Source organism: Canis lupus, chromosome 25 (genome assembly GCF_048164855.1).
Source record: "Canis lupus baileyi chromosome 25, mCanLup2.hap1, whole genome shotgun sequence".
In the NCBI taxonomy this organism is placed as follows: domain Eukaryota; kingdom Metazoa; phylum Chordata; class Mammalia; order Carnivora; family Canidae; genus Canis; species Canis lupus.
In genome coordinates this window covers 26,314,998-26,387,086 of record NC_132862.1, presented here as the reverse complement: position 1 = coordinate 26,387,086, position 72,089 = coordinate 26,314,998, and the positions used below count along the sequence as shown (strand labels likewise).

Genomic DNA, 72,089 nt, shown 5'->3' with positions numbered 1-72,089 from the left:
AGGACAGATATTTCCCCACACATGCACATCTTGGGGGCATTAATATTAGCCCTACATAGACTGCTCCTCTCTGCATACTCTTTCCAAGCTGTGTTCAACATGACTCCACTTCCAGAAACAGCTTGGCCACACTTACAGATAGATATCAGCTCTATCCAGTATGCTCTCCTTGTACCTTGCTCCCCCCTCATTAATGTCCAGGGCCTAGAACTCTGCACTGGGAGAAATCTCAGAGAAGAGAGCAGGAGTAGTAGGCAGTAAGGTGGAGCCCAGGTACAGAGCTTCTGCCTAGTGATGCTTTCAGCTTGCCCTTCCTTCCCCAGCTGGAGCCCAAAGTACAAAGAGTTAACTAACCACAGCCAAGAAAAGCTATACAGCCTAGTATAGGCTGGAGGTGTCAGAGATCTGACACAAGATTTGAGGTCCAAATCTCTTTCACAACAAAGTGAAAATACGAGGGAAGTAACCCAAGACAGCTGAGACAAAGTGCATTATCTGTGACATTTATGATTTGCTGCAATGTCATCCTCTTGATGTGTGACAACTGAGCAGACAGAAAACACAGAGTTTTACTACTTTCACTGCTCTCCTTGGAAAATAAGTCACCTAATGCTATGACATTAGGCAACACGACATGATTCTCCAACTGCAATAACTATATGTAAGGCTAGTCTGCAGAAGGGAGGAGTGTACAACAAAGGATTGAATGGGGTGTAGAATAGGATTTCAAGTGTTTCAGGAGGACGGACGAGTATCCTTAGTGTGTAAGATACCAGAGAAAATATATTTCTGTTTTTTTAATCATTTTTCATTTACTGCCTGTAAATAACTATACAAATGCATTCAGTGGACTTTGGGTTGGACCTAAACAGAGAAATTGGATGGTTTCTCAAGTAGAAACCACAGGAAGTCTTGAAGTGAGAAAGACTGGATTCAATCTATTAAAGATCAGATTTGAATTGAGTATGAGTGAATTCAAAGGCAAATTACAAATGAGAAAATTTAGAAAACGCAATGATTCTTTGTGCAAAAGAACTCAAGCAAAAGTAGTATTTTTCTTCCCTCTAATTTATCAACACCACCATCATTACCCTAAATCATCATGCACTCAGTTATACACAGTGTGAGAAAATGGTAGCATATACAGATTCCCCTCCCTGGGAAACTCAATTTATTGCATTTCAAAAATACTTCCCTTCTCCTTCCATTTTGAAGGAGAGCCTTGCTGGATAAAGTATTCTTGGTTGCATGTTCTTCTCATTTAGGACCCTGAATATATCCTGCCAGCCCTTTCTGGCCTGCCAGGTCTCTGTGGAGAGGTCTGCTGTTACCCTAATATTCCTCCCCATAAAAGTCAGGGATTTCTTGTCTCTTGCTGCTTTAAGGATCTTCTCTTTATCTTTGGAATTTGCAAGCTTCACAATTAAATGTCGAGGTGTTGAACGGTTTTTATTGATTTTAGGGGGGGATCTCTCTATTTCCTGGATCTGAATGCCTGTTTCCCTTCCCAGATTAGGAAAGTTTTCAGCTAGAATTTGTTCAAATACATATTCTGGCCCTCTGGCCCTTTCGGCGCCCTCGGGAACCCCAATTAAACGTAGGTTTTTCTTCTTCAGGCTGTCGTTTATTTCCCTTAATCTATCTTCATGGTCTTTTAATTGTTTGTCTCTTTTTTCCTCAGTTTCCCTCTTTGCTATCAACTTGTCTTCTAGGTCACTCACTCGTTCTTCCACCTCGTTAACCCTCGTCGTTAGGACTTCTAGTTTGGATTGCATCTCATTCAATTGATTTTTAATTTCTGCCTGATTAGCTCTAAATTCTGCAGTCATGAAGTCTCTTGAGTCCTTTATACTTTTTTCTAGAGCCACCAGTAGCTGTATAATAGTGCTTCTGAATTGGCTTTCTGACATTGAATTGTAATCCAGATTTTGTAACTGTGGGAGAGAGGACTGTTTCTGATTCTTTCTTTTGAGGTGAGGTTTTCCTTCTAGTCATTTTGCTCAGTGCAGAGTGGCCAAAAGCAAGTTGTATTGGGAAAAAGAGAAAAAGAGAGGAGAGAAAGAAGGAAAGAAAAGAGAAAGAGAAAAAAAAGGGAAGAAAAAAAACGAAAAAAAAAGAAGAAAGAGAAAGAAAAAGAAAGGAGAAAAAAAGGGGGTGGGGGAAGGAAACAAATCAAAAAGCAAAACAAAACAAAAACAAAAACAAACAAACAAAAAAGAACCACAGGGGAGTATCTTCTGATTCTCATTCATTTGGGGAATATAAATAATAGTGAAAAGGAATATAAGGGAAGGGGGAAGAAATGTGTGGGAAATATCAGAAAGGGAGACAGAACGTAAAGACTGCTAACTCTGGGAAACGAACTAGGGGTGGTAGAAGGGGAGGAGGGCGGGGGGTGGGAGTGAATGGGTGACGGGCACTGGGTGTTATTCTGTATGTTAGTAAATTGAACACCAATAAAAAATAAATTAAAAAAATAATATTTAACAAATAGGATGAAAGCTAAAAAAAAAAAAATACTTCCCCACATACCAAAATAAGTAAAGATACATAATATATTAATGAAGATGAGTATTCCTAAGTAAGAAATGAATAGTCAAGGCAAGGGCATGTCAAAATCCCACATAGCTTCCTATTGATGGAAGAGTAGTAAGGATCACCTTTTCCAGTGTTGTCAAGAGTAGTTAGAATCTTCTGTGTACTGTAGGTCAGCCTGAGAAGGCTACATGGAGGAGGGGGGAATTACCCCATCTTGGCATTGTGTATAATGTTTCTCAGGAAAACATCATTTCAAGCTACATATTCAGCTTGGGCCATGATCCAATAAGTAGAGCCCCTTTAGACCTTCCTTCCATGCCCCTCACCAAAAACACAAAACAAGCTCCACCACACCTTGAAGCAGTAAATCCAATTTGCCATACTAGAGAGATGCAGTAAAATACTTGCTACAGATATTAATACAGACCAAGATATTAAGATATAATATTAATAATAATGATAATAATAATAATCCTTAGTCTTGTTCTGGGCAGAAGAGAAAGAGAAACCATTGCAGTAGTAATAAAATGGTAACTTCTCTCCTTGGGAAAGAGAAGGAAAGGTCAGATAACTTCCTTGAAAGGTCGGAAGGAAAGCTGAAGTAACTAAATTCAGCTCATACTAAAGAAAATAAATATCCAAACTTATGTTCCAGGAGTCTGAAAACAACCTTGCCAAACAGATCACTTACTAGGCATTCTTCCACCTAGGACCTTACTTTGTACTATATTCTCTTTGCATGTTACTTGGAAGAATCATATTTCTCCTTTTTGAAAATAAAATACCTTAGGGTAGAACCTGCTTCATGTTCCTCTCCGTGAATCTAGAAACCCTAATTCTGCAATTAAATTTTACTAGGTTATACCAAGACTTGAATTTGAAGGCATGACAGGCCACAACTGTCTGCTTGTTAGATGAAGAGGAAACAGCCACCTCCTCCAACTCACCTACCTATCTTACCACCCCAGCATTACACCTCTCAAATCCCATCCCAGTCCCGCAGAGGCTTAATTACAAGTCACTGAACACCCAAACTGATGCGGATTAACATAATACAGATCAACTCTATGTAGACTAAACCTATCCAGCCAAATGTAGATCAAAATCTATGTAGGTATAGACTAAAACATTTGCTTCCTTTCTGCAAAATATACAGAGAGTGTGCTAGCAGCAATACTATGCTATCTTCATTGCACCATTATTTCAGTAAATAATTAGATAACCAGAGATTTTCTAGAGGCTGTATAGACTCATGTTACCTAGTATCATTCTGGGATGGTTGTGAACAGATGAATTTTCTTAGTCCCTTTGGGATAACTTTAGAGAAGACAGAATGAAATGCAATGTTCTTCATTCATAATTTGACACATTGACAGGTTTAGATTCAGTCAGAATCCAGTCCTGGAAACTCGTTACATTTCTATCACATCAAAACAAAATGATCAACTTGACAAATCAGAAAAGCCTGAGCTTCTCCTTTAGAAGTCTTCAGAAACTAATGGACTATCTGGAAGAATCAGAATGAGGTTGTCCAAACAGGAATCAGAGAGATGGAAAAAGCCAGGAAGGGTATGTAATTAAGGGATTAGAAAGTGATGTCAACAGAGAAAATTAAAAAAAAAATCTCTCTACCTTTCCCTGTATTTCTCTATGCTATTTTCTCAATCCTGAATCTTGTCAATATAGACACCTAAAAAAAAGTCCCCAGTAGAAGAAAATCTGCCTGTCCACCTTATTTTCTAAACTACAACTATAACATAGGAGCACTGATCCATATTGTTTTTTCCCAAAAAGTCCTACTAAACACTTTTGTTTTTTCCCCCAAATCCTCACTTTCCTTGTAAGCACAGAATCTAGACATCCATCCGGTGGTCTCATCCACCACTATACTTTGTCTCCACATTTAGACAAACAGTTATGAGTGGACAGAGCCCATGGCTCCTTCTTCCATGTACCTCCTCTCACTATACACCCTCAGTAATACAGTGCACATAACATGGCTTAAGAAAGGTTGACTGTCTCTGGCTATCTTCCTTCATATTTTTAAAAGTGTAATCCTCCCATGTAAGGACTCAGCTGTCTCTGTATCTCTGTCCTCTCTCACCAGACTGTGCTTGCTTCCTCTCATAGTCGTAGGTAGCCACTCCACACCACCACCATTTCTCTTGGAAAGTTAATTGTTTTGTTTGTTTTGTTGTATTATAGGAAAGACACCAGATCATCTGAATCATATGAAAGTTGTATCATGTTCTGAGATCTTATCCAAATATAGACCCTTATGACTTCTCCACCAAGGCCCATCTGCTTCATGCCAGTTTAGGCAACATAATCTACAATAAAGAGCCTTCAACATTAAGGGATACCCTTTATCCCTCTTCCCTAGTTCTTTCTAATTCCAAATCTACTTTGTAATATCTGTGATAATCAAAGAAAAAGGGACAAAGATAAACTAAATGAGTAAAATCCAGAAAATGTATTTATCAATTTGGGATATAGTTGGGGAAGAAATTGGCCTTTCCACATGATTTTGCATAAACTAAGGTTTAAAAAGTATCTTCCTTCTAGAAGCATATAACATGTAACAATTGATAATGGAGAGAAGATGCCCAAGAAATGCTAGAGGGCAAGAGAAAGACAACCTAGAAATGACCATTCACCACCTGTAATTAATTAAACAGGGGTATGTTTGGGTAAATGTTGTCTGGGATTCTGGTGTTGACATGCTGCCCACAGTGTACAAGGTGGTGGGGAGGCAGGGAGGGTGGAGAACAGTTTAAGACTCCAGGGCTTTTGAAATTAAAGAGTTGCAAATATGTTTTGTGATAACAGCAAACTGCCTCTTCATGACCCAGTGTATTAAAGACCTCTAGGCAGCCACACTCCAGGGGACCTTGCTAATCTTTCTTCTTCCAGCCTGACTTGGCCTCTAATCCATCACCAACACAACTTTTTAAAATTAGGTAAGAAAGGCAAGGAGATACCTTCAGCAGCTGTAAAAACAGATATCTAGCTCCTTGAGCCTGGAAGAAGCCCCTCAAATCCTCTATGGTGACAGAGGACTACTTTATCAAACTGAACCTGCTATTCTGCAAAGTCCACACCAATATCCTCCCTAATATGTGATACAGAGACTTCCAGAATCTCCAGAGAGAAAGTAAGGCAAAACATGAAGAATGCAGCAGAGCCAGGTAGAAGAATCTTCATTCATTCCAAGAAGATGTGTAGGCACACTGTGTGCTAGGTCCGGTGCAAGAGACAAAGATGAAGAAAGCAAGCTGTGTACCAGACCAGAAAGGAAAGGGCAGGAAGGAGGGCAGGGCAAACAGGTGGGAGGACGCTGTGGGGAGAAGCACCAAGGAATAATTTTCCCTAACTCAAATTTTGCTCATCAGAGCTGAGACCCTTTCTGGTCTGGAGGAGAACAGAGTATAGGCTTCTAAATCCCTCTGAGCCCAGCAAACCTTCCTGCCCTTGCCAAACTCACCAAGGTAGTTGTCTATACCGGCCAAATCAATGTGTAGCTCTGGTTCCATGAAATACCCTCTGCTCAAATCCACAGGGTTCTATAGCTAGTGGCGCTCTAAGCCCAGCCTTCTTCCTCTCTGTCTCTGTCTCTGTCTTCTTGCCAACTGCATAAACAGGAGAAATCACTTACCCAGGGGCATCTTCTGCTTCGGAGGAGAAACACTTAGGAAGAAAGTAGGAGACAGGGACAGGCAGTCAGGCTTGGGGAGGAGCTTGCAGGGTGCCCTCAGGGAGTTGAGACCCTGGGGAGGCGGGGCCCTCATGGGGGCGGGGCCTCAGGAGTCTGAGCACTAACCAGACTGGGCCTCAGCTGGGAGTTGGGACCAAAGGCAGAATAAGCCTGGGAAGGATGTGAAAGTAGGGAGGAGGTGGCTGAGCTGGAATCCTGGAGGAAGACTAGAGGTGGGCAATGGAAGAACAGTGGGGCCCTACGTGGTGAGGAGGTGGACTGGGGACTTACATGAAACTTTGTTGGAGACTTTGTTGGCAGTAAGAGGTGAATTTAGAGGTTACCAAGCTCTCCAGAGTCCTGGGTATGGAGGAGGTCTTGGCTGGCAGGAGGAGAGTGTGGTGAACCAGGTGGATCTCTAACCTGTGGAGATTTGGAGGCCAGTCCCAGATTCAGCTCAAGAGCCCACTCAGCAGTCCTGTAAACAAGGATGGAAGCACCTCCCCACCCCCACCCCCAGGTACCTCTCCCAGAATTTCCTACAGGTTCTTCTACCACCACCATTCATCCTGGCCCCTCTCCATTCATGCCAGGAATAAAACTAAAAGGCAACTGCTTTAAGCTTCACCATGAAGGGTGTCCTGAGACAGTTATTAAGCTTTCATAGCACATTCTGACTGAATGTGCATTGAGCATCGTGCTGGAGGTAGTAGAGATGTAGTCCCTGCCTACAGAGCTTCCTGCTCTAGACAATCATTTTTTAAAAAGATTATTTAAATTCAATTTGCCAAGACATAGTATAACCCCCAGCGCTCATCCCATCAAGTGCTCTCCTCAGTGCCTGTCACCCAGTTACCCATCTCCCACCCACCCACATCCCCTTCTGCAACTCTTTGTTTTCCAGAGTCAGGAGTCTCCCATGGTTTGTCTTCCTCTCTAATTTTTCCCCACTCAGTTTCCCCCCATTTCCTTATAGTCCCTTTCACTATTTCTTATATTCCACATATGAGTGAAACTATATGATAATTGTCTTTCTCTGAAGTTGACTCAGCATCACACCCTCCAGTTCTATCTGTGTTGACATGAATTGTAGGCACTCATCCTTTTGGATAGCTGAACAATATTCCATTACACACACACACACACACACACACACATATATATATATATATATATATATATATATATATATATATATATATATATGTATATCACATCTTCTTTATCTATTCATCTGCCAAAGGACACTGTGGCTCCTTCCACAGTTTAGCTATTATGGACATTGCTGGTATGGATATTGGTGTGCAGGTGTGCCATTGTTTCGCTACCTCTGTATGTTTGGGGGTAAATACCCAGTAGTGCAATTGCTGGGTCATGGGGTAGCTCCATTTTTAACTTCTTGAGGAATCCTCCACACTGTTTTCCAGAGTGGCTGCACCAGCTTGCATTCCCACCAACAGTGCAAGAGAGTTCCCCTTTCTCCACATCCTCTCCAACATTTGTTGTTTCCTGTCTTGTTCTGCTCTAGACAATCATAACCTAGTGCTTCCAAGACCCTGAAACAATGACCAAAGGAAGGTGCTTCCTCCTTCCCAGAATGTTAATCTTCAAACAGAGGCAAGACTTCCCAGAGATGGAAAAAGTGGGGCCTACTTGAACACCCAGGGCTGAATGCACACATGATGGATCTACAAGCCATGGGTCTCAAGGAGAAGTGGAACTACTGTCTCTACTTGATAGTGATGAGATACCTCTAAAACCTCAATTACCTGCCCTAAAGATGGGTAGAGGTCAAGGGGGGGCGGAGAGAAGAGTAGCAGCAGGTCCCTAATGGGACAGAGTCTATCCTAACTATACTAAAACAGAGCATTAAACTTGCAGCAGAAAGAACTGCCCCAGATTTCAGGAAGAACTTCCATCTGAGAAAAACCTACAGATCCCACTGCCCCCACCCTAATACGTCTCCAGGGTGCAGGGACCAGGAGCACTGACTGAGTACCTCCTGTGTTCCAGGCACTGTGCTGGGGAGGGGGTGAGTGGCCCAGCCTAGAACACAGAGTCAGGATACTTAGAGGCAAAGGAGCCTGGCAGGGCTGGCAGGAGGACTGAAATGATAGGATGGTAGGGGAGGGGCAGCTGGGTGTGTGATCTGTGCCTGTTCCCAGAGTTCTAGGCTGTCTTTCCTGCCTCAAGCTGGGATTGTCCCAGATGTGCCTCTGCTTGAGGGAAAGAAGGGCAGGTGCAGGGGAGGGTCTGTGTATCCTGCATCTGGTTCCCAGAGCAATCCCTTCTGCTTTCTTCCCTGTGCTACTCACTGCCTGCTGGGGAGAGGGTGGGGGGCTGGGGCACAGGCCCAGACCCCCAGTCACCAAGTAAGGAAAAGAACTGGTCCAGGTCCCCTCTTTCCCTCCTTCCCACAGGGCATCAGGAGTGCTCTGCCTAGGACGACCCATTAAGCTTGTCCCAGCCCAGCAGGTCAGGGATGGTGCCTTAAGCCTGAGCTCTGCAGGACCGTACCTCCACCACTGAGCTCTGGAGGCTCCACCATGGCCCAGGACCTGTTCCCCATGATTCCTGGCACACTGCTGCCCACCCTACCTGTCCTGTGGAAGGCACCTCTTCTAGCCACTTCAGGGTCACACTCAGAACCCCTGCAAGTCAGGGCTGAAATCCAGTCCCACTTCTTTGCTTCCTAGGACTGTGTCCAGTGTCCATTTCAGGTGGTGCCACCACCCCCCAAGCACTCCCCAGCCCCAGGGGCCCAGCCTCTTCAGGTGGACTTGCTTACTGCTCCTGTTCCCACCCAGAAGCCTGCGCACACCACTGCTGCCCTTGCCGTTGCATCCTCAGCTGGCTCCACGGTGGACACAGCAGCTCTGAAGCCCCGGAGGAGTCTTTGCCCACTGTACAGGATGTTCCTGTCTCTGTCACCACCATCTCCACAACCACCACCACCACCACCATTGTAGTCAGAACCTTGACTCTTGCCATGGCCCAGGTTGCATCTGCTTAGAAGAAGAAGACAAAGAGCAAGGGGCCCTGCATCTGCACCCTGAGCAGCAAGGATTCCAAAACAGCTAAAGGCTCCAGAGGCAGAGGCCATCTATAAGGGATCTAGGTTGGCCAGTTCCCCAGGTCCTGTGGACATGCTCACCATGATACCCCCGGGCCTCCTGAGTGTCCTCAGCTGAGTGAAGCCACCTGGGAGAGGGGGGAGTTACAGAGGCTGCAGGTGGCAGGTGGGAAGTTACCTTGACCACCTTGTGGCGGGGGTGGGGGAGGGGGTGGGTAGTGCACACTTGGGAAGCACTCCTGTGAGAGGTGAAGCAAGGCTTTCCGCAATTTCTCCTATTGGAAACCACAGGAGCTGTGGTACTCTGGACAAGGAGCTCTACCCATGCCTGGTGTGCTACCAGAGTTGCAAGCACAAGCTACTATGTGTGTGCATGGGACAGGAGGATGCTGTGCTCAAGCCCTACAACTGTTTGCATGGTGGGAGAGCGTCTTGTGGTTGGATCATCTCAACAGTCATGCTTAACAGTGCACTCCACAGATATCCCTTCAAATGTGATATGTGTGGCATCTTTTGCTACTAAGAATCTACTGGAGCACATACAGAACCACAGGAGAAGATGGTGCAGTGTCATGTGTGCAGCAAGACGTCAAGCGAGCCTTATATTTCAGACCATGTGAAGGTGCACTGCCACGGCCCTCAGCATGTCCGTGAGCTCTGGAACAAAGATACATGTGAGGTCTGTCCTAGGGTAGCAGTGGCGACAGTGACCTGGCATACCTGACCGCCCCCACACCTGTCCCTCAGGTTGTGCTAAGGCCCCCTGGACAGGTTGCAGGGGTGGAGAGGACTGGAGCAGCCACTGCCCTCACCACTCTCCTCTCTGAACCCCCAGCCCTGCCCTTTCAGGGATCTGGGAGCCTTCTACTCAATGGTCCTTGCTCTCTCCTTCCATCCTACCCCCTACTACTTTCTGCTGTCCCTCCCTGGAAAGTTGATGGTTGTTTTGTTTTTGTTTTTATTTTTACCAGGGAGAGGGAGGGAAGGAAGAATGGGAGTGAAGGATTATGCTGCAAAGTGGGGAAAGGTAAGATTGGAGAAGGAGTAGAAGCAGGGAAGATAGGGTACCAACTCCATAAGGGGGGATGTTTGGGTTCAGGTTCTAAACATAATCCTACCTAAGATCTGTCAGGGTAAAACAAGTTAAGAGCAGCAAAAGAAGGAGCGACTTTTTCCAGAAGCTGGACAGGAGATGGACCTTTAGATGCTAGAGAAACTAGGGGGATCCAGTAACTATAGGTACTTCCTAGACGTGGGCTTAATGGAGCCATGGTGTCCCCCATCTCTGTTCCACCTCAGCTCCAGCCCAGACATTTCTTTTCATCCAACTGCTCCCTGAGAGAAGCTGTGGCCCTGGCCATGTCATCCTGTTCCTGTGGCCCCTGCATGTTCCCCAACCTTCATTCCTCCTTTTGCATGGATCACATTATAAGAAAATTAAATTTTTGGGATCCCTGGGTGGCGCAGCGGTTTGGCGCCTGCCTTTGGCCCAGGGCGCGATCCTGGAGACCCGGGATCGAATCCCACATCGGGCTCCTGGTGCATAGAGCCTGCTTCTCCTTCGGCCTATGTCTCTCCCTCTCTCTCTCTCTGTGACTATCATAAATAAATAAAAATTGAAAAAAAATTAAAAAAAAAGAAAATTAAATTTTTTTAAAAAAGGAAAATAACTGGCCCATGGCAGGGGTAATTCAGAGATACAGAGCTGGGATCACAAGTCCCACCTGGAGAAGGGAGGCATATGGGGGGACCTGGCAGGTGGAGCCCACCCAGATGAAGTCACAGGAATTGTCTGAACCTTGAAGGGGGGAGGAGGGAAAAGCAGAGGAGGCAGAGGTGTGAGCCAGAGACAGGGGCAGAGGCTGAGATACACAGAGATGAGAGAAGCAGGGAAAGCACTGTAAGGTAGGGCAGAGAGGGACCAGGGATGGGGGAGGCAGCACAGGAGACAGAGAGTGGGACATGAGGAGGGAGATACTGACAGACTCCCAGGATGAGACTCACACAGATGTAAAGAGAGACCCCCAGACCCTGAGGGAGGGACACAAGCAGAGGGACAGCCAGAAGGAGGAGCTGAAGGCAGACCCAGTCCTGGGAGATCTCAAACCACAGACTATCTGGAGTCAGACAGACACACAGACAGGCCCCCAGACAAACAGATGCATTGACAGAGGTGAAGGTGAAGGAGGCCAAGATGGAAGGAAGAAGCCAGGGCTGCAGGGAGGAGGTGAGGGGAGCAGACAGAGAGAGAGAAGGAGGCAGGTGTGCAGCAGGAGGGGGAGCCAGGCCAGGGAGGGGGCTGCAGAGTGGCTCCAGGAGCCTCTGCCCTCCCTCCTGGCTCCTGCTGAGCCCGGGCCCCTCTCAGGACCTGCTGCTGCTGGATGGGCCCAGAGAGCTGACAGGGCCAGGCTGCTGCCAGGGCTTCCACAGGCTCCCTTCTGTGCCCACTTGGGGGTCCCTGGGGCCCTATGTGGGTATGGACACGGCCTCCCCTGCCCTCCCCACCACGATGCTGCCATTAAAGGAGGGCTGAGCTCAGCCCTAATATCATGAAGCCTGGCAAACCCAGTGCTGGGGAGTGGGAGACAAGGAGAAAGAGAAACTGAGGCAGGCAGGGATGCTGACCAACTCTGGAGAAGGTGCTGGGACAGCTTGGTTAGGGATCTCATGGAGGAGAGTGGGGAGATGAAGGCCTGGAACTGTGCCTACATTGAGAGCTAAGGAGGCACCATGAACAATGTCAGCAAAATGACATCGCAGTGACTGTCCGTTAATTTGGGGTCAGCAGTGTAGACACCTGCTGAGCAGGCACTAACAATACCTTTGAGAAGCTCCTCACTAAAGGACCCTCACAGATATACACATGAAAGCTACTAAAGGAGATACTGAGGCAGAGATTAGAGACCTGGAGGCCAGTGTACATGCTTAAATCTAGGTTTAAAGGGACCAGGGATGAAGCACCCAGACAAGTATGTGAAGACCTAAGACAGCATGGCAAGCTGGCCCCCACCTCTTACCCAGGCTTTCTCAGGACTCTGCAGAGACCAGCTCCCCCAGGTCCTCTCAGGGCCAGGGGAGACCCTGAGAACATTAACCCAAGCAACCTAAAGGAGAATTGTTCTCCCTGCCCTCTGCTCTGTCAGCCACATATGAAGGTCCCAGAGCCAGATGTGTGGTTACAGCTGGAGCCCAATGAGTCTCTGTAGCAGCAGGAGGGAGGGTGCAGAGGGACCCAGAGAAGTTTATCTGGTTCCAGAGAAGTTCTGCAGAGAACAGGGTACAAAGCTCACCAGGCCCATCCCAGTCCCATTGACACTTAGAAGTTTAACAAAGTTCAGAATGTCCAGAGCTCCCAGGTCATTATAGCCAGAAGCTGGTAATCACATTTCTTCTCAAGGTCTACGCTTTATCTTATTCATTCCCCACAGACAAGCATCTTTTCTGAAACAGTCTGAATCAGATCCTGGAATGTAGCAGCTGTCTCCACTAGGGAAATTGGCTTAATTAAAGCAAAGAAATTTAGAAAATGCCTCAGAAAGGATTTCCTTAGAGCTAGGGTTGGTAAATGCTAGAACCAGACAACATATACAAACACATGCACACCCAAGCATGAAAAGGAAAGTCTTCACTTGACTGCTATTTATTTGCCTGGGGGTGGACCTCCAGATGATGTGTCTCACATCAGGGAACACAATATAGTTTCTCTAAACATTAGGAAATGGATTCCCTTCTTACCCTGAGCTACAGGAGGGAGAGGACTGTTTCCCTCCCCCAGTCATGGCAAACATTCTGAGGAAGGATGACACAGCCTGGAGGGAAGAGCCCACATGCAGATGCCCAGTTTGTTGTCCTCTCCCTTGAGGCCTACCACTCCTGGTGGATTGCCACCTCTCTGCACCTCTCTGTGTCCATCCTTTGGACTCAACCTGTGAACCCAGCCCAGGGGGAAGGAAAGCATCCCAAGGGAGAAGAAGACAGGGCCTTGGTCTCTGGGAGCTGAGAACAAAGACACAGGAGAAAACCCAGTTAAAAAGAAAAGCATGTAAGTTCATAGAATGTAGTGAGATCCTCCAGGGTTGAGATACCAGATTTAGAGGCTGGTAGTACAAGGGGCTAGGAGAAAGGAAACTGGTGTGCTTAGCACGTATGGAGAGAAAAATATGAGAAGAAATCAAAGATAAGTATGAGGATGGATTAAAACACTGATGAATGGATAAAGAAGATGTGGTTTATGTATACAATGGAATATTACTCAGCTATTAGAAATGACAAATACCCACCATTTGCTTCAACGTGGATGGAACTGGAGGGTATTATGCTGAGTGAAGTAAGTCAGTCGGAGAAGGACAAACATTATATGTTCTCATTCATTTGGGGAATATAAATAATAGTGAAAGGGAAAATAAGGGAAGGGAGAAGAAATGTGTGGGAAATATCAGAAAGGGAGACAGAACATAAAGACTGCTAACTCTGGGAAACGAACTAGGGGTGGTAGAAGGGGAGGAGGGCGGGGGGTGGGAGTGAATGGGTGACGGGCACTGGGTGTTATTCTGTATGTTAGTAAATTGAACACCAATAAAAAAAAAAAAACACTTAATGCACTCAAATATATAAATCTTTACCATTATGCACGGTTATGCATGAATCTTTTTTTTTATTGGAGTTCAATTTGCCAGTATATAGCATAACACCCAGTTCTCATCTCATCAAGTGCCCACCTCAGTGCCTGTCACCCAGTCACCACCACCCCCCACCCACCTCCCTTTCCACCACCCCTTGTTTCCCAGAGCTAGGAATCTCTCATGTTCTGTCTCCCTCTCTGATACTTCCCACTCATTTTCTCTCCTTTCCCCTTTATTCCCTTTCACTATTTTTTATATTCCCCAAATGAATGAGACCATATGATTTTCCGATTGACTTATTTCACTCAGCATAATACCCTCCAGGTCTCTCCACATCGAAGCAAAAGGTGGGTACTTGTTGTTTCTAATTGCTGAGTAATATTCCATGTATACATAGACCGCATCTTCTTTATCCATTCATCTTTTGATGGACACCGAGGCTCCTTCCACAGTTTGGCTATTGTGGACATTGCTGCTAGAAACATCGGGCTGCAGTTGTCCCGGTGTTTCATTGCATCTGTATCTTTGGGGTAAATCCCCAGCAGTGCAATTGCTGGGTCATAGGGCAGATCTATTTTTAACTGTTTGAGGAACCTCCACACAGTTTTCCAGAGTGGCTGCACCAGTTCACATTCCCACCAACAGTGCAAGAGGGTTCCCCTTTCTCCACATCCTCTCCAACATTTGTGGTTTTCTGTCTTGTTAATTTTCCCCATTCTCACTGGTGTGAGGTGGTATCTCATTATGGTTTTGATTTGTATTTCCCTGATGGCAAGTGATGCGGAGCATTTTCTTATGTGCTTGTTGGCCATGTCTATGTCTTCCTCTGTGAGATTTCTGTTCATGTCTTTCATGAACATGATTGGATTTCATGATTGGATTGTTTATTTCTTTGCTGTTGAGTTTAATAAGTTCTTTATAGATCTTGGAAACTAGCCCTTTATCTGATAGGTCATTTGCAAATCTCTTCTCCCATTCTGTAGGTTGTCTTTTACTTTTGTTGACTGTTTCTTTTGCTGTGCAAAAGCTTCTTATCTTGATGAAGTCTCAATAGTTCATTTTTGCTTTTTTTTCTCTTGCCTTTATGGATGTATCTTGCAAGAAGTTACAGTGTCCAAGTTCAAAAAGGGTGTTGTCTGTGTTCTCTTCTAGGATTTTGATGGAATCTTGTCTCACATTTAGATCTTTCATCCATTTTGAGTTTATCTTTCTGTATGGCGCAAGAGAGTGGTCCAGAATCGTTCTTCTGCATGTGGATGTCCAATTTTCTCAGCACCATTTATTGAAGAGACTGTCTTTTTTCCAGTGGATAGTCTTTCCTCCTTTATTGAATATTAGTTGACCATAAAGTTGAGGGTCCACTTCTGGATTCTCTATTCTGTTCTGTTGACCAATGTGTCTGTTTTTGTGCCAGTACCACACTGTCTTGATGACCACAGCTTTGTAGTACAACATGAAATCTGGCATTGTGATGCCCCCAGCTATGATTTTCTTTTTTAATATTCCCCTGGCTCTTCAAGGTCTTTTCTGATTCCACACAAATCTTAAGATGTTTTGTTCCAACTCGCTGAAGAAAGTCCATGGTATTTTGATAGGCATTGCATTAAATGTGTAAATTGCCCTGGGTAGCATTGATATTTTCAAAATATTAATTCTGCCAATCCATGAGCATGGAATATTTTTCCATCTCTTTGTGTCTTCCTCAATTTCTTTCAGAAGTGTTCTGTAGTTTTTAGAATATAGATCCTTTACCTCTTTGGTTAGGTTTATTCCTAGGTATCTTATGCTTTTGGGTGTACTTGTAAATAGGATTGACTCCTTAATTTCTCTTTCTGCAGTCTCATTGTTAGTGTATAGAAATGCCACTGGCTTCAGGGCATTGATTTTGTATCCTTCCACACTGCCAAGTTACCGTATGAGTTCTAGCAATCTTGGGGTGGAGTCTTTTGGGTTTTCTATGTAGAGTATCATGTCATCGGCGAAGAGGGAGAGTTTGACTTCTTTTTTGCCAATTCGAATGCCTTTTATTTCTTTTTGTTGCCTGATTCCTGAGGCTAGGACTTCCAGTACAATGTTGAATAGCCGTAGTGAGAGTGGACATCCCTGTCGTTTTCTGATCTTACAGGAAAGGCTCTAGTGTTTCCTCATTGACAATGATATTTGCTTTGGGCTTCTCGTAGATGACTTTTAAGATGCTGAGAAATGTTCTCTCTATCCCTACACTCTGAAGAGTTTTGGTCAGGAATGGATGCTCTATTTTGTCAAGTGCTTTCTCTGCATCTAATGAGAGGATCATATGGTTCTTGGTTTTTCTCTTTCTGATATGATCAATCACATTGACTATTTTATGAGTGTTGAACCAGCCTTGCATCCCGGGGATAAATCCCACTTGGTCATGGTGAATAATTTTCTTAATGTACTGTTGGATGCTATTGGCTAGTATCTTGTTGAGAATTTTTGCATGCATGTTCATCAGGGATATTGGCCTATAATTCTCCTTTTTGGTGGGGTCTTTGGTTTTGGAATTAAGGTGATGCTGGCCTCATAGAACGAGTTTGGAAGTATTCCATCTCTTTCTATCTTTCTGAAAAGCTTTAGTAAAATAGGTACAGTTTCTTCTTTAAACATTTGACAGAATTCCCCTGGGAAGCCATCTGGCCCTGGACTTTTGTGTCTTGGGAGGTTTTTGATGACTGCTTCAATTTTCTCCCTGGTTATTGGCATGTTCAGGTTTTCTAGTTCTTCCTGTTCCAGTATTGGTAGTTTGTGGCTTTCCAGGAATGGTCCATTTCTTCTAGATTGCCTAATTTATTGGCGTTAAGCTGCTCATAATAAGTTTTTAAGATCATTTGTATTGCCTTGGTATTGGTGGTGATGTCTCCTTTCTCATTCATGATTTTATTAATTTGAGTCTTTTCTCTCTTCTTTTTAATAAGGCTGGCTAATGGTTTATCTATCTTATTAATTCTTTCAAAGAACCACCTGCTGGTTTTGTTGATCTGTTCCACAGTTCTTCTGGTCTTTATTTCATTGAGTTCTGCTTGAATCTTTATTAACTCTCTTCTTCTGCTGGGTGTAGGATCTATTTGCTGTTTCCTGCTCCCTTGGGTGCAAGGTTAGCTTTTCTATTTGAGTTCTTTCCAGTTTTTGGATGGATGCTTGTATTGCAATGTATTTCCCCCTCAGGACTGCTTTTGCTATATCCAAAAGGTTTTGAATGGTTGTATCTTCATTCTCATTAGTTTCCATGAATCTTTCTAATTTTTCTCTAATATCCTGGTTGACCCTTTCATCTTTTAGCAGGATGGTCCTTAACCTCCACATGTCTGAAATCCTTCCAAATTTCCTCTCGTGATTTAGTTCTAATTTCAAAGTATTATGGTCAGAAAATATGCAGGGGAGGATCCCACTCTTTTGGTATCAGTTAAGTCCTGATTTTTGACCTAGTATGTGGTCTATTCTGGAGAAAGTTCCATGTGCACTTGAGAAGAATGTGTATTCAGTTGCGTTTGGATGTAAAGTTCTGTAGATATCTGTGAAATCCATCTGGTCCAGTGTATCATTTAAAACTCTAGTTTCTCTGGAGATGTTGTGCTTAGAAGATCTGTCGATTGTAGAAAGCACTACATTCAAGTCACCACGTATAAGTGTACCATTATCTTAATATGTCTTAACTTTGGTTATTAATTGATTGATATACTTGGCACCTCCCACATTCAGGGCATAAATATTCATGATTGTTAGGTCCTTTTGTTGGATAGATCCTTTAAGCATGATATAGTGTCCCTCTTCATCTCTTACTACAGTCTTTGGGATAAACTTTAGTTTATCTGATATAAGGATGGCTACCCCTGCTTTCTTTTCAGGACCATTTGAATGGTACATGGTTCTCCAACCTTTTATTTTCAGGCTGTAGGTGTCCTTATGTCTAAAATGAGTCTCTTATAGACAGCAAATAGATGGGTCTTGCTTTTTTATCCCTGCACGTTTTGATAGGGTCATTCAGCCCATTCACATTCAGAGTTACTACTGCAAGATATGAATTTATTGTCATCATGATACCTATGCTGTCCCTGTTCTTGTGGATTGTTCCCATGGACTTCTATTACAGAATCCCCCTTAGTATTTCTTTCAGAGCTGGCTTGGTGGTCACATATTCTTTCAGTTTCTGCCTATCTTGGAAGCTCTTTATCTCTCCTTTTATTCTGAATGAGAGCCTTGCTGGATAGAGTATTCTTGGCTGCAGGTTCTTCTCATTTAGGACCATGACTATATCCTGCCAGCCCTTTCTGGCCTGCCAGTCTCTGTGGAGAGATCTGCTGTTAATCTAATATTTCTCCCCATAAAAGTTAGAGATTTCTTGTCTCTTGCTGCTTTAAGGATCTTCTCCTTATCTTTGGAGTTTGCAAGCTTCACTATTAAATATCGAGGTGTTGAGTGGTTTTTATTGATTTTAGGGGGGATCTCTCTATTTCCTGGATCTGAATGCCTGTTTCCCTTCCCAGATTAGGAAAGTTTTCAGCTAGAATTTGTTCAAATACACATTCTGGACCTCTGTCCCTTTCGGCGCCCTCAGGAACCCCAATTAAACGTAGATTTTTCTTCCTCAGGGTGTCATTTATTTCCCTTATTCTATCTCCATGTTCTTTTAATTGTTTTTCTCTTTTTCTCTCAGTTTCCCTCTTTGCCATCAACTTGTCTTCTATGTCACTCACTCATTCCTCTACCTCGTTAACCTTCATTAGGACCTCTAATTTGGATTGCATGTCCTTTAATTGATTTTTAATTTCTGCATGATTACATCTAAATTCTGCAGTCATGAAGTCTCTTGAGTCCTTTATGCTTTTTTCTGGAGCCACCAGTAGCTTTATAATAGCGCTTCTGAATTGGTTTTCTGACATTGAATTGTAATCCAAATTCTGTAACTCTGTGGGAGAGAGGACTGTTTCTGTTTCTTTCTTTTGAGGTGAGTTTTTTCTTCTAGTCATTTTACTCAGTGCAGAGTGGCCAAAAACAAGTTGTATTGGGAAAAGGAGAGGAAGAGAGAAGAGAAAAAAGAAAAGAAAAAGAAAAAAAATAGAAGAAGAAAAAAAGAGAAGAAAAGAAAAAAGGGGGGAGGGGAAGCAAACAGAAAACAAAAAGAAGGGGGAGTATCCTCTGAATCTATATACTGTAAATCCCTCGACTTCCCCTGGAACTTTCCAGTGCTGCTTGGTCAATAACTTGCTTTTCCCCTGTCCTTCTAGCTGGTCTTCTGGGGGAGGGACCTGCTGTGCTGATTCTCAGGTGTGTGCACCTGGGGGAGCTGCTCAGCCCCCTGCATGGTGCAGGCATCAGTAGGAATTGTTTATCCTGTTTATCCTGTGAGGCCACTGTGAGGCTCAGTGGGAGTTGTTTATCCTGTGAGGCCCCAGGAGGAACAGCAACAGTGGCTGCGGCCAGCTCTGGAGCCCTGGAGTCAGCTCCCACAGGAACTCCAGAGCTCTCCGTCTGCAGGGCCTGGATGCTCGGGGGGCGGGGCCGCTGATCTGCTCAGCTCGGGGCAGGAGCGTCCTTGCTGTCCTGGGCCCCCCTGGCCTCTGCCTGTCCCGGGGGGAGGCCGGATCCTGGGCTGTGTCCCCAGTGCCCTGTGCTCCGGGGCCGGTGCTGTTGGAATCGCGCTCCCTGCGGCACAGCCCCCTCCCCACTGAGCCGCCGCCGGAGCCCCTCAGAGCTGCTCCCGGGTCCAGCCCTGCACGCTGCAGCCCTTTGGGGAGCTTGGCCGCGGGGTGTGGGCACTGCCCCGGAGCACAGGTGTCAGTTAGTGCCCCGGGAGCCTGAGGGCATCCCTTCTCTCCTGGGGTCCTGCTCCAACTCCCTGCGAGCGCCTTTCCGTCCGGGAAGATTGGTGCAGCTCCTGCTTCTCCGGGATGGGGCTCTCCTGTCCTGGGGACTCTCGTCCCGGCCTTAGCCTGGCTCATCAGGGGGCCCCTCCCCCCTGGATGCCTTTTATTTCTTTATTTTTTCCTCCGTCTTCCTACCTTGATAGAAGCACGAACTCTTCTCACTGTAGCGTTCCAGCTGTTCTCTCTTTAAATCTCGAGCCTAATTCGTAGGTTTTCAGGATGATTTGAAAGTTATCTAGGTAATTTGGTGGGGACAGGTGACTTGGGGACCCTAGTCTTCTGCCATCTTGCCCCCTCCTATATATATATATATATATATATATATATATATATATATATATATATATATTGTTGTTGGAGTTCAATTTGCCAACATACAGCTTAACACCCAGTGCTCATCCCCTCAAGTGCCCCCCTTGGTGCCCGTCACCCAGTCACCCCAACACCACACCCACCTCCCCTTCCACTACCCCTTGTTCATTTCCCAGAGTTCGGTGTATTTCCCTGATGGCCCGTGATGTGGAGCATTTTCTCATGTGCTTGTTGGCCATGTCTATGTCTTCCTTGGTGAAATTTCTGTTCATGTCTTCTGCCTATTTCATGATTGGATTTTTTGTTTCTTGGGTGTTGAGTTTAGTAAATTTTTTATAGATCTTGGACACTAGTCCTTTATCTGATATGTATTTGCAAATCTCTTCTCCCATTCTGCAGGTTGTCTTTAATTTTGTTGACTGTTTCTTTTGCTGTGCAAAAGCTTTTTATCCTGATTAAGTCCCAATAGTTCATTTTTTGCTTTTGTTTCCTTTGCCTTCATAGATGTATCTTGCAAGAAATTGCTATGGCCAAGTTCAAAAAGGATGTTGCCTGTGTTCTCCTCCAGGATTTTGGTGGGTTCTTGTCTTACATTTGGATCTCTGAACCATTTTGAGTTTAGTTTTGTGTATGGTGTAAGAGAATGGTTCATTTCAGTCTTTTGCATTGGGCCGTCCAATTTTCCCAGCACCATTTATTGAAGAGACTATCCTTTTCCAGTGGATATTTTTTCCTGCTTTGTCGAATATTAGTTGATCATAGGGTTGAGTGACCATTTCTGGGGTCTCTGATCTGTTCCATTGATCTGTGTGTCTGTTTTCATGCCAGCATCATACTGTCTTTATGATCACAACTTTGTAATACAATGAAATCTGGCATTGTGATGCCCCTGGCATTGGTTTTCTTTTTCAATATTCCTCTGGATATTTGGGGTATTTTCTTATTCCATACAAATCATAAGATTATTTGTTCCAATTCTGTGAAGAAAGTCCATAGTATTTTGATAGGGATTGCATTGAATGTGTAAATTGCCCTGGGTAACATAGACATTTTCACAATATTTATTGTTCCTATTCATGAACATGGAATATTTTTCCATCTCTTTATGTCTTCCTTCAATTTCTTTCAGAAATGTTCTGTAGTTCTTAGGGTATATATAATTTACTTTTTTGGTTAGGTTTATTCCTAAGTATCTTATGCTTTTGCGTGCAATTGTAAATGGGATTGATTCCTTAATTTCTCGTTCTTCAGTCCCATTGTTAGTGTATAGAAATGCCATTGATTTCTGGGCATTGATTTTGTATCCTTCCACATTGCCAAATTGCTGTATGAGTTCTAGAAATCTTGGGGTGGAGGCTTTTGGATTTTCTATGTACAGTATCATGCCATCTGCAAGGAAGGAGAGTTGAACTTCTTTTGCCAATATGAATGCCTTTTTATTTCTTTTTGTTGTCTGATTGCTAAGACTAGGACTTTTAGTAGTATGTTGAATAGCCATAGTGAGAGTGGACATCCCTGTCGTTTTCTGATCTTACAGGAAAGGCTCTAGTGTTTCCTCATTGACAATGATATTTGCTGTGGGCTTTTCATACATGGCTTTTAAGATGCTGAGGAATGTTCCCTCTATCCCTACACTCTGAAGAGTTTTGATCAGGAATGGATGCTATATTTTGTCAAATGTTGTCTCTGCATCTATTGAGAGGATCCTATGGTTCTTGTTTTTTCTCTTTCTGATATGATCAATCACATTGACTATTTTATGAGTGTTGAACCACCCTTGCATCCTGGGGATAAATCCCACTTGGGCATGGTGAATAATCCTCTTAAAGTAATGTTGGATGCTATTGGCTAGTATCTTGTTGAGAATTTTTGCATGCATGTTCATCAGGGATATTGGTCTATAATTCTTCTTTTTGGTAGGGTCTTTGTCTGGTTTTGGGCTGAAGGTAATGCTGGCCTCATAAAACAGTTTGGAAATATTACCTCCCTTACTATCCTTCAAAACAATTTTAGTAGAATAGGTATTATTTCTTTTAAAAATATTTTATTTATTTTTTCATGAGAGACACACAGAGAGAGAGGCAGAGACACAGGCAGAGGGAGAAGCAGGCTCCATGCAGGGAGCCTGATGTGGGACTCAATCCTGGGACTCCAGGATCACGCCTTAGGCCGAAGGCAGGTGCTAAACCTCTGAGCCACCCAGGAATCCCTAGGTATTATTTTTTCATCAAATGTTTGATATAATTCCCCTGGGAAGCCATCTGGCCCTGGACTTTTGTGTCTTGGGAAGTTTTTGATGACTACTTCAATTTCCTCACTGGTTCTTGGCCTGTTCAGGTTTTCTATTTCTTCTGTTCCAGTTTTGGTAAGCGTGGCTTTCCAGAAATGTATCCATTTCTTATAGATTGCCTAATTTTTTGGCATATAGGTGCTCATAATATGTTTTTAAAATCGTTTGTATTTCCTTGGTATTGGTTGTGATCTTTTATATTTCATGATTTTATTAATTTGGGTCTTTTTTCTTTTTAATGTCTGCCTAAGGGTTTATCTATATTATTAATTCTTTCAAAGAACCAACTCCTGGTTTTGTTGATTTGTCCTACAGTTCTTCTGGTCTCTGTTTTATTGAGTTCTGCTCGAATATTTATTATCTCTCTTGTCCTGGTTGGTTTAGCCTTTATTTGCTGTTCTTTCTCCAATCCTTTAGGTGCAAGGTTAGCTAGTATACTTGTTTGGGTTTTTTTTCCAATTTTTTGTGAGAGGCTTGTATTGAGATGTATTTCCCTTTTAGGATCACTTTTTCTGTATCCCAAAGATTTTGAACAGTTGTATTTTCATTTTCATTAGTTTCCATGAATCTTTTTAATTTTTCTCTGATTTCCTGGTTGACCCATTCATCTTTCAGTGGGATGCTCTTTAACCTCCAGGTGTTTGAGTTTTTTCCAAATTTCTTCTTGTGATTGTGTTCTAGTTTCAAAGCATTGTAGTGTTAAAATATGCAGGGGACAATCCTAATCTTTTGGTATCAATTGAAGTCTGATTTGTGATCCAGTATGTTGTCTATTCTGGAAAAAGTTCCACGTGCATCTGAGAAGAATGTGTATTCAGTTGCATTCGGATGGAAAGTTCTGTATATATCTGTGAAATCTATTTGGCCAGTGTATCATTCAAAGCCCTTGTTTCTTTGGTGTTATTGTGCTTAGAAGATATGTCTTTTGCTGAGAGTGCCATGTTGAAGTCTCCTACTATTAGTGTATTATTATCTAAGTATGTCTTTACTTTGGTTATTAATTGATTGATACACTTGGCAGCTCCCACATTAGGGGCATAAATATTCATGATTGATAGGTCTTCTTGTTGGATAGACCCTTTATCTATGATATAGTGTCCCTCTTCATCTCTTACTACAGTCTTTGGGATAGACTCTAATTTATCTCATATGAGGATTGCTACCCCTGCTTTCTTTTGAGGACCACTTGAATGGTCCTCAAAAGACCATTGGTTCTCCACCACTTCATTTTCAGGTTGTATGTGTCCTTATGTCTAAAATGAGTCTCTTGTAGACAGCATACAGATGGGTCTTGCTTTTTTATCCAGTCCAATACCCTGTGTCTTTTGATGGGATCATTTAGCCCAGTCACTATTGAGTTAGTATTGAAAGATATTAATTTAGTGTCATCGTATTACCTATTCAGTCCCTGTTTTTGTGGATTGTTTCTTTGGGCTCCCTCTTTCTTTTACAGGGTCCCCGTTAATATTTCTTGCAGAGCAGATTTGGAGGTCACATATTCTTTCAGTTTCTCTCTATTCTGGAAGCTCTTTATCTCTCCTTCAATTCTGAATGACAGCCTTGCTGGATAAAGTAGTCTTGGCTGCATGTTTTTCTCATTTAGTACCCTGTATATATCATTCCAGTCCTTTCTGGCTTGCCAGGTTCCTGTGGAGAGGTGTGCTATTAATCTGATATTTCTCCCCATATAAGTTAAAAATGTCTTTTCTAGCGCTGCTTTAAGAATTTTCTCTTTATTTTTGAATTTTGCAAGTTTCACTATTAAATGTTGAGGTTTTCAACAGTTTTTATTGATTTTGGGGGGTGTCCTCTCTATCTCTTGGATCTGAATGCCTATTTCCTTCCCCATATTATGGAAGTTCTCAGTTATGATTTGCTCAAATATACCTTGTGATCCTCTCTCAGTCTCTTCTGGAATCCCAAATAGACATATATTTTTCTTTCTCAAGCTATCATTTGTTTCCCTAAACCTTTCCTCATGGGCTCATAATTGTTTTGCTCTTTTTTCCTCAGCCTTATTCCTTTCCATAAACTTGTCTTCTATGTCACTCTTCCATCTCATTAACCCTAGCAGTTAGAGCACCTAGTTTGGATTGCATCTCAGTTAAATTATTTTTAATTTCGGTCTGATTAGATCTCAATTCTGTGGTAACAAAGTCTGTACAATCCTTTATACTTTTTTCTAGAGCCACCAGTAGCTTTATTTTTTTTAATTTTTTTTATTTATTTATGATAGTCACAGAGAGAGAGAGAGTCAGAGACACAGGCAGAGGGAGAAGCAGGCTCCATGCACCGGGAGCCCGATGTGGGATTCGATCCCGGGTCTCCAGGATCGCGCCCTGGGCCAAAGGCAGGCGCTAAACCGCTGTGCCACCCAGGGATCCCCACCAGTAGCTTTATAAATGTACTTCTGAACTGAATTTCTGACATCATACTTATTTATTTATTTGTGAGCGAGAAAGAGAGAGGCAGAGACACAGGCAGAGGGAGAAGCAGGCTCCGTGCAGGGAACCTGATGTGGTACTCAATCCCGGGATTCCAGTATTATGCCCTGGGCCGAAGGCAGGCACCAAACCACTGAGCCACCCAGGGATCTCCCCTGACTCATATTTAAATTAACATTCTATAACTCACATTATGGTTCTTTCTTCTGCAGAGAATTCTTCCTTCTAATCATTTTGTCCAGGGCAGAGTGGCTGTATGAGTGAGCTGAGTCAAAAATATCAACCATAACCTAAGTAAAATACATCCTAGATGATTCCAAAGATGTCAGAGGCCATAAAATAAAAGAAAAAATAACAAAATAAAAGTACCACTAAAGTGAAAAACAAATTTTAGAACAAAATAGTAAAAATAAAAAACCAAAAACAAGAAGAAGAAGAAAAGAAAAAAAAAAAAAGAGGCGGTGGTGGTGGTGAGGAATTGGTAGAGGAGAGAGAATGTAGCTTCCCTGAGGGTACCTAGAGGGTGATCCTCTTGGTTCTGAGTGTATTTTGTTCTGTATGTTAGAAGATGCTCAATTCCAAATTTATATAAACCAGCAATACTTATATAAAGACCCAACATCAACCACAAACAGATAAACAAGATAAAAGATGGGGGCAAAATGGGATGGAAGAGAAAATATAGTCTCACAGAATAAACGAGCACAGTGTTTCACTTGGTTCTGGGTGTATTTTGGTCGTGTGTTAGAAGGTACTAACTTCCATCATTGTAAAACAAAACGAGACAGAAAAAACAAAAACAAAACAAAAACCCATATCTCATATGTCTACCAAAATTAAATTGAATACATTGAAGGGAATCCAGAAGTGAAAAATACGTCTAAGCCATGTAATTGTAGAAATATGAAAGTCAAAAAGGAAAAAGCTTAAAAAAGAAGAGTTGGTAAAATATTGTAGTTAAGGTGAGAAGACAGAAAAAATATTTTTAACTTGATATAAAAACGAATCATAATGAGAAAAAAAAAAGGAACCTCTAGTTCCATATACTATTTTCCCTCAGTCCTGGAGCTTTCCAGTGCTGCTTGGTCAGTAAACTTGCTTTTCCCTTGTTCTTCCAGCTGGTCTTCTGAGGGAGAGGACTGTTGCACTGATTCTCAGGTGTCTGGACTTGGGTGGAGATGCCCCACCCCTTGCCAGATATTGGGCTCAGTATGAGCTGTTTATCCTGTGAGGCCTTGGTTCCCCCAGAGGTCCCAACTCTCCTAGGGGCAAGGTGACACGAAGAGAATAAAAAATGATGGCGGCCAGATTTCCAGCTCTGGCGTCAAGTTCACTGTAAGTAACCAACCATAGTCTCCCAGTCTACACTGCTCCAAATGCTCCTGGGAGCAGGTGCAGGTGCACTGATCTGCACAACTTGCTGGGTGCCCAGTGGCAGGAGAGTTCTCATTTTCCTGTGCCCTTCCCACTTCCTCCTGTCCCAAGGGGAATGGAGGATAGCTGTATTTGCTTTTGCATGCCCTCAGATCCAGGACCCTGTGCTACTGGGCCTGCACTCCTGGGAACAGACTTTTCTAAAGGGAACTGATGAGAGCCGCGTCTTTCCATTGCGGGGCTCTAGGGTAAAGGGATTTCTGAGGTCAGCTCGCATAACCAGTGGGCTTCTTCCATATGCCCTGGAGGGCTGCGGTGTTCCAGCCCTTTACTGAGACTGGACCTCAGTTTTTGGTGAGCTTTGTCCCAGGCGCACCTAGTCTTGAAGTGTCTCCAGGGGTCTTGATGCTTCACTGCCCCTCCTGCGATTCTGCCCGATTTCCCTTCCTAGCACTTTTCTGTCAGGGAAAGCTCAGGTACAGATTTTTAAGTTCCCTCTTGTCCAGGGCTGGGCTTTCATGCCCTGGAGGCTTTTGCCCAGCTAGTCACAGTTCACTTCCCCCACTTTATTTCTTTATTTCTTTCTTTCTTTCTTTCTTTCTTTCTTTATTTATTTTAAAAAGATTTTTTTATTGGTGTTCAATTTACTAACATACAGAATAACCCCAAGTGCCCGTCACACATTCACTCCCACCCCCCGCCCTCCTCCCCTTCCAACACCCCTAGTTCGTTTCCCAGAGTTAGCAGTCTTTACGTTCTGTCTCCCTTTCTGATATTTCTTTTTTATTTTTATTTTTTGCCTTCCTACCTTGTTAGAAATAAAAACTTTTCTCTCTGTAGCATCTCAGCTCTTCTCTACCTTTCATGTCGAATTCCTAGGTGTTCAGGATGTTTTGAAAGATATCTAGGTAAGTTTGTGGGACCAGATGAGTTGAGGATCCCTGCTCTTCTGCCATCTTGCCAGTCTTTCCTATTTTTAAATTTTTGAAGAACATCTATACTGTTTTCTAGAGTGTCTGCACCAGTTTACATTCCCATCAACAATGTAAGAGTTCCTCTTTTTTCTGCACCATCATCAATATCTGTTGTTTCTTGACTTTTTAATTGTAGCCATTCTGACCTGTGTGAGGTGACATCCCATTGTGGTTTTGACTTGTATTTCTGTGATGCCGAGTGATATTGATCATCTTTTCATATGTCTGTTAGCCATCTGGATGCCTTCTTTGGAGAGATGTCTGTTCATGTCTTCTGCCTATTGACTGGATCTTTTGTTTTTGGGGTTTTGAGTTTGATAAGTTCTTTATAGATTTTGGATTCTAGTCCTTTATCTGATAAGACATTGCAAATATCTCCTTTCATTCTATAGGCTGTCTTTTAGTTTTGCTGATTGTTTCTTTGCTGTGCAAAGCTTTTTATCCTGTTGAAGTCTCAAGGGTTCATTTTTGCTTTTGTCCTTTGACTCTGGAGACATGTCTAATGAGAAGTTGCTGCAGGGACACCTTGGTGGCTCAGTGGTTGAGTGTCTGTCTTTGGCTCAGGGTGTGATCCTGGAGTTCTGTGGTCGAGTCCCACATCTGGCTCCCAGCAGGGAGTCTGTTTCTCCCTCTGCCTATGTCTCTGCCTTTCTCTCTGTGTTTCTTATGAATAAATAAATAAAATCTTTTTTTAAAAAAAGAAGTTGCAGCCAAGGTACTATGTTGAACAATAGTGGTGAGAGAGGACATCCCTGTTGTGTTCCTGACTTAGGGAAAAAGCTCTGTTTTTCCCCATTGGGAATGATATTCAGGGCAGCCCGGGTGGCTCAGCAGTTTGGTGCCACCTTCAGCCCAGGACATGATCCTGGAGACCCGAGATCGAGTCCCACATCAGGCTCCCTGCATGGAGCCTGCTTCTCCCTCTGCCTGTGTCTCTGCTTCTCTCTCTCTCTCTGTGTCTCATGAATAAATAAATAAAATCTTTTTTTAAAAGAGAATGATATTCACTGTGGGTCTTTCATATTTGGCTTCATGATGTTGTACTATGCTCCCTCTATCCCTGCATGGTGGAGGGTTTTTAATCAAGAAAAGGTACTGTAGTTTGTCAGATGCTTTTTCTGTATCTATTAAGAGCATCATAAAGTTCTTATCCTTTCTTTCATTAATGTGGTGTGTCATGTTGATTGTTTTGTGGATCTTGAATCAACTCTGCAGGCAAATACCACTTGGTCATGGTGAATAATTCATGTACTGCTGGATCCTATTAGCTAGTATCTTGGTGAAAATTTTTGTATCCATGTTCATCAAGGATATTGGTCTGTAATTCTTTTTAGTGGGGTCTCTGTCTGGTTTTTGGATCAAGGTAATGGTAGCCTCATAGAATGAGTTCGAAATTTTTCCTTCCATTTTGGGATGCCTGGGTGACTCAGTGGTTGAGCATCTGCCTTTGGCCCAGGGGATGATCCTTGAGTCCCGAGATCGAGTCCCACACTGGGATCCCAGCATGGAACCTGTGTCTCTCTCTGCTTATGTCTCTGTCTCTCTCTGTGTGTGTGTCTTTCATGAATGAATAAGTAAATACATCTTTAAAAAAAGAAATTTTCCCTTCCATTTCTATTTTTTTTGGAACCATTTTGGAAGAATGGGTATTAGTTTGTCTTTAATTTTTGGTAGAATTTCCCTGGGAAGCCATCTGGCCCTGAACTCTTATTTGTTGAGAGATTTTTGATACTGATTCAGGTTCTTTTCTGGTTATTGGTCCGTTCAGGTTTTCTATTTAATCTTGTTTTAGTTTGGGTAGTTTGTACATTTCTAGGAATTTATTCATTTACTCCAGATTGCCTAATTTGTTGCCATACAATTGCATATAATCTCTTGTAATTGTATTTCTTCAATGTTGGTTGTGATCTCTCCTCTTTCCTTCATGATTTTATTTATTTGGGTCCTTTCTCTTTTCTTTTTGCTAAGTCTGGTTAGAAGTTTATCAATATTGTTAATTCTTTCAAAAGATTATCTCCTAATTTTGTTGATATGTTCTAGTGCATTTTTAAAAATTTCTATATCATGCTTTCTATTCTAATCTTTATTATTTCTCTTCTCCTGTTGGCTTTAGGCTTTACTGCTATTCCTTTTCCAGCTCCTTTAGTTGTAAGGTTATGTTATATATTTGAGACTTCTCTTGCTTCTTGAGGAAGATCTATATTGCTATGCACTTTCCTCATAGGACTGCCTTTGCTGTATCCCAAATATTTTGAACTGTTGTGTTTTCATTTTCATTTGGTTCCATGTATTTTTAAAAATTTTTCTTTAATTTCCTGGTTCACCCATTTACTCTTTAGCAGGATGTTCTTTATCCTCCATATGGTTGTGTCTTTCAAAAATTTTTCTTTGCTGACTTCAAGTTTCCTAGCATTGTGATAAAAAAATACACATATATGTGTATCTTTTTGTACAGATTGACACAGTATTTGATCTATTCTGGAGAATGTTCCATGTGCACTTGAAAATAATGTGTATTCTGCTGCTTTAGGATGAAATGTTCTAAATATATCTGCGAAGTCCATCTTGTCCAGTGTGTCATTCAAAACCCTTGTTTCTTGTTGATTTTTGCTTAGATGATCTGCTATTGCTGTGAGTGGGGTGTTAAAGTACCCTACTATTATTGTATTATTATTATTACTATTATTATTGAGTTCCTTTATGTTTGTTATTAATTGTTTTATATATTTGCATGCTTCCATGTTGGGGGCATAAATATTTACAATTGTCAGATCTTCTTGTTGGATAGACCCCATTACTATACCATAGTGCCTTTTTTTCATTTCTTATTACAGTCTTTGGTTTATGAATTCCCTAAGTCTACCTTTGGGATCTAATAGTTTTCTTTCCCTCTTCTTTTAAGCTTCATTATTTTCCATAATTTTATCTTCTGTATCACTGGTTTGCTCTTTTGCTTTCACCCTTGTTTTTGGCCTCCGCTTGGGACTTGATCTTGGCAATAGCGTTTTTAATTTTGGTCTGACTAGATTTTAGTTCTTTTATCTCTACAGTAAGGGATTCTCTAGTATCTTCTATGCTTTTTTCAAGCTCAGCTAGTATCTTTATAATCATTGTTTTGAATTCTAGTTCAGACATCTTACGTATATCTGTATTGATTAAATCCCTGACTGTGAGTACTACCTCCTTTCTTTCTTTTGGGGTGAATTTCTACATCTTATTGTTCTTTCTAGAAAAGAAAGAAAAAAGAAAAAAAACAGCAAAACAATAACAAGAGCAACAACAACAACAATAACAACAACAGCAGCTTCAGGAAGTGTTTCTGGCATATGCTGTGTACACTCTGCTGTTGCATTTTGGTTGCTCTTTCCCACTGGTCCCTCCACTACAGAGTTTCTCCTTGCTTGTAGTGGGGAGTGTTTGGGCCTTTAACTAGGTATGCTTTGATCTAAGACAAGAGAAAAGGAACAGGAACAAAAATGCAAACAAACAAACAAAGAATGAGAAGGAAAGAAGGAAAGAAGGAAAAAAGAGTAAGGAAAAGAAAAAGAAAAAAGAAAAAAAAATAAGAAGGTTGACTTGCAAAATAATAAAAGGAAACAAACCAACATATGAACAAAAAAATTATAAGCCTCATACAAATAAGAGAGAAAATAAGAAAAAAATATTTATATAAAATAAAAGATAAAATAATAAAAAAGAAACAGAAAAATAAAAAATTTAAAAATGAAGAAAAAGAAAAAGAGAAGCAATCCTGACCCTATGTCCACCTGACGCTGACCTTTTGGAGCACTCTTTAAACAATAGGCTTGATACATGGCTGGGGCTGTGTTGGTCTTCTGTGCTGGCTGCTGTGCTGGCTCAGAAGTTTACTTGCCCTTGTAAAGATGCTTCTGCCTGGTCAGAGAGTAAAGTCTAATGTAGGGAACTCCAGCCTCCACTGAAGGCCCTGTGTTTCTCTCTGGAGTCTGACTGTGCTGGTAGTGGGAGGATTGAGGGGTGGTAGAGGAGGTATAATATGGCATCGCCCTACCATCTCATCCCAGAGGAGGGGAACTCCTGGTCACCATTGTTCAGGAGGCCCTCTCAGAAAAGTGAATTATCTCCTGTGTCCTGGACTTTTGTCAATTCCCTGCACTTAACCTGTCTGTACCTGAGATGTTGATGTACCAAGCACTACAGATCTCCTGTATTTTATCTCTAATTGGTGGCTAGTATTCAAAACTCTAAATTTTAAAGGGCCTAGCAAAATGTGGATGCATACCCATCCTCCTGATAGAAGCTTGTGGCATGCCTGGCTCCATCTCGATCCAGCAAAGCAGTCGCGTAGAGGCTTGGATCTATTGTGGCAGACAGCAAAAAGCAGTGACCACTATGTGTGCAATTTGCACATGTCTCTGCTCTCTGCTTAGTTCTATCCAAGAAAAAGAGCCACCCTGGGTGCACACCATGGTTTAAGCCTATTGTGGCTCAGAGCAAAAAGCTGCTACAAGGTTATCTGCCTTCTGCACACACTCCTGTCCCTGCTGTTGAGTGCCACTGAATGGCTTCCAGCTGGCTTTTTGTCCTTGGAGAGGCAAAATAAACTCTTCCAAATGTTCTCCAGGAAGGAGAGCGATCTCTCCCAGTGTGACCCAGGGGATCTCCTCACCACAACTTATTATGTGATTTCTACCTGCTGCCCTCTCACCACTCTCTTCCTCTCCCTGACTTTGCTCCATGAAAAGGATTCCTTCCCCTTCATGGCCCTTCGGCTTTCCTCTCCCCCACTTCACAGCTCCAAACCTCATATCTGCTACATTCTCTCCCTCCAACTATGTAGATTGTTTTCTTAATCCTCAGATTGTATGCCTATGTTCAAAATATTTGGATGTTGATCTAGCTATGTTCAAGGGGTGAGGCAAGCTCAGGGTCCCCCTACTACTCTGCCATCTTAACTCCTTTCCCCTGTTATTTCTTATCATAAGGCCCTCTTTATTATATTCAAGTGTTTCTCATGCTCTGTAATTATTTGAACATTTGTTTTCTTGCTTATTGTCTATTTCCCAGTAGGAAAAGCTCTATTTTGAAATAATGAGCAATGAATAAATATATTATATGAACAATATGCATGTCATCCTGCCTCCTACTTTCATGAGTTTTGCTACAGGTTTTCTAAAGAAGTAAACAAAGAATAAAACAGAATATTCAACTCCTCTTATAATTGTTGCTTTTGCCAAAGGTCATTGCTTTTTATGAAATTAGTTTCACAAATGACTAGTTTCTCACAATCTCAACTCTATATTACTTAATTGGTATAATTTTTAATTCTATTTTGTCAGGGGTGGCTCAAATAGAGAGTCCCACATGTAAGCAAATAAGTAAATAAAATGGCTGCTTTTAGTACCTTCCAGGAAGAGGTTCTAGGAGAGGGGAAGCAGTTGGTTACATGGGTGGTATACATTCAAGGGCAGCTGTGTATTAGGCTAGAGGATAAAAGATAGGAGCTGATTTCTTTGTGGTTGCCTTTTCTCATTCTCTGCAAGCCCCTTCTGATAGTAGCAAATATATAGGGGCTCCACAGCAGCCCAGAATCTTAGCCATAAACTTTGCAGAAAGAAAACTCATTGAGATTTCTTTGAGTTGGAATGAAAAATAAGTATCAGGGTTGCTACAAATATACCATTCAGAGCCAGGGGTGGAAGGCAGCTAGGTCCTTATAGCTGGTTGAACTCCTTCAGGATTTGTGTACAAACACACACACGCATACACACACACACACACACACATCGTAGCCAATATGTCTAACAAATAGGCTCATGTTTATAGTTCTACCAAGATAAACATACCCCACTCCTTAGGGAGTATTTCCAACCAAATTCAGACACATATGTCCATATAGTATCCACACACATGACTTTCAATGAGGTGCTTTATGAATATATGCACCCAGCTGCTCCTCCTTTCCCAGCTCCTGAATCTAGAGTGGGGCCCAGGGAAGGTTAATGAATGTCTGAGTGTTAGCCTTCATGTCTCCTGAAGTATATTTCTCACTATATTCCACATAACACATGGAAACTGTTTTACTAATTATTCAGTATGTGGAATTATCTACGGTCTTTCAATTTCCTTTATGCTATCAAGTTTCAATGAGCTACTACTCCCGACAGAGTACAGCTCTGAATATATGTACAACACTGTTCTAACTGTTGGGTGTAGAGTCAGGGAAGAACCTACTCCTTGTCCTGAGCAAGATTCTACTCTTGAAACACAAAGGACAGTCACTAGAACTCAGGCATAGCTACACCAAAGGCAAAACTAGAAGTGCCTGGGTATAGTTCTAGATCCTGTGTACAGATCTTGACAGTGTTCTAGATGTAGTTCTGGATGGAGAAAAATGCTGTTTTTCAAGGAAGTCTCTCAGAAGATAGTTTTAAAGAACTAGCACAGTGCTATACTGAAAGTTTAGAGAATTTTCTGTACCAAAGAAATATGTAAGGTTCAATTCAATTATTTATTTATTTATTTATTTATTTATTTATTTATTTATTTATTATGTATTTATTTTTACCATTTAACTTGTTTTAATGTTTCTTCACAAATGGTGAAAAACACTAAAGTAGAGACAAGGAATAATCATAATGTTGTGGCCAACATTATAAATATGGAATTATAAATTTAAAACATTTTCTGGTTTAAAAAATAAATCTGGTAGTCAGTGCAGCTCTGCGGGGTCTCTGCGTCTAGCAGGGCCGGTCTCTGTGCTCCTGACGGTGCTCGCCTTTATCCATTTTTCCAGGTCCTCCACGTCCACCTCTTCTTCCTCCCATCTGTTCCATCAAAGGTCCAGGGGGGATGTTTATAGCAGCAATGGCCAAAATAGCCAAACTGTGGAAGGAGCCTCGGTGTCCATCGAAAGATGAATGGATAAAGAAGTTGTGGTTTCTGTATACAATGGAATATTACTCAGCCATTAGAAATGACAAATACCCACCATTTGCTTCAACGTGGATGGAACTGGAGGGTATTATGCTGAGTGAAGTAAGTCAATCGGAGAAGGACAAACATTATATGTTCTCATTCATTTGGGGAATATAAATAATAGTGAAAGGGAATATAAGGGAAGGGAGAAGAAATGTGTGGGAAATATCAGAAAGGGAGAGAGAACATAAAGACTCCTAACTCTGGGAAATGAACTAGGGGTGGTGGAAGGGGAGGAGGGCGGGGAGTGGGGGTGAATGGGTGATGGGCACTGAGGGGGGCACTTGACGGGATGAGCACTGGGTGTTATTCTGTATGTTGGTAAATTGAACACCAATAAAAAATAAATTTATTAAAAAATAATAGTGAAAAGGAATATAAGGGAAGGGGGAAGAAATGTGTGGGAAATATCAGAAAGGGAGACAGAACGTAAAGACTGCTAACTCTGGGAAACGAACTAGGGGTGGTAGAAGGGGAGGAGGGCGGGGGGTGGGAGTGAATGGGTGACGGGCACTGGGGGTTATTCTGTATGTTAGTAAATTGAACACCAATAAAAAATAAATTAAAAAAAAAATAAAGGTCCAGGGGGCCCACCAGGACCGCCTCGTCTTCCTCCGCCAAAGCCACCTCGGTCCATGCCCCGGCCACCACGAAAGCCCCCTCTGTCTCCACGGCGGCCACCTCTGAACATCCCACCGCACCGAGAGCACCGCGGTCCATGAGGCCACCTCTTCCTCCCCGCATGCCACCAGGGCCACCTCTGCCACGGTCACTGCCCGGGGGCGGGAAGGGTGGTGGAAGGAAGCCTTCAGGCTTCGAGGCCTTACACTGGTTGCATTCTGTTCTCCAGGCGAAGTTCTGGTTTCCACAGCCCGGAATGGGGCACTGCCAGTCCCCAGTCCGGTGCTGGAAGTTTCCTCCTCCGGATGGACGTTTCCTCCCCGGGAACCCGGGGTCCTCTTAGGGGAAAGCCACCTCTGTCTCCACCACGGCCTCCCATGCGACCCATGGGGCCCCCAGGACCTCCTGGGCCCCCTGGACCTCCACGGAGTGGCGGTGGCACACCTTTGCCCTCACTGGAAGGCATACGACCCCGCATGCTGTTCATCGGAGGTTTCTTCTGAGCAAGAGAAACCTTAAGTTTGCTTCCTTGAAAATCTCTCCCATCAAACCACTCCACAGCAGCCTTGGCAGTTGGTGGGTCTTCATAGGATACTGTAGCATCACCTTTGGGCTTTCCTCTTTCCTTGTCCAAGTAGATATGGATCATGGGTTGTCCGGTTCTCTTGTTCATCTTATTAACTCCACACTGCTTAAAGAAGTCAGCCAGATCATCTAGAGTCACATTGTCATTCAAGCCTTGCACATAAATTGCACGGTTGTCAGAGTCTTCATCTGGATCTACAGGTGGGCCTAGATTAAGAGCTGGTCCTTCGTCCATGGATCCACCAGGCTTATTGAAGCCACCTCGCTCTCCAGCGCCCATTCCACCGAGTCCTCCTCCCCACCCACCTCCGCTTATGCCTCCACAATCAAATCCCCCTCTTCCCCTGCCCCGGTTTTCAAGGCCACTCATGCTCTGGTTCTCTCCTGGTCCGGAAAATCCTCCAGACTCCTGCCCATAAACACCCACGCTACTGGGGTGGTCCTGTCGGAATGAACTCTGCTGCCCATAGCTGCTGCTCTGTTGGCTATATTGACTTGGAGCCTGGCTATAGGATCCAGTTTGGGGGGGATAACTAGTGGGCAGCTGCTGCCCATAGCTGCTTTGTTGACCATAGCTACTCTGCTGTCCATAGCTGCTCCGCTGCCCATAGGTGTTCTGCTGAGAGTAACTGCTCTTATCATAACTAGTCGGCTGTGTAGAGGAATAGCTGGTAGGAGGATACAATGGTGGTGCTGTGACTGGCTGCATGGGGTAGCTCCCAGGTCCCCAGGGATAACTGTAGTTACTCTGTCCATATCCTAGGCTGGGCTGGTTGTAACCCCCTGTGCTAGATTGAGGTTGACTAGTCTCAGTGGGTTTGTTACCATCCTGTGGTCTTGCAGGTGCGGTGGCTGCTGGCTGCTGCCCATAGGCTGGGTAAGCAGGCTGAGTGCCATATGCAGACTGAGCTGCATAGGAGGCCTGGGTGGTAGTGACCGTAGCAGTGGTGGTATCATAAGCACCAGTGCCGTACCCTTGGACAGGCTGACTGTATGCCTGGGGGGCAGTTGGAGTAGTATAACCAGCGGGAGGCTGTCCATAAGAGGTTGCATAGGCGGTCTGCCCATAGGTCGCAGTGGTCTGAGCCTGGGCATAGCTGACATCAGTGGGCTGCCCATAGGTTCCATCACTCTGCTGCCCATATGCCTGGGTGGTCTGTGCATACCCTTGAGTTGGTTGGGCGGTGTATGCACTGTAGCCCTGCTGGGCTGCAGCTTGGCTGTAGGTACTGTAATCCGTGGACACCATTTTCTCTCCTTCCCTCTTGTTCTCTCAACGTCCGTCTCCCTCTCGCTTTGGTTCAATTCAATTTATTGTGAATTTATGAAATGCTCATTATGTGCCTGGCTCCCAGCTGAATGCTGAGGGAGTAAACAAGGTACATTCTTTACCAAAGATCTATAATCTAGGAAACAAGATAAAGACACACATATAACTGTGGCATTTTATTTTTTTAATTTCAGCTTAATAAAGCCAATAATAAAGAACTAGTATGTAAAATTGTGAAATATTTAACGTGTACATTGTTATGATTTGATATATACTGTGAAATGATTCGCTATGTTTTCCCTATTGTAAAGGATTAATCATGTTATTTTAATCTAGATATTTCATTTAATGAATGTAGGTGTTCAAAGGATGCTTTTGTTTCTCTTGCTTCATCTTTACATGTGAAGGGGCCTCAACTGGAGATTTGGTTTTCAAAGTGTGGTCCCTGGACCAGCAGCAGCAACATCACCTGGGAACTTATTAGAAGTACAAGTTCTGGGCCCCACCCAGACCTACTAAATTGCAAACACTGGGTCCTGGGTCCTGGGTCCGGCAATCTGTTTTCACAAACCCTCGAGGTGAGGTGACACCTGCTGGAATTTGAGCACCACTGAGCAGAGTGTATTCTCTACCTCTCCCCACCCCCCTTCTCACTGTAACTTTGGTGAATTGAAGAGATAGCACTGAGTATACTTAGCTCAACCCCTTCCACTATTTTGTTGGTTTTCTTTTTTTATCCAGAACAAAGTTGCCCACAGAGCACATGCTTTCCACTGTACTAATACACAAGAAAATCTAATAAAAATATGCTCTCTCCTGTGTTGGGAGGCAGGATTTGCTCAGCACTACTTGCGATGAGGAGTATGTCTGTCTGAGTGAAGCAGGATTAGCAAGCCTATTAGGCTGCTGATCTAGAGCTGAAGTTTTAATAATCAGTTTCTTTGTCTTGATTATCAATTGGTTCCAAAAATAGGAGGGGGAAATGGGGTGTTATTTATTGGACCTCTACAGCTTGAATAATAGGTTGTAGAAGAGAGGGCAGGATGCAGGTTTAGATCACGTGCAGTAGAGAGACCTAGTTGAGAGAATAACAGAAGAATTGGAGGAAACCCTCTAACTTGGTAAGTACAAAGAATCTACTAATGAGTAGTTCTGACCTCTGGTGTTATAAATAATCAGGGCATGGAAGGCACTGAGGGGCTTACCCAAGCTCACATTGCTGGTTAGTGGTGGAAACCAGACCAGGACCCGGGACACGTGGCTCTCAGCTGTGCACCTTCTGAGCAGGTGGACCAAAGCAAACAATAGCGAAGAAACTTCAAAGTCCAAGAATGCAGCTATTGCCAAGTAGAAGATCCAGCCCCAGGGATTTTCAGCATGGGCAGTGGAATCAAAGCCAAAGTGCTCTGTGCTCAGAGGAAAGCTCTGGCTGCAATCCACCTGTGCATGCGGTTGCCCCCTCACACAGCCATGGCTCAGGCTACACAGCCTGCTCATTGTGCTCTGAACACTGCTTCGTTTCCCTATGCTTTTCCTAATGTTGTTCTCTTTGCCTAGAATCTCTCCCTTCAACCCATGTGTGGAAAATTCTATCTGGAATTTTCCTGGAGAGAGCCAATTTAAATGGCATTCTATAAATTCTTCTCTGATTTCATCAAGCAACTCTCACTACTGTGCCAGCCACGAGTGATCATCCCCCATTCTGAATTCCCAGGACACTTTATTTGCATATTACTTACGACAATACTTTTTACTTTGTGTTACCGCTATGCTTTACCCCTTCTAGTAGAATATAAGCTCCTTAAAGGTAGCAATCATATTTTATCTTCTTTTTTTTTTTTTTGGTCTTTTTCTAGTTTATTTTTAAATTGAAGCATAATTAACATACAGAATTATTATTTTATTCTTAGGTGAACAATATAATCATTCAACAGTTCTATACATATCTCAGGGCTCATCAAGATAAGTATATTATCTGGGTGGTGCACATACAAGGCAGCTGTATATTGGGCTAGAATGTAAAGACAGGAGGTGATCACTTTGTGGCTTTTGTTTCTCTTACTCTGCAAATCTTTCCTGATTGTAGCTGATGTATAGGGGTTCCACAGCAGCCCAGCATCTTAGCCATAAACTTCCCAGAAAGAAAGCTCATTGAGGTTCCCTTGAAAGGGGATGAAAAATAAATATCGGGGTTTTGTACAAACACCAGCCAGGGCCAGGGAAAGAAAGTAGCCAGTTCCTAGTAGCTGGTTGAAACTTCAGGATTTGTCTGCACACGCACACACACACAAACATACACACATATACTCATCATATCCAAAAAGTCTAACAAATATGCTCATGTTCATAGACCTACCAAGATAAACATACCCCAGTCCTTGGTGCATATTTTCACTCACATTCGAGCATGTATGTTCATATAGTAGACACACACACACATGACTTTCTATGATGTACTTTATGAACATATGCACCCAGCCTTGTCCCCTTTGCAAGCTCCTAACTGCAGAGTGGGGCACAGTGAGGTTGAAGGAGTATAAGATACATGTGTCACTGAGTGTGTCTCTAACTACAGTCCACAAACAGAAATCGTTTTTTTCATTATTCACTATTTAAGACTATCCACTATTTTCCAGTGGATATGTCTTACCTCTCTGTAATCAAATTTCATTGATCATCTATCCCTTACTGAGCTGCTATTCCATGCAGAGTATAGTTCAGGGATTACAGGTACAAGATTTTGCTCAAACTTTGTACAAATCCAAGCTTCACCACTCACTTTGCACACATCACTTACCTCTCTGAGCCTTAGTTTCAACTTTTATAAAATGAGCATAATAGTGACCTCATACAACTTTGTATTAAATAGGTAACTGTGTAAAGTGTTAGGAACAAAGTACAGAGCCTAGCACTCAAAACATGGGAGCTCTTACTATCATCATCATTTTGTGGACACTGGAGATATACAGGAGTAAAACATAGAAGGGATGTTCTTTTCCCTCAGGAGGTTTTAAAATCTCATCAATGAGACCAAATAAATACGTAGAGAGTAAAGGGCTTGGAAAGCTAAAATTCAAATTTGAACCCTAACATGCAACTTATTCTTCTAAATACAAGCCCTGTTTTAAAATTGTTAGCAGATTTCAATGCTCCAATGAGATTTTTTTCTTCTTTTGTTATTCATCATGCCCATGCCTCACATACATGACATGTCCACCCCAGCCTTTCATTTCAGGAGTTGAGTGGAGAATTCTAGGGGAAAATTTTTTTTGAACATTTTGTACATTTTCCTGTTCCTGGGCAGGAGCCTATCTGAGGCATTCCACACCCAAGTGAGATATGCCCATGGCCAGAGAGCCTGTACCCTCCCATCTCCCCTGGTCACCCTCTAATCTCAGAAAATTCTTCCTTGTGTTCGATCTCAATTTGTTTTCCTTCAATACTGGCCTCTTTTTATCACTCAAATTGGGGAGGAGTTACACAAACCCTCAAAACTGAAGAAAATTCTCAAATGCCCACCTGATAATATTGTTCTTATTGCCTATTAGTCCAGGTTGCTGGGGTAATAGGTTGACATTTTGTTATTAAAAGTAATCAGAATATCCCTTAAAAGCATTAACTTGTTTTGTACCAGGGTATAACCCTTCATGCAGTCATATACTCTCTCTTTAAATTGTTTGAAATATGAAAGTGTCCTAATTTCCAGGACAGGTAGTTAAGAACTCCTATTTCATCCCCTAAACTCCATAGCCTCCTCTATTAGTATCAGCAGTTACCACTCATTCGATTAAGGAATAGTAAAACCCTGGGCCTGGGCATGACTAATATGACCTCACTAATCCCTTGTCAGGCCCTTATATGAAGTAGGGGTAACACGATTGGCCCCAGACTTGACCAGTGCTGTGCATACCCAGCGGAGCTCCTGAAGACAAAGCAAACCCCAGCATGAGCAAGAAAGGCATTTCCCCAAAGAGGGCAGAGTGCCAAACCCTGCCATAGTGACTGGTGTGGGAGGCCTGGACACACTTCACTCTCTTTGCCCAATTTAAATTTCCTAGCCTAGGCCTCTCCTGTTTTCCCAATTTTGAAGTTGTCACATCTTCCATAGTGCTTATTTGAGGCCAGACCCCTGTCATCGATCATCTCAGGCCAGTGCTTCTCAAATCTGAAAGACCACACAAATCACTTGGGAGCCTTTTGAAAATACAGCTTCTGATTCAAGAGGTCTGGGTTGGGGCCTAAGGTGCTGCATTTCTAACAAGCCCTCAGGTGGCACTCCATGCTGCTGGTCCTTGGACTATACTTTGAAAAGAAGAATCTAGATGACTATAGCAGTTGCTATAACTGTCTCCCAGGAAAAGTTTATCTGTACACATCATTCTGTCTGTCTATCATCCAGACGGCTGTGAGATTCATGTCTCATTCCTTCCTGATTCAGGAATCTCACTCCATGACACATCTGGAGTGATACATTTCTGGCTGAAAAATTACCTTCTAATGTGAAAAGAAACACATCCCTCACAAGAGTATCATTTTCATGACTCCTAAAGGTCCATGTAGCCTAGAATTACTGTCCATTCTTTTCCAACTCACCTGTCCCTCTTTTATTTCCCAAATTGCTCCATAAGCACCCTCCTCCAGGAAGTGTCTCTTGACCAATAATACCTCTCTCTCAGTTTCTACTCATACCTTCCCTCCTAGAGTAATGACTTCTCAATCCCTATTCAGTTACTAATTATTCCTATTTCATTCCATTATTTTCCCCATTTGGGGTGTAAATTCACTCCGCAAAGGATCTTAGCTGCTTTCACAAGGTTTCTGCACCAGTCTCTCACAAATGCATCTAAAGGAGTGGTTAAGTATATGGATAATCCTGCCTCTATCAGGCTTCCCTGGAGTCACCTACTCCATGTTGGGAACATGAAAAATTCCACAAGTAAGAAAGTAGCTTCCTAGTCTTCCCTCCCAGGGTGGACCTTATACATAAATACAATAGAAAAACACCAGCCCTCCTACACCAACCATAAAACTCTCACTTCTTCAAGAGAGATGTCTATTGTGCCCACTCTGGATCCCATCTCATCTTCAGAGAGTCTCAGGATGCAGGATGTAGGCAGATTAGAAGGGCTGTCTATCAGTTTCCAACTTCAGGCTACCCAAAAAACCCCATCTATGGGGATAGATGGAACTGGACCAATGAAAGTCTTGTCAAGCATTGTCCTGCCCCAGGGCTGTATTAACTCTGTTGCTCTTTGAATGGACAGCAATGCTTTTGCTGTTGGGTTTAGAGGAAAGGGAGAACCTACCCAATGCCTTGAGCAAGAGTCCACTCTGATGCAACAGTCACACTAGATACTAGAACTCAGGCATAGCCAAACAAAGGCAAAACTAGAAATGTCTTGGTACAATTCTAGATACTGGGTACAGATCTAGATACACATTGAGATATAGTTCCAGATGGAGAGAATTTTTTCCTTGTTTTGCCAAGGAAATCTCCCAGGATATGGTTTTAAAGGAGTAGCACGGTGCTGGCCTGAAACACGGGAGAATTTTCTATACCAAAGCAATGTTTAAGGCTCAATTCAATTTAGCATCAATTTCTTAGATTCTCATTATGTGCCTGGTCCCCAGCTGAGTGCTCTGGGAGCATTAATTAGATATTCTCCTTACCTAAATCTATAATCTAGGAACAAAATAAAGAAAATAAAGACACATAGATAACTGTGGTATCTTATTATTTTTATTTTAGCTTTATTGAGGTATAATTGACATATAAAATTGTACGATATTTAAACTATACATTGTGGTGATTTCATAAACATATACATTTAGAAATGATTCACTATGATTTCCCCACTGTGAAAGGATTAACCATAGAATTTTAATTTAAATATTTCATTAAATGAAGGTAAGTGTTCCAAGGGTGCCTTTGTTTCCCTCACTTATCTTTGCGTATGGAGGAGACTCAGCTGGAGCTTTGCTTTTCAAAGCATGGTCCCTGGACCAGCAGCATCACCTGGGAACTGTTAGAAGTACAATTTTTTTTTTTTTTTTTTTTTTTTTTTTTTTTTTTTAGAAGTACAAGTTTTGAGCTCCACTCAGACCTCCTGAATTCCAAATGCTGGGGGCAGGATCCAGCAATCTGTTTTCACAAGTCTTCCAAGTGAGGTGACATCTGGTAAACTTTTGTATTACTGAGCACTATTCCTGGCTTCTCTCCAGCACTCCCTTCCCTATAACTCGGGTTGAAGAAATAGCACTAAGTGTGCCCAGAAGAGCCCCTTCCAGTTTTGTTGTTGTTGTTGCTTTACTTTTCTATTCAGGTTCTCTGTGCCCAAAGGATACATGCATTCCAACATGCTCATAAATGAGCAATCCAATAAAAGCAAGCTGTCTCCTATGGTGGGGAGCGGGGGTGCTCAACATTATTTGTGATGAAGAATAAATCTGTCCAATTTAGTGCTGCAGAATTAGCAAGCCACTTAGGTGGCAGATCTAAAGTTGATGGTTTAATCATCTGTCTCTATGTCTTGATTATCAATTGGTTCCAAACATAGGAGGGAGAAATGGGGTGTTATTTATTGGCCCTCTACAGCTCCAGCAGTGGGTTCTAGTGATAAATGAGCAGGATGTAGGTACAGATCACGTGCAGTAGAGAGACCTAGATGAGAGAATAACAGAAGAGCAGGAGGCAATCCTAGGATTTTTTTTAAGGACACAGAACTTTGCAAATTACAGTCCTGATCTCTCCTGTTTCAGATAAATAAGCGGAGCATGAAAGGAAATGAGCACTTGTTCAAGCTCACATTGCTGGTTAGTGGTGGAAACCAGACCAGAACCCAGGACACGTGGCTCTCACCTGTGCATTTTCTGAGCAAGTGGGCCACAGTAGTAGACAACAGTAGAGAAACTTTCAAGCCAAGGATATAGATATCGCCAAGAATAACCAACCTCAGGGATTTTCAGCATAGGTAGTGGGCTCAAGGCCAAAGTGCTTTGTACTCAGAGGAAAGCTTTGGCTGCAACTCACCTCTGCATGCTCTGTTGCCCCCTCACACAGCCATGGCTAAAACTACACAGCTAGCTCAGTGTGCTCTGAACACTGCTTCATTTTCCTGTGCTTTTCCTGGTGGTGTTCTCTCTGCCTACAATCTCTCCCTGCTTTCCATGTGTGGCAACTTTCTCTCTATCTTTCCTTGGAGAAAGCCAACTCAAATGCCATTCCTCTACAAAGTCTTCTCTGATTTCACCCATCAACGCTCACCACTGTGCCAGCCACGAATGATCATCCTCCACTATGAATTCCCAAGATGTTTTATTTGCATGTTACTTATGACAACACTTTCTGCTTTGTGTTAGAACTATGTTTTACCTTTTGCATTAGCATATAAGCTTTTTATATTCTTTATTTTATATTCAGTGGCCATATTTCATCTCTTCTTTGCTCTTTTCCTAGTTTACTTTTGTATGACATATAATTAACATACATTGTCATTATATTACCCTCAGGTGTAGAATATAATGATTCAACAATCCTATCATTTCTCAGGTCTCATGAAGATAAGTATACTTAAAAAAATCATTCATATATTTGAGAGAGCAAGTGTCAGTGGGGCAGGGAAGGAGCAGAGGGAAGGGACAAGTAGACTCTGCTGAACATAGAGCCCAAAGAGAGGCTTGATCTTTCAACCTTGAAATCATGACCTGAGCCAAAATCCAGAGCTGTATGCTTAACTGACTGAGCTACCCAGGAGTTCCAAGATAAGTGTACTCTTAATTCCTTTTATCTATTTCACTCATCCTCATGTCCACATCCCCTTTGGCAGTCACCAGTTTGTTCCCTGTATTTAAGAGTCTGGGAAGTTTGTACTGTCTTTCTCTCTCTTTTTTTTTCTTTGTTTGCTCATTTCTTTTATTTCTGAAGTTCCACATAGGAGTGGAAAATATGGTATTCATCTTTCTGAGATTGACATATTTTACTTACCATGATAAGTCTATTTTTTTACAGAATGCAAAATTCAATAGTTTTTTATGACTCAGTAAATTTCCAGTATGTGTGTGTATGTTTATGTGTCTGTGTGTGTATCACATCTTCTTTATCCATTCATTTATGGATGTACACTTGAGTTGCTTCCCTATCCTCATTATTATTAATAATGCTGCAATAAGAATTGGGGTGCATAGATTTTTTTCATGCAAATAAAGCTTTTGCACAGCAATAGAAACCATCAACAAAACACAAAGGCAACCTGGTAAATGATGCAAGATATCTGCAACCTATATATTTCATAAGTTGTTAATATATAAGATATATAAAGAATTTACACAACACCAGAAAAACCAATAATCTGATTTAAAAATGGACAGAGGATCTGAATAAACATTTTTTCATAGAAGACATACAAATGACCAACAGACACATGAAAAGGTGTTCGGCATCAGTAATCATGAGGGAAATGCAAAATTAATACCACAAGGAGTGGGGTATCTGGTTGCCTAAGTCACTTAAGTGTCTGACTCTTGGTTTCAGCTCAGGTCATGATCTTGGGGTTGTTGGAAAGAGCCCCACATGGGACTTCCCACTCAGAGGGGATTCCGCTGGAGAGTCCCTCTCTCCTTCTGCTACTTCCCCTTGTTTGTATGTACTCTCTCTCTCAAAAAAAATAAATCTTTTAAAAAACCAACAAAACAATGAGATATTACTTTATGCCTCTCAGAATCGCTAAAATAAAAAACACAAGAAACAACAAGTTGGCAAGAGTATGAACAAAAAGGAACCTTCATGCACTGTTGGTAGGCATGTTAATTGGTGTAGCCACTGTGGAAAACAGTATGCAGGTTCCTCAACAAATTGAAATAGAATTACCATATGATTTTATACTACCATACTGTGTGTTTACCCAAAGAAAACCAAACACTTTGTCTAGTTACTTTCAGTAATGATTGCTTTAAAGGCAGAAAGCAGCTACAGACATAATTGAAAAGTAGACAAGTAAAGAAAAATAAGTAGAAGCAATCCTACATTCCAACATAAAGACAGAATGGTGGAAGGGGAGGAGGGCAGGGGGTGGGGGTGAATGGGTGACGGGCACTGAGGGGGGCATTTGACGGGATGAGCACTGGGTGTTATTCTGTATGTTGGCAAATTGAACACCAATAAAAAATAAATTTATTATTAAAAAAAAAGACAGAATGGCTCTATTAACTTTTCTCCACCAATATCGCATGGGAGGCCTAGTTTTCCATGAGCTCAAGAGAACTCCCCATTATTATCCAGGGGACCTGACTGCATTCAGGTGTGATGATGTCCAAGCAAATGTGTACTGGCTCTGTTCAAGTCCAGGGCTACAGTTTTGGTGTTAACTTCAGTGGAGTTAAGCAAGGCTGTGCTGCATCCCATAGCCAAAGTAGATAGCAAACCCAATCAGCATCCAGACACCAAATTGGGCCCAGGTGCCAGCTGGCATCTGCATCATAAGGTAAAAATTCAGAAAGATGCTCAGAAGTGGGAGGAGAGGTAGGCCAGGTACCTTAAAGTAAAGGGGAGTGGAGGTCTGTGGCTGCCTCCAGATGACCCCAGTGATCCCAGTGATGAGCACCAGGAGCAGCACAACCACTGTGATCCACCATGGGTCTCCAGAAAGCAGACCTGGCCACTGAGCCAGCACCAGGCAGAGAAGAGTCAGCAGCAGAGCAAGCAGTGAGGAGCAAACAGAGACAATCAGGCCAGAGAGTGGAGTGGGGGTGGAGCTGTCTGGAAAAAGTATTCGGCGTAGAGTCAGCTGCTCTGCTTCAGGTCCATTCTCCTGTTGCACCTGTGCTTCATTTCCCCCATTCTTCCTCTCAGGCTGATACCTGAGGATGAGAACACTAAAAGCTACCAGGGAGTAATTCAACAGAGTTACAATTGACCGGAGGTCCACAAGATGAGTAAGTCCAAAGAAGACTATCATGATTGCTGCAATAATGCCAAAGATCACAGTAGCCACCATGCGGGTGTATGTTCCAGTATGGATCCTGGCAAGGACAGGGAACAAGAGGCCGTCCTTTGCCATCATGTATACTTGATGACGTATGGGGACCATAAAGCCCAAGAGGCTGACAGAAAGACTACAGAGGAATCCAAAAGCCACAGCATAGTAGGCAGGGGCCCAGCCAATATGGAGAAATACCTCAGGCAAGGTGCTCCCGGCTCGGAGCTGGTAATAAGGCACCATAAGTGTAAGTGCTGCAGAGACACCAAAATATACTGAAATGCAGATGAGCAATGAAATCACAGTGCCCCTGGGGATAGAACACTTAGGATTCTGAGCTTCTTCAACTCTGGTAACAATATTGTCAAAACCTATAAAAGCATAGAAGCAGGTAGCTGCTCCACGGAGAATCCCCTGGAAGCCAAAAGGCACGAATCCTCCAGAGCCCAGAGGGCCCAAGCTCGAGGTGTCATTGAGTCCAGCCTTTATATAGTCCTCTTCTGTGAGCTTCCAGTTGTGCAGGTCCCCCTTAATGAAACCAGACATGATGATAAAACTAAGAACCAAAACTTTCACTAATGTGAATGCTTTGGTGGCCAGGGAAAACTCAGTAATCCTCAGAGTCAGCAATCCTATGAGCAACAATACAAGGCCCACAACAAAGAAGTCTAGATATTCTGCAAAGACCCGAGGAACATGAGGTGAGATGCTCTCATGCAGGGCCTGAGAGATCTGGTTCCCAGGCAAGTTGTTAAAAGCTAAAGACCAGGCACAGGCCACAATGGTGGTACCAGCAACAAAGAACAAGATAAGATTCCAGCCAGTGATGAAAGCCCCAAGTTCACCTATAGTGACATAGGTGCAGAGATATGCAGATCCAGATTGGGGAACTCGAGCACTAATCTCTGAATAGCACAGCCCAGCCAGCACAGAAGTTAGGCCGGCCACCAAAAAGCAGATCATGGTAGAAGGTCCTGCTTGACTGTTGGCCACTTCCCCAGCCAGGATATACACACCTACACCCACTGTGTTGTCCACACCCAGGGCCACTAAATCCATAGTGCTCAGGCTTCTGTCAGGGGCAATGTCAGTCACATCTTTCTTCAATGGACGTCTGCGCACCAGCTTGTTACCAAATATGTGAAGTGCCTGACACAGCATTCTGACTGAATTGAAGAGGTTTCTGGGATCAGTGCTGTAGAGAGCCCAGGGAGCCAAATTCTCCAATCAGGTTCCGTGAAGCTAATTAAGCTGAGTTGGGTTAGGTCTGCTAAGTTCCGTTGCTCAGGCTTCAAAGCTGCTGCTTCATATTTCATCTGGTATGTGCTGTCCCACCATAATGCCTAGTAAGAAATAAATATTTCCTGAAAAGTAGTTTTCAACCAACCAACCAAAGCTCAGAAGTCTCACGTCTTCTTCTGCAGCTCAGATATCACAGAAATTGACATCAAAGGACATGATAGGCAAATCAACCCTGCTTTCCCCCATAGAGAAAAGTGCCAAATACCTCCAACATTTTCCTTTTTTAATCAACTATATAACATAATTGTTTTGGTTCATCTAACATATGTAGCTTCATATGCTAATTAAGCTATAAGACACAATAGGGCATGAATGTATTCTACAATAATTCACAAATGGGATGTGTGTACGGTACTTAGCCATGGTTATGACCCATTAATTCACCGGGTGGTGGGCATAATTGATTTGCAGAGACATTTTAAAATATCATCTGAGGTTAAAATACAAATTTAATCCCCCAGTCATAAATCCTTAGCCCCTATATCAACTAGCCAAGATCAGATGGCACTTGGTCCCCCTTTCTCCTCATACTGCATCATCCATTCAGCTGTCCTGGTGGCCAAGGATGTACAGTCCACTCCTTCCCTTTACTCACCTAGGACCACAAGGGTGCTGTGAACAGAGAGGAGAAGGGAGAAAGGGGCAGGCCCTTCATAACCCCCTGCAAGAAAGAGAGGACCAGGCTGCCTGAAAAGGAAACACTGCAGAAATGGGGGCAACAGCCACCCAAGGTCCAGGACTGAGAAGGGAGAAGAGCTTGTATGGTGGTTTTACAAATTCTGACATTCAGTAAACCTCACCCAAAGTGAGGAGGCAAAATTCCAAAATTCCAAAATTCCAAAAAAAAAGTGGTCAAAAAAGTGGACAGTTTTTATGTCCACAGTTATGAGAATGTGATGTATAGGGAGAAAATAAATGAGTTACCAGCTCAGTAGCTCACAACATGAACAATTCCTTCTGTCTCCTTCCTCTCTGAGCTCCAGGAGAGAAGGTGAGCTCACTTCTGCAGACAATCTCTTCACTGGCCACACTGTGTTCTATACATACCCTGCACCATCTGTGACATCAGCTGCCAGGGGCCTGGAGAATCTACCCTGCTCTGTGAGCTTGTATTAAAACACTTACTTGCAACTGTCTGTAATTTTTCACAGGGAATAATTTTTATCTCTCTCAAACCGTGGTCTCAATATGTTCAAATATATCTTCTTAATGAAGGAAATAAATGAAGGACGAGCCCTGTCCCTTCCACATAACTACATGAACTCGGGGCATTTGCTCACTCCCTCTAAGCCTCAGTCTCCTCATCCACAAGGGTCCTCACCTGACCTTCCTCACTAGATCAGCATGAGAATTCAGTGAGAAGATACAAACCATCACAAATTGCTGGTGGTAGTGTCACTGTGTCACCATCCTGAAACATAATGTTAGTGAGCACATTCATCTCATCACAGGATGGTTTGTGGTGCCAGGAAGTGGGAGCTATGCCAGTGTCTGTGGTGAAAGAAATATATAAATAAAATGTGCTATGTGTCCACAATGAGATATGACACAGTAGTCAGGGATAATAAGGTAGATTTATAGACAGTGTGGGTAGATCTCAGAAAAAAATGACAAGTAGGAGAAATAAAGTTGAATGAGGCATATAGCTCAATGCCATTTGTACATTTACAAAAAGCCATAAAATGCTGTATATTTGTCAAGGATACACATGCATCTATTTAAAAATGTCATATCATTGGGATTCCTGGGTGGCTCAGTGGTTGAGCATCTGACCTTGGCTTAGGGCATGATCCCTGGTCCAGGGATCAAGCCCCACATCGGTCTCTCTGAAAGGAGCCTGCTTTTCCCTCTGTCTATGTCTCTGCCTCTATGTGTCTCTCACAAATAAATAAATAAATAAAATCTTTAAAAATTGCCATGTCATTGCTCTGCTGAAAACCTTCCTCTGATTTCCCTTTTTATTCAGAGTAGAAGCCAAAGTCTGCATTTACAATCACCTACAAAGTCCGAAAGTATTTGTCACTGAAACAGCTACCTCTCAGCCTTCTGTTTCTCCTTCCACTCATTTCTCTGTAGCCACTGGCCTCCTAAACATTCTGGCCCCCTAACATTCCAGGAAGGACACTACTCAGGGCCTTTGCCCTGGCTGTCCCTTATAATTGCACCACTTCTAGCCCAGATATCCACATGGTTGCTCTCAGAACTAGATTGGATAAAATAACACATGTAGCCCAGCCTTCCTGAATCACCCCACATACAACTGCAACCTGCTCCTAACCACACATAACCGACCTTATCCCCTGCCTATATTTTCCCATAGCATTTGTCACAATTTAAGGCACTATATGTTTTACTTACTTGTTTATGAGTTGTCTCACTCCAAAAGAATGTAAGCTCCATGGAAGCAAGACTTTCTGTTTTGCTCTTGGCTGTATTCCCTGCACCCTACAACTGTGCCTGACAGAGTTGGCACTTTAGTGTTGAGTGGATGAATGTATCTAACTACATGTGTACAGCATGGACTGGAAGAACATTTGTTAAATACACTACAGCAAGTGCCTGCAGTGAGGAGGGGGAAATGGAATAGAGATAAGGATGAGAGGGGGAAATTAAATGCATTGATAAGGTGCCTGACAGGAAGTGATGGTGCTAACATGCCATTACTGAGGAAGGGGCTGACCCCACCCTGTGCATGGCAGGTTCAACATAGGAATTGCCGAGATAATATTGTGAGAGGACCTGGTACAGACCTTGACAAATGGCAGGCACTCGAGAGACTTAAACTGAAGGGGAACTGGAATCCTGTAATCACCAGGATATCAAAGAAGGAATATCTACTAGAAAGAGGGTGAAGAATAGGGAAGACGAGGCATCCCCCTACTAGTTTCCTCTGAACCTATTTCCCTTTTCCCAACTCCTCTTCCTCCTTCAGCTTCTTCAACTGTCCTGGAGGCTCCTATATTTGGCACTAAGGATACTTGTACCACGTTTCTCTCTCTGGGGAACTGTCCACAGCCACCTACCTCCCAACAAAGACACACCAGTGGTTCTTCACATTTGTTGAATCACAGGCCCCTCTGACATTAGTCACCTCAGAAAGTCATACACTCTTCTTAAGTCCATCCATGGATCCCGCCGAATCCCAAAGGAGGACCATCTGAATGGCAAGGTCAAAGAGGAGTAATGTTTTTGATAGTTTATGTTTCCCTCAATTGTGTTGTGCGGGGTGGTCCTTGTGCTTTTCCCATTTTTACTGAAGAGGAGGCAGAGAGGGCTACAGTCAAAGTATAGAGATACCAGTGGAATGACTCAAAGGAAAAAAAATCTGGGAACTAAATAACTATGTTTTATGACTCCAACAGAAGCAGGCTGAACAAACAAATGAATAACCGAACTTACAGAAGAGGAAGCAAACTCATTATTTGGAATCCTGAGAGAGATTAACACAAATCCAGCTTATAACAACTCAGAGATCATCATCCTCAAATACCATGTTCAGAAATGCCCTTTCTCCATGAAATAATCTGTGATCATTCCAATGGTTTATATTTAGTTCAAACTCTCTGACCCAGCTGTCAGAACTCCCTGCTCCACCCAAATCTCCCCCTACCCTCAGGCCCATTGCTTCTTTCCTAACTTAGCTCCTCAAAACCTAACTTACCTTTCCTGGGGTGAGCCTTTGGCCTGGGTAAGTTACCTGCCCTGCCAGGGTGGCCCTCCTCACCCCATCTGCCTCCCTTGACCCTTTAGCTCTTCTCAATCCTATTCTACGATCTTCTCCTTCCCCCACCCCATGTCTAGGAAGCCCTTCCTAAGCCATCTTGACTGATCTCCCTCTCCAACCCTTATCCCCTTCCTGCCAGCACTTATAACCTGTTCTGATGCTCACTTGAAACTAATTTCCCCTTTCTTTTTCCTGATGTGCAGGTGACTCAGTTAAATTCCTTTACATTCTAAAAGCTTCCAGAGGGCAGAGCCAGGATCCATATACCTCTTCCTCTTGATTTCTACACTCTCACCCCCAACTCTCACTACCCAGGTCAAATATTGCTCATGATTGTACCAAGCACGCAAAAGAGGCATTTAGCAGAGAGAAAATGAATATATAATATTGATTGACTACTATATAATAAGATTCGTAGTAGTAGGATTTTTTTTTTTTGTAAAGATAGAAAGGGCCAAACTCAGGTGTAAACAGGAGACTAGAACATGCACCATCATCTGTTTTAATACCTGAGGATAACTCCTAAGGAGGGCTCTGGGAGTAGATCTCAGTTTCATTTGGAAGCAGTCTCTCCTAAAGGAGGTGTTTGCTTAGAAGAGGTGCTCTAAGAAATGCAGAGAGGGGCCAGGGAACATGAAGCCAGCTTGTATGAATTCCATAATGCTCTCAGTGTCCCCTTTCTTCCATCCTCTTCCCTGTGTTTCTCTCAGGCTCTGAGCTCCTTCTGAACTCCAAAACAAACATTCCATCATAGGTCTCAAAGAGAACCTCATGCCTAATCCAACTAAATGCAGGATGTGGGTTTCACCTTTAAGCTGTTATGAGTAATGCTCTTACAAATGTGGGTATACAATTATCTTTTTGAGACCCTATTTTCAGTTCTGTGGGATATATACCCACAAGTGGGGTTCCTGATTCACATGGTAACAGTATATGTACTTTTTCCAGAAGTCATCGTACTGTTTTCCACAGCAGCTGCCCCATTTTACATCCCCACCAGCAATGCATAAACATCCCAATTTCTCTACATCTTCATCAACACTTGTTATCCTCTTTTTTTTAATAGCAGCCATATTGATGGGTGTGAAGTGGTATTTGGATATTTTTAAGGAATAACTAGGAGGCCTATGTGGCCAGGACAGATTGAGTGAAGGGGAAGCAGTGGGTAATGAGATCAGAAAGAAAGCAGAAAGCCAGATCCTTCATGGAGAGTCTGAGAGTCACTGTGAGGAATTTGGCTGTTACTTTGGGTGTATGGAAACCCTAGAAAAACTGAGAGTTTCATATATTGCCTACTGACTTTTAAGTTCTGTGAACTAGGTACTGGGTTCTCTATCTAAAGAAAGGCCTCCTCCAGAGTTTGAAAACTATCATTATATGGTTTCACTCATATGGGGAATATAAAAAATAGAGAAAGGGATTATAGGGGAAAGGAGAGAAAATGAGTGGGAAAAATTAGAGAGGGTGACAAAACATGAGAGACTCCTAACTCTGGGAAATGAACAAGGGGTAGTGGAAAGGGAGGTGGGCAGGGGGATGGGGTGACTGAGTGATGAGCACTGAGGGGGGCACTTGATGGAATGAGCACTGAGTGTTATACTATATGTTGGCAAATCAAACTCCAATAAAAAAAGTAGTGGAGACAGCTATTATAGAGCTCTCAGTAGATGTCCAGTGCTTCTGACAACACAGTGAGGGCTGAGCAAGGTGCATGCTTCCATCTGCCACCCTCTCTAGATGACAAAGAAGAGTTACCATACAGAGTCACCATGAGACAGTGACATGATGGACTTCTTTCACTGAAGCTCTTCTTTTTATTATTTATTTATTTATTTATTTATTTATTTATCTTACAAATTTATTTTTTATTGGTGTTCAATTTGCCAACATATAGCTTAACAACCAGTGCTCATCCCGTCAAATGCCCACCTTGATGCCCGCCACCCAGTCACACCCACCCCCACTCACCTTCCCTTCCACCACCCCTAGTTCGTTTCCCAGAGTTAGGAGTTTTTCATGTTCTGTCTCCCTTTCTGATATTTCCCACTCATTTTTTCTCCTTTTCCCTTTATTCCCTTTCACTATTTTTTATATTCCCCAAATGAATGAGATAATATAATATAATATAATATAATATAATATAATATAATATCCTTTTCCGATTGACTTATTTCACTCAGCATAGTACCCTCCAGTTCCATCCACATTGAAGCAAGTGGTGGGTATTTGTAGTTTCTAATGGCTGAGTAATATTCCATTGTATACATAGACTACATCTTCTTTATCCATTCATCTTTCGATGGACACCGAGGCTCCTTCCATAGTTTGGCTATTGTGGACATTGCTGCTAGAAACATCGGGCTGCAGTTGTCCCGGCATTTCATTGCATCTGTATCTTTGGGGTAAATCCCCAGCAGTGCAATTGCTGGGTCATAGGGCAGATCTATTTTTAACTCTTTGAGGAACCTCCACACAGTTTTCCAGAGTGGCTGCACCAGTTCACATTCCTACCAACGGTGCAGGAAGGTTCCCCTTTCTCCACATCCTCTCCAACATTTGTGGTTTTCTGCTTTGTTAATTTTCCCCATTCTTACTGGTGTGAGGTGGTATCTCATTGTGGTTTTGATTTGTATTTCACTTTCTGGATTATCTTTAGGCAGGACTCCCTCACTTAAAAATCAAACAGAAGTCATATTAGCATCATTCACTATTTTAGGCTATCTCATCAGTATTGTAGATAATCAAGAGCTGACATAGATATAAAGGATGTTTTTTATGGAACCTGGTGAAATTAAGGACTGCAAAATAGAGGTAGGTAGACACTTAGGATAGGGGCGGGAACCATGTGAATCAGGCACTCACAGCTTTGCAGATAAATAGATGAACCCAAGCGCCAGATGCCTCATGGAGGACTGTAAGCAATATCTGGGATGCTCAGAGCTGGAGAGAGAAAGGGTCCCCAAGAGAAGCCTGAACACACATGTCTGTGAGGCAAAGAGTACCTCTCAACCTCACTTTCCCTGGGGTGACAGGGAAAAGCTTTTACATCCAAATGAGAATTCCAAGAAATTATACAGTTTCTCAGCAACCAATAATCTGGAAAAAAATGGCCACCAACCACTGTTTATAAATTTAGAAGATACACAAATGTGTGTGTGTGTGTGTGTGTGTGTGTGTGTGTGTTGCAGAAGGAGAGATGGAGGGTAGAGAAGAAGAGAATTATGGTGTTGTTTCTCCTGGGAAAGGAGGACAGACATAAATCAATTTTTAATATGGCATTCTTAGGATTTAAATAGGGGTTAGAGGAAGGAAGTATAGTAAAAATCTGGAAACCTAAGTAACTAATTTCTCTCAGAAAGGAAACAGGCCACAGACTCCTAGGTTCCTTGTGCTGTGTTTCTCTCCAGCTGAGGACCACCTTATTCATCCTCCACCCACCCCAGGATAAAGAGACTGAAGTCAACTTGCCTCACCTCATAGTTCCCATTTCATTTTCCTCCTCTGTGGCTCTTTTTTAAAAAATAAGATTTTATTTATTTATTCATGGGAGACACACAGAGAGAGGCAGAGACATAGGTAGAGGCTCCCCACAGTGGACCCGATGCAGAACTCCATCCTAGGGCCCTGGAATCATGACCTGACCCGAAGGCAGATGCTCAACCACTGAGTCACCCAGATGCCCCTCCTCTGTGGCTCTTTATAGAGGTCCTGGGGCAATCATTATATGGTTTCATTCATATGGGGAATATAAGAAATAGTGAAAGGGATTATAGGGGAAAGGAGAGGAAATGAGTGGGAAAAATTAGAGAGGGTAGCAAAACATGAGAGACTCCTAACTCTAGGAAATGAAACAAGGGGTAGTGGAAGGGGAGGTAGGCAGGGGGATAGGGTGACTGAGTGAAGGGGCACTGAGAGGGGCATTTGATAGGATGAGCACTGGTGTTATACCATATGCTGGCAAATCAAACTCCAATAAAAAATATATATATTATATTTATATCCTCTCTCTCTCTCTCGATATATATATATATATATATATATATATATATATATATATATCTCCTCTCTATATATATCCTCTATAAATAAAGGTCCTGGGTTACCTTTAACCCTTCAAACATGAATAAAAAATTGGGGCTAGGATATAGGCAAGGCTGCTCTTCCTCCTCTCCTCAGGTAGAAAAAAATAATAGACCTAAATGTCAGTGAACAGACTGATGTCTCCTTAGTGAAGACTAAGAATGTCTTAGTGCTTCATTAATTTATTCAATAAATATTAAGCACCTTCTAAATCCAGTCCTAAGTGCTTGATGCTACCAACACAATAGGGAGAAAAAGCCTGTTCCCTGATTACATGGCACTCATTGTCATTAAGAATGTTCTTTATATCATACTCTTACCCAAAATGTGTAATGTGAATCTAATGAGAAAAATGATCAATCTAAAGGGACATAAGCATGCAATTAAAGGGTTAAGCATCCAATTCTTGATTCTGGCTCAGGTCATGATCTCAGGGTCCTGGGATTGAGTCCACACACTGTGTGTGTGGCCTGCTTGAGAGTCTCTCATTCCCTTTGTCTTTCCACCCCTGCTTGCTCCCTCTATAAAAAAAGTGATCAGTCTACAAAACAAATTTCCACAGAACATTGGCTCTACACAACAACCAACCTGTTCTGTTCAAAACCGTCAATGTCAGGAATGATGGACTGAGTATCTGTTGAAGATTAAAAGTGAATAAAAAGACATGACAATAAGATGTAATGCAGAGCCCTGGATTGTACCTGGATCAGGGAGGAATATTTCTACTATAAAAATATTGGAAAACTAGTAAACTTAGGATATGGAGTATATTCATACACACACACACGCACACAAACACATACACATATTGGAGAGATTAAGCAAATGTAGTAAAATAGTAGCAATTGTTCAATCCTGGTGAAAGATAAATGGATGTCAATATACTATTCTTGTAACATTCTGTAGATTGGGTATGTTTCAAACTAAAAAGGTAGGAGAAAAATAAGAATGTCATAGTAGTAAAGCTTATGGATTCTCCTTCCCTGGACACCCTTTATAAACAAATTTACTATTACTTTTGGTTGAAACAAACCCTATTCAGAATGATCTAGCTTCAAATCAGGAACTTCGGATCAGAGGAGTGAGTGGGAAGATAGAAGTGGGTTGGCTTTGATTTACAACCAAAATTGTCATCAAGCAAAAATACCTGCAGTGAAACCACAACCATGGCTCATGTTAGCAGAGTATAAAAACTCCATATGCTTATTGCTGTTTTGTGGGGTTACCACAAACTAATAAATCAGGGACCTAGTCTTGAACTCTAGACACACTGGTGAATATGTGTAGAGGCTGGAAGCAGAGAAAAATGGTATCTGGCTAATAGCGATACCAGGTATATATGCAAGATTTATGGACACATAAAGAGAAGAGTGAAAGAACCAGAATTTGTTGAGCTGCAAGGAATACACAGATGTTATTTCATTTAACCCCTGCGACAACCCAATGACATAAGTATTATTATTCCACGTTACAGACTGAGAGATGAGACAACCATCCCAAGCTCATATAGCCAGTACAAAGAAGAGCTGGAATTTGACCTTGGTTCTTTGTTACTTCAAAGAACACGTTGTTTCTCCTGCAGCACCCTACCTCCACAAGGAATTGAGACTCCACGGCATGGCTAATAAATAGTGATTTGAGCCAGTCCCTGTCTTTGTGTCCAAGTCACTCTCTGCTGATGTTTTCCATATCTGCCCAAATACATACAGATGGGCCAGAGCTGGAAGTACTATAATCATTAAAACTGAAAGCTCCATTTAAACCATGTCATACTAAAATCCAAACCTGATCTAGAGCCAAAATGTCTCTGGACTATCATTTCAGATGCCAAGGAAGATTCCAAAGCAACCCTGCAACTATTCCAATAGTTCCCAGACATGGTTTTACAGCTAATTGTAATTATTGCCCACAGCTATGGCCCATTTCCTTTAGCTTGGCACTTAGTGAAAATATAGGATAATAGATCTCTAGATGCCAAATATAAGTCAGCCCCCCACCCCCCCGAGACTTCTTTCATCATTCTATTTCACATCTTTTCTAATCACTACCCCATTATAAAGAAGAAAAGGAAACATCTTCTGTGTAGTCAGGGAGTGCTAGAGAAGAAAACTAAACCTTGATTCTCATTGTATAAAAGAAAATGGGGATGGGGAACAGATATTTTTTAAAATGGGAGCCCAGTGGGATGCCTGAATGGTTCAGTGGTTGAGCATCTACCTTTGGCTCAGGGCATGATCCTGGAGTCCTGGCATTGTGTCCCACATCGGGCTTCTTGCATGGAGCCTGCTTCTCCCTCTGCCTATGTCTCTGCCCCTTCTTTCTCTCTGTCTCTCGTGAATAAATAAATAAAATCTCAAAAAATAAAAAAATAAAATGGGAGCCCAATGGCAGGAAGATGGTTGCAATCTTCCTGACAGTGTGAATGACCCCAGGTTTGGCATTCCTAAACCTCAGCCATCACCCAAGGCTTCTAGATGCTGCCTCCTCACTAGGAAACATCTGTCACAAAGGATAGCCCAATCTGGAACAAAGGAGGGGGGAAGGCAGATAGTGCCAGTTTGATGAGGATGGTTTAACAAAACATTTTTTTAAGATTCCTAATCCACTTGGCCATTTGCTTCCCATATTTGGCTGCCAATCAGGAGCAGACTGGGAATGTTTGCCAGAGATGGCAATCTCATCTTAATCCTTAACCCAGAAGAATCAGTATCAGAAAAATGTCAGCCCACAGTCACTCCAAAATGTGATTAACGACATTTCAGAGCTAAAATGTCAGAGTGATGCTGGAAATAAGGACTTCACCTAAGTCAGATTGATCATTCTGACTTGGTTATAGTTGACAACCAGAGATCTGACCCAGTAGAATATATAAAATAGACACTAGTAGTCCCCATTTTGACCCATGTCTGTGACCAGCTCTGAGCTCACAGAACTTAGAGCACTGTTAATATCAATTCATCATGCATAGATATAAGCACAAAGACCAACAGACATCAGGCATCAGTACAGATATCTGTATTTTTGGATCTCCACATTGTTTTTTAAACTTATTATGAATACAGACGTAAGAATAATGGGTATTCTGAATATGCTATTAGTATAGGAAGGTCAACAGAGAAGATAAAGGATTTTATTTTAATTTCAAAAGGAAGAAAATCTCAAACATGTCCCAAAACAGAGGGATAACAAAGTAGCCTCTAAGGATCCTAATGTAATTTGGGAAAATTACATGAAAATTTGGAACAAATATAAGAAATTCCACCTGAACTCATTGGTTTCAGACATTTAGGGATCACAAACCTAGCCCTCAATTCAATTCAGTGACATGAAGTCACTTAGACACCATCTTGTCCACATGAGGCATCTAGTAGGTTCCAGTGGTTTACAAATACTGTGTAGGCAGGGGTAGTACCCTTCCATACTCCCTTGTCCATGGTCCTGGCTCATAAAATTGATAACTTTGGATGTCTAGGTAGCTCAGTGGTTGAGCGTCTGGCTTTGGCTCAAGGTATGATCCCTGGATCCCGGATCCCGGATCCAGTCCCGCATCAGGCTCCCCACAGGAAGCCTGCTTCTCCCTCTGCTTATGTCTTTGCCAGTCTGTGTCTCTTATGAATAAATAAGTAAAACCTTTGAAAAAATAAAATTGATAACTCTAAACAATGATATCTCAGTTCTTAATCAAATTCACTCAGTAGCCATCAGAGAGAGCTGCCCTTCCTGGAAACAGGATAAAGCCCTAAATCACATTCTTCCTGACCACTACATTGCACCAGATAGCTGAAGTCTGAGTGCTTTCGACCATTCCTTCTGGAAAATGATGCTTTCCTCAAGTCTTAAACACACACACACACACACACACACACACACACACACACACACACTCCTAACCAGACCCACAGTTTCCTGTTCTCTATTAGGTCCAAACTTCTAAGATTCTATTTCCAAGGCTTTTTTTTCACTTTTGTTCTACCACTTACTCCTACCACTAACCTTTTCTGTGGCTCTTACTTGAACAGGACAAATCTTTCAGCATACATGCATATCTTGCTGGTACTAACATCAGCCCTCACACAGACTGCCCCATTCTGCCTAAAACACTCTTTCCAAACCCTGTTCAACATGACTGTCCTTCTGGAAGATTCTCTGGTCTCACTTGCAGATAGATATCTGATCTCTCCAGGATGCTCTCCTTGTCCCCTACTCTCCCCTCATTAATGTCCAATGGCATAACACACTGTTCTAGAAGTTTTATCTTGGTGACCAGCCAGTTAAGGAAGAGGGCAGGAGTCGTAGGTGGTGAGGTGGAGCCCAGGAACAGAGCTTCTGTCTATTGACGCTTCCAGCATGCTTTTCCTTCCCCAGCTAAAGCCTGAGGTGCAAAGAGTTAACCGGCTACAGCCAAGGAAGTACCCCAGGTTCTACAGCCCAGTTTGGTGAAGTCAGAGATTTGACACAGGAACTGAGGACCAAGTCTCTTTCAGCACAGTTCACATCAGCAGCACATACATTAATACTGCAATGATACAGGGAAGATTAGCATGACTCCTAGGCAAGAATGACAAGTCTCTTCCACCACAACAAAGTGAAAGTACAAAGGAAGTAACCCAAGTCAGTTGAGACAAAGTACTTTATCTGTGAATTTTTTTTTTATTTACTCCAGTTTCAACTCCTTGATGTGTGACAACTAAACAGACAGACAACACAGAACTTTATTACTTTCAATGCTTTACATTACTTGGAAAATAAGTCACCTACTGCTTTGGCATTAGCAACGTGACATGATACTCAAACAGCAATAATTACATGTAAGGCTAGCCTACAGAAGGGAGGAATGAGACAAAAGTCAATTGACTGACTGGTGTGTGGAATAGGATTTCATTTGTTTCAGGAGGATAGGGAAGCATCTTTATAGTATACGCTCCTAGAGAAAAAAGTTTTCTGTATCTTCTGCCATTTTTCCTGTACTGTCTATAAATAACTACACAGATGGGTTTCATTTGATTTTTTTAGTTTGATTTGGGGCTAAAGTGAGAAACTGGATGGTCTCTCAAGTAGAAACCACAAAAAGTTTCTAAGTGAAAGGACTGGATCCAGTCTATTAAAGATCAGATTTCAACTAAGTGTAAGGGAATACAAAGGCAAATTCCAAATTAGGAAATTCAGGCACCACACTGATTCTTTGTGTAAATGAACTCAAGCAAAAGCAACATTTTTTCTACCCCCCGTCCCCCCACCCCAATCATGGCAAACAGAGAATTACCCTTTTTTGGGAATTTACCATTAAGATGAATTCATGAACACTTTCTTACCTGACAAAATTAGGAAAAGATAAGTAAACTATGAACCAGGAAGGGTATTCTGAACTCAGAAATGAAGAGTCGGGGCAAGAGAATGTCAACATCCCAGGTAGCTTCCCAGGTGATGAAACAAACACTTTCCAGTGTTGGCAAGACAGTATCTTGTGCTCACCATTCGTCAGCCTGAGAAGACTGCATGAAAGAGAAAGGAATTACCCCATCCTGGCATTGTGTATAACTGCTTCTCAGAAACACATCAGTTCAGGTACATTTTCAGCTTGGGCCATGACCCAATAAACAGAGCCTCTTTTAGGTCTTTCTTCCATCCCCCCGCCAGAAACATAAAAACTCCACCACAGCATCAACCAGCAAATACAGTTTGCCCTACTAGACATATCCAGTTAAATATTTGCTACAGATATTAATACATACCTAGATACTAAGATGTAATATTACTAATATTAATACTAATAATTCTCAGTCTTGGCCTGTAGAGAAAACAAAGAGAGAAACCATTGTAGTAATAATAAATGTGTAACTTCTCTCCTAGGGAAAGAGAAGGAAAGGTCAGATGTTTTCCCTGAAAGGTTGGAAAGAAAGCTGAAGTAACCAAATTCAGCTCATACTAAATAAAATATATATCCCAACTTACCTCCCAGGAGTCTTCTGAGAACAACCTCACCAAAGGGAATCACTTACCAGGCATCCTTCCATCTATGATCTTACTTTGTACCGTATTCTTTTTTCATGTTACTTGGAAGGAGTCTTTGTTTCCCTTTATAAAACAAAACCTCCTTAGGGTAAAACCTGCTTCATGTTCTCTTCATGAGGCTAGAATTCCAAATTCTGCAAGTAAATATTACTAGGTGCAACCAACACACTTGAACTTGGGGGCATGGCAGCCCACAAACTGTCTGCTCATTAGACCAAGAGGAAACACACCCACCTCCTCCAACTCACTACCTACCCTACCACACCCAGTAACACATCACCCAAATCCCATCCCAGTCTGGAAGAGGCTGAATTGCAATTCAATGAAATGTTCTTGATGCAGAATAACAAGCTCCAGGCCAACTGTACATAGACTGATCCATTCAGCCAAATATAGACCAAACTCTATGTAGTTGCAGTCCAAGACATTTTTGTTTCCTTTGCATTATACCTGTATAGTCCCTGCTAGGTGCAGACACCACACTAGTATCATTGTGCCATCAATTGGGTAAACAATCAGATAGGCAGAGCTTTTCTAGGGGCAGTATAGACTCCATATTATCTAGTATCATTCTGGGATTGTTCTGAAAAGGTGACTTTTCTTAGTCCCTGTGAGATAACTTTAGAGAAGACAGAGTGAAATGCAATGTTCTTCATTTATGATTTGACACCCTGACGGGCCTAGTTTCAGTCAGAATCAAGTTTTAGAAATTCTTAACATTTACATCACACCAAAACAGGATGATCAACTTGACAAGTCAGAAAAACCTGAGCTTCTTTAGGGGGTCTTCAGAAACTAGATGCGCTATCAGAAAGAACCAGAATGAGATTTTCCAAACAGGAATAAGAAAGAGCTGGGAAAGCCAGGAAGTGTGTGCAACTAAGAGAATAGAAAGTGATAGGATACCTTGATGTCAATGGTGTCAATCAATTTCTTCTCTAATATCTTCCACAATTCTCTACTCCATTTTCTCAACCCCAAATCCTGTCTACACAGAACACCTAATAAAAATCCTTAGGAGAAAGCAGTAGAAGGAAATCCATCTGCCTGTCCACCTTATTTTCCAATCTAAAACTGTAATATAGGATAGACTCGGTCTACAATGAGCACTGTTCCAAATCATTTTTTCCCAAAAGGTCTTATTAAATAACCTTGTTTTTCTCCCCAAATCCTTCCTTTCCTTGTAAGATGAAAATCTAGGAACCTATCCAGTGCTCCTGTCCATCACTATAAACTGTCTCCACATTTAGACCAGCAGTTGTGAGAGGTGAGGGCCCATGGCTCCTTCTTCAATGTACCTCTTCCCAATATACACCCTCAGTAATATACTGCACACAATGTGTCCTCCCATGTAAGGAATCAATTGTCTCTCTCTCCCTCTGTCCTCTTTCACCAGACTATGCTTGCTTCCTCTCATAGCCCTAGGTAACTGTTCCACACCACCACCTGTTCCTTTGGAAAGTAAATAAGTATTGCTTTGGTTAGTTGCAGTAAAGATACCAGATCACCGGAGTCCTTTGAAAGTTGTGTCATGCCTCAAAGTCATGATTTCTTATGCAAATATAGATCCATATGACTTCTCCACCAAGACCCATCTGCCTCACCTCAGCTCAGGCATCATAATCTATAACAAAGGGCCTTTGCTACTACTTTTTCCAGGGCACTCTATCCATCTTTCGTAGGTCTTTCTAATCCCTACTCTGCCTTGTGATTTCTCGGATAATAAAAGAAAAAAGAAACAAGGATAAACCAAAACAATATAATCCAAAAATTATATTTTTCATTTTCTTTTCTTTTTAAAGATTTTATTTATTTATTCATAGACAGAGAGAGAGAGAGAGAGGCAGAGACACAGGCAGAGGGGAGAAGCAGGGTCCATGCAGGGAGCCTGATGCGGGACTCAATCCTGGGACTTCAGGATCACACCCCAGACTGCAGGCGGCGCCAAACCGCTGCGCCACTGGGGCTGCCCCCAAAATTATATTTTTTAATTTGGAATATACTTGGTGAATGAAATTAGCCTGTACCATGATTTTGCTTAAACTAAGATTATAATGAAACTGCCTTCTAAAAGCACATAACACGTGTTCATTGATAATGGAGAGAAATTGTCAAAAACTGCCAGATGGCAAGAGAAATTAACCTAGAATATAACATTTTTCACATGTAATCAATAAAACAGGTTTCATATATCTCTAAGTGTTGTCTAGGCTCCTTGTGTTGAGGTATGGCCCACAGTGTATGCGATGGTGGGGAGTCGGGTAGGGTGGAGAACAGTTTAAGACTCCAAGAGCCTTCAGAATTAAGACGTAGCAAATATGTTTTGTGATAACAGCAAGCTGCCTCTTGGTCACCCAGTGTTTTAATGACCACACCCCAGGGGACCTTGGTAATCTTTCCTCTCACAGTCTGACCTGGTCTATAATCATTCCCCACCACAACTTTGTAAAATTAGATAAGAAAGGCAGGCAGACACCTTCAGCAAGTGTAAAAATAGATATTTAGCTCCTTGAGCCTACAGGAAGAAGCCCCTCAAATGCTCTCTGGCCATGGGGACCACATTATCAAACTAGGCCTGCTATTCTGCAAAGTCCACACGGATGGCCTCCCTAAGGAGATATGACATAGAGACTTTCAGAATCTCCAGGAAGAAAGTGAGGCAAAATATGAAGGAGGCAGCAGAGCCAGGTGGGAGAATCTTCATTTATTCAGAGAACCTGTGTAAGCACACTGTGTGCTGGGCCCTGTGGGAGAGACATAGATGAGGAAAGCAAGCTGTGCACCAGGTCAGAAAGGAAAGGTCAGGAAAGAGGGCAGGGCAAACAGGTGGGAGGATGCTGGGGGGAGAAGCATCAAGGAATAACCTCCCTTAACTCAGATTTTCTTCAGGAGAGCTGAAAATTCTCTAGTCTGAATGAGAATAGGGTGTAGGTCTCCAAATCCCTCTGACCCCAGAAACTACCTGCCCCTCCTAAACTCACAAGGTCTCTGGTCTGCACTCCTTAAACCAAAGTCTAGCTATGGTTCCATGAAACACCCTCTGCTCAAACCCTACGGGGCTTCCATGGCCAGCGGTGCTCCAAGCCCAGCCTTCTTCCTCTCTGGTTCTGACTCCGTTTTCTTATCAACTCTGTAAACAGAAGAAATCACTTACCCAGGGGCTTCTTCTGCCTCAGAGGAGAAAGACCTGAGAAGAAAGTGCAAGCCAAACCCAAGGAGGAGGAAAGAGGTTGGTCAAGCAGAGTCAGGACTTGGAGTGCAGCTCACAGGGCGCCCTCAGGGAGTGGGGCCCAGGGGAGGCGGGGCTTTGGGGAGGTAGAGCCCTTGGGAGGAGGGCCCATGAGAAAGATGGGAGATGGTGCAGGAGATGGATTAGGTACAATCTAAGACGAAAGCTGAGGTGGGCAACAGGAGACCAGTGGAGCCCTGCATGGTGAGGAGGTGGACTGAGGGCTTAAATGGGGCTTTGTTGGAGACTCTGATGGCAGCAAGAGGTGAATTTAGAGGTTACCAAGCTCTCCAGGGTCCTGGGTATGGAGGAGGTCCTGGCTGGCAAGAGGGGAGTGTGGGGAGCCCGGTGGAGCCCAGCCTGTGGTGTATGGAGGCCAGTCCCAGACCCAGCTGAAGAGCCCACTCTGCAGTCCTGTAAACAAGCATGGAAGCACCTCCTCTATCCCCAGGTACCCCTCTCAGAATCTCTTAGTTTCCTCTACCAGCGCCATCCATCCCAGGTCCATCACCTGGTTTTGTATCACCCCAGGAATAAAACTAAAAGGGAACAGGCTTAAGCTTCACCGGAAGGGACTTCATGAGTAACTCAACGTTCATAGCATATTCTGACTGAATGTGCATTGAGCCATGTGATGGAGGAAGTAAAGATCTAGTCCTGCCTACAGACATACCTGCTCTAGACAATCATTAAGTAGGGCTTTCAAGACCTTGAAATAAACACCAAGGGAAGATGATTCTTCCTTCCCAGAAAGGTAGCCTTCAAACAGAAACAAAAAGCCTCAAAGGAGAAAAAATGAGTGGGAAATATCAGAAAGGGAGACAGAACATGAGAGACTCCTAACTCTGGGAAATGAACAAGGGGTGGTGGAAGGGGAGGCGAGAGAGGGATGGGGATGACTGGTTAACGGGCACTGAGGGGGACACTTGATGGGATGAGCACTGGGTGTTATGCTACATGTTGGCAAATTGAACTCCAATTAAAAAAAAAATCTCAGAAATGGAGAAGGTGGGGCTTCCTTAGACATCCAGGGCTGGATGCACACGGGATGGACCCATAAGCCACGGGTCTCAAGGAAAAGGGGCACCACTGCTTCATCCTATTTGAAAATTCATCATGGTAAAACGAGTCAGGGAGAGCCCAAGAAGGAGCCATTAGGATCAGAGGCAGGACAAGAAATGGAAATTTGGCACCAGGGTAAATAAGAGATCCAGGGACAACAGGTGCTTCCCAGAAGCTGGGAGGACACAGACACAGTGCTCCCATCCCTCTTCCACTCCAGCTCCAGCTATGCATTTTCTTTTCATCCTACTCCTCCAGAACAGAAGCTAGGGCCCTTGCCTTGCTATTGTGCTCCTGTGTCCCCTGTATATTCCCCACTCTTCACTCCCTCCTTTTGTGGGTAACTAATTATAACATTTTAATTTAAAAAAAAAGAAAAGAAAAAGAACTGTCCCAGGGCTGGGGAGTTGCAGAGGTTGCAGAGCTGGGATCCTAAGTCCCTTCTAGAGGAGAGGGACAAAGGGGTGGACCTGGCAGGTGGGCCCACCCAGGTGATGTCACAGGAAGTCTCTGAACCTTGAGTGGGGAGGCCGGAAGGGGAGGAGGCAGGGCTGTGAGCCAGAGACAGGGGCAGAGGCTGAAATACACAGATGAGAGAAGCAGGGAAATCACTAGAAGGGAGGGCAGAGAGGGACTAGGGATGCGGGAGGCAGCACAGGAGACAGACAGCAGGACATGCAGGGGGAGACACTGACAGACTCCCAGGGTGAGACTCACACAGATGTGAGGGGAAGAGAGACCCTCAGACCCTGAGGGAGGGACATAGGCAGGGAGACAGCCAGAAGGAGGAGCTGAGGGCAGACCCAGTCCTGGGAAATCTCAGACCACAGAACATCTGGAGTCAGACAGACACACAGACAGGCCCCCAGACAAACAGATGCATTGACAGAGGTGAGGGTGAAGGAGGCCAAGATGGAAGGGAGAAGCCAGGGCTGCAGGGAGGAGGTGAGGGAGCAGACAGGGAGAGAGAAGGAGGCAGGTGTGCAGCAGGAGGGGGAGCCAGGCCAGGGAGGGGGCTGCAGAGTGGCTCCAGGAGCCTCTGCCCTCCCTCCTGGCTCCTGCTGAGTCCGGGCCCCTCTCAGGTCCTGCTGCTGCTGGATAGGCCCAGAGAGCTGACAGGGCCAGGTTGCTGTCAGGGCTGCCCCAGGCTCCCTCCTGTGCCCACTTGGGGGTCCCAGAGGCCCTACGTGGATATGGACACTGCCTCCCCTGCCCTCCCCACCACGATGCTGTCATCAAAGGAGGCCCGAACTCAGCCCGAATGTCTCAGAGTTTATGCAGCCGGTACACCCAGGTGCCTTGTCTCCCTGCCTGCTATGCTGACAGAGCTGGCCCTGAAGCTGATCCCTGAGGCTTATGCCTGAGACTTACTCCAAATTACTCTACTGAGAGTGACTGGAAATTCTAGGAGGGCACTCAAGGATCCCCTAGGCCAGGTAGCCAGGTAATGTAGGTGTCTGGAGCATTCTGTGAGAGGAGAGGTGAGGAGAGGAGGGAGGGCTACAGGAGGTGCATTGCTGAAGGGGTGCTGTGTGCAGAACAGAGAGCCTGGGATACTGCCTCAGCATCCTTGCAGATAACTCCCCAGAATCTCCTTGTGCCCCTCAGATAGGCACATGTGGGGCAACCAGTCCAGGGATTAGATGTGTGAGTTCTCAAATACAGGAAAGGGAACAAAAATATGTGTCCCTCTTATGTCCCCTCCTGGCACTGTAACCCTTCTTGCACATAGGAAGTTCTCCGTAAAGTCACTGGATCCAATTTTACCAGGCCCCCCTTAATATGCCCCTAAATCAGTAGAACTCAATCTCTTTCAATGTCCCTTCCCACCCCACCCCAACTCCCTCACCCCCAGCACCTCAGTATCTGTGCCCATCACAGTGTCCCTGCCAAGCCTGCCCAGCACCCCAGGGATCAGGGAACCCCAGCTCAAATCCCAGGCATCCCAAGCCCTCCACCCCCCTTATTTCCTTGGGGTCCCTCCCTCCTCCTCCCCCCTCTGCCCACCCAATGCACCCTGCCCCCCTGGGTGTCTCCCCAAAGACAGGCAGTCCCTAATGAGCCAGGAGCACTAGAAGGGGAGGACCCAAGGCAGCCTGGTGGGGGAGGGGGTTCCAGAGCTAGAGATAAGGAGTCCTGTCAGCATCTGTCCATCTGCCATCTCCTCCAGCATCCCTGTCTCCCGCCTCCTGGCTCCTGCCCATCCACCTCCCTGCTGAGGCTGATGGGCTGAGTGAGCTCAGGGGCAAATGCACAGAAGCCCAGACCTATCATGCCTGGTCGGCTCCAGATGCATGGTTCCCAGGAATGTCACTACCTCTGGCATCTTTCTTTGAAAACTCTGGGAAACTAAGGTTGTAGATGGGACCCAAGGAGGAAGAGAAATTATCTCTCTGCTCAACATCTTCATCTCAGTCCCTTGTCTCTACCACACATCCCCAAAACACAACTTAAAACTTCATGCAATGGCAAAGAAGGTAAAATCTCAGGAAGACTCCCCTAGCCTTAAAGAAGTCCTGATTGCCTCAAGAAACCAGAGGACATGAGGTGAAAGATGAGGTTGGAACCACAGAATGCTGCTTGGGATACAGGCAATTTCCACGAGGTACGCAAATGACAGTCCTGAGGACTTGAGGGGCACCTTCTCCGCAGCGGCCTGCGACGCGCTCCGCGGCCACCAGAGGGCGGCAGAGAAGGGCGCTCCCCGCACAGCCCGCCCTGGGCCCTGGGCGCTGAGAGAGGGGGGGCCGCCCAGCCTGGGGAGTCGGGGCTCCAGCGAGAACCCAGGCAGTTCCGAGTTCAGGGAAGCCCTCCTGCCGCCCTCCCCACCGGCGTCCCTGACCCCCGCGGCAGCCCCTTCCCTTCCTGGCCCCAGCCCTGGGGCTGCTGGCACACAAGGGCCACCTGGCTTTTCCTTTATGCTTGGACAGCAGGTGGCAGCGCAGCTCCCAGAGGTGATGCCTCCAGGGGCCCCGCTGGTCACTAGAGCCAGCCCTGGAGCCCACGCGGGCTCCATTCCCAACCCAGGGGTCTTCCCTGGGCGCCCACAGCTGCTCCTAAAAGCAAAGCACACCCTGTAGGCCCAGTGGGAAGGCAGCTCGCAGCCCTGGGCTTCGATAACCTGATGTCACAGCCACCCCTGCCCCGGGTGATACCTGCTCACACACAGAACTGGGCACAAGGACTGTGAACCCCGCAGCACAGACCCGCGGGCCGCACACGCCTGCTGTGCACACCCGGCCTCGGCACCCACACCCTCTGCTCCTCAGACTCCCCCAGCCCTGCCCTCTGCTCCTCCCTCCTGAGCTGCCAGAGGAGCTTCTCTCCATCCCTCATTTGCTCTGTGCCCTGTGTGTCCAGGGGCTCCTGGAAGCTGCACACAGGGAAGCACTTCCCCTGCTCTAATCGGGTCCCTCCCACCACAGCCTCTGTGTTGTTCCCTGGCACTGGCTGTGGAGACACGGGAAACAGAGGGAAAGCTGGTGGTCTCTGAGCTCCGAGCTCTGGATCTGCTCTGCTGATCACCTCTCCTGCCCAGGAAAGGTCTGACCCATCTGTGACCCTCAGGATTTACCCCAAACCCTCCAGGTTTCCTACACATGGGCATACTTCCCTATCCAGAAGAAACTACTCCCATACTGGAGGGTGGGGTGTGGGGTCCAATTTCACAAATTCACCCTGGATTCCTTGGGAGCAAAGTGCAACAAGATGTTTTGAATTAGACTCAGTATGAACTTCCCATCACAAGGGTTCTGATATCCTCACCTTTTGTGAAATTCAGTGGAAATGCATACATGGCCTCACCAGAGGCCTCCAAGAGATAAGGACTTGTTCTGGACTTTTCTGGGTAGTACTGACTTGAGACAGTAGTTTCCACCGTGATTCGGGTCGTTCCAGCCTCAAAATGTGGCACGAGGACTTCTGGGGACTCTGAGGCCCTCAGGCTAAATGAGGGGAGCCTAGAGTTAGGACTTGCAGCCTGGTGCCCTCATTCCAACATTCTGGTTGTGGGGGCAGGGAGAGAGCAGGCCTGGACCCACTGTCTTGCCTCCCTCCTACCCTGCCCCCCCTCCCTCTTTATGGCCCTCCCTGGTCAGAGCAGGGCCTCTGAGCTCTTCCCATGCAGGCCTGAGTGCAGGCCTCAGGACCCAGTCTCCACCCAGCCTCAGACTCATGACCGTGATGCCCTCACCCTGTACCTGGCAGGGCAGAGGCACCCCCTGCTCAGGCTCCCATCCCCTGCCCCCAGGACTCACAGCCTCCCTCTTCTTGCCTCTTCCCTCCCCCTACCCCATAGAACAGCTTCAAACTTGCTGAAAATGTTCTCAAATCAAATCAATGACATCTTTAGCTGTGAGTCTTCAGGCTTCCCTGTGATAGCACACACATATACACGCATGTAGCTACACACATGCACACATGCATGTATACACACAGATGCTCACACTCATACACACAGACACCTACACTCAAATACACACATATACACATCTGTACATCACAAACATTCTCACATGCATGCAATACATCCTCACAGACTCATCCAATTACAGACAGACCTGTACACGCAGACTTCGACACTTTCATACACTCATCAAACACAGCTGTGCACATATACACCACCATTCTATTCCTTTCTTCCAAGGACCCAGATCCAAGTTCTCTAGATTATAGAGCTCTAGAATGCCAAAGGGAAAGCAGGAAACCCACAGGACACCTATTTCCAGTTTCCAGGCCCACACTGGTTGCCTTTTAGTTTTGTTGACTGTTTCTTTTGCCTTACAGAAACTTTTTTTCTTGATGAAGTCCCAATAGTTCATTTTTGTGCTTGTTTCTCTTGCCTTTAGAGTTATGTCTTGTAAGAAGTTGCCATGGCTAAGGTCAAAAAGGTTGCTGCCTGTGTGCTTCTGTAGGATTTTGATGGATTCCTGTCTCACAGTTAGATCTTTCATCTATTTTGAGTTCATCTTTGAGTGTGATGTAAGAAAATGGTCCAGTTTCATTCTTGTACATTTGGCTGTCCAATATTCACAACACTATTTCTTGAAGAGAATGTCTTTTTTTCATGGGATAGTCTTTCCTGCTTTGTTGAAGATTTCTTGGCCATAAAGTTGAGGATTCATTTCTTGGTTCTCTATTCAGTTGCATTGATCTATGTGTCTGTTTCTGTGCCAATACCACGGGGTCTTGATGATCATGGGTTTGTAATATACCTTGAAGTAAGGCATTATGATGCCCCCAGCTTTGTTTTTCTTTTTCAACATTCCTTTGTCTACTCAGGGTCTTTTTTGGTTCCATGAAACTCTTAGAGTTATTTGTTCCAACTATGTGAAAAATGTTGATGGTATTTTGATAGGGATTGCATTGAATATGTAGATTGCTCTGGGTAGCATAGACATTATAACCATATTATCCTTTCAATTCATGAGCAGGGAATATTTTTACATCTTTTTGTGTCTTCCTTAATTTCTTTCATAAGTATTCTGTAGTTTCTAGAGTATAGATCCTTTACTTTTTGGTTAGGTTCATTCCTTGGTATCTTATGATTTTTGATGCAGTCATAAATAGGATCAATTCCTTAATTTCTGTTTCTTCTGTCTCATTGTTAGTGTATAAAGATGCAACTGATTTCTATGCATTGATTTTGTATCCTGCCACGTTGACGAATTCCTGTATGAGTTTTGAGATGGAGTCTTTTGACTTTTCCATATACAGTATCATGTCATCTGTGATGAGTGAGAGTTTGACTTCTTTTTTGCAAGTTCGAATGCCCTTTCTTTCTTTCTTCCTTCCTTCCTTTCTTTCTTTCTTTCTTTCTTTCTTTCTTTCTTTCTTTCTTTCTTTCTTTCTTTCTTTCTTTCTTTTCTTTCTTTCTTTCTTTCTTTCTTTCTTTCTTTCTTTCTTTCTTTCTTTCTTTCTTTCTTTCTTTTTCTTCTGATTGCTGAGGCTAGGACTTGTAGTACTAGGTTGTACAACAGTGGTGAGAATGGGCATCCTTGTTGTGTTCCTGACCTAAGGGGTAAAGCTCTCAGGTTTTCCCCGTTGAAAGTGATATTTGCTGAGGGCT

At 43.4% G+C, this 72,089-nt stretch overlaps 3 pseudogenes; all 3 read right to left on the bottom strand.

Moving 5' to 3' along the window:
* The window catches only part of LOC140616855 (cationic amino acid transporter 3 pseudogene), a 24,024-nt pseudogene extending 17,721 nt beyond the window's left edge, over positions 1–6,303 (bottom strand).
* Positions 6,304–33,756: 27,453 nt separating this feature from the next.
* LOC140616854 (RNA-binding protein EWS-like) lies at positions 33,757–36,680 on the bottom strand (annotated as a pseudogene).
* A 5,688-nt stretch (positions 36,681–42,368) lies between these two features.
* Positions 42,369–65,017, bottom strand: LOC140617393 (cationic amino acid transporter 3 pseudogene; annotated as a pseudogene).
* Positions 65,018–72,089: the final 7,072 nt, after the last annotated feature.